General features: G+C 46.4%; 1 protein-coding gene across 5 annotated transcripts; it reads right to left on the reverse strand.

Moving 5' to 3' along the window:
- Positions 1-6,572: 6,572 nt before the first annotated feature.
- RBM23 (RNA binding motif protein 23) lies at positions 6,573-53,863 on the reverse strand. 5 transcript variants are annotated; one of them, XM_075340921.1, is made up of 14 exons: positions 53,791-53,863; positions 45,479-45,572; positions 38,205-38,284; positions 36,004-36,045; positions 32,432-32,596; positions 30,345-30,404; positions 28,371-28,488; positions 28,123-28,275; positions 24,406-24,543; positions 24,250-24,315; positions 10,828-11,032; positions 8,791-8,880; positions 8,624-8,708; positions 6,573-7,568 (listed from the first exon to the last, which is right to left on the reverse strand). In XM_075340921.1, exons 2-14 carry the CDS (start codon positions 45,548-45,550, stop codon positions 7,565-7,567), a joined length of 1,278 nt encoding a protein of 425 aa, XP_075197036.1. In that variant the 5' UTR covers positions 45,551-45,572; positions 53,791-53,863; the 3' UTR covers positions 6,573-7,564. The 5 variants fall into 5 exon arrangements, with proteins under 5 accessions (XP_075197036.1, XP_075197018.1, XP_075197027.1 ...); XM_075340903.1 differs by having other exon boundaries at positions 53,738-53,805; XM_075340912.1 differs by lacking the exon at positions 53,791-53,863 and adding an exon at positions 53,549-53,650.
- Positions 53,864-72,089: the final 18,226 nt, after the last annotated feature.

A 72,089-nucleotide genomic window follows, 5' to 3' on the forward strand; every position in this document is an offset into this window, starting at 1 on the left:
CCTTAGGATTTCACTGCGCATGCTCTCTCTGGTTCCCTGCACCCGTAACCAGGGTACACATTGGGTAACCAAGCAAAGTGCATTGCCTAATTACCCGATATTTACCCTGGCTACGTGTGCAAGGAGCCAGTGCTAAGCGGTGTATGCTGGCAACCAAGGTAAATATCGGGTAACCAAGCAAAGTACTTTGCTTAGTTACCCGATATTTACCCTGGCTACGTGTGCAGGGAGCCCGACACTTCCCCGCTCGGCTACGCCCCCTCCCGCACTCCACATGTACACACGCAGGCGTACACACACACGCGCGTGCACACACTCACCTGTCCTCAGCGCCATGGCCCCACTCGGCTCCACCCACCCCACACTCCGCCCCCTGCCCCCATTCTCGGCGGCCGAACGATCAGCTGATCACCCGGCGACCGGCTGCTGTGAGCGATCAGCTGATCACCCGGCTGCTGTGAGCTATCAGCTGATCACCCAGCGACTGGCTGCTGTGAGCGATCAGCTGATCACCCAGTGACCAGCTACTGTGAGCAATCAGCTGATCACCCGGCGACCGGCTGCTGTGAGCAATCAGCTGATCACCCGGCGACCGGCTGCTGTGAGCGGTCAGCTGATCACCCGGCGACCGGCTGCTGTGAGCGGTCAGCTGATCACCCGGCGACCGGCTGCTGTGAGCGGTCAGCTGATCACCCGGCGACCGGCTGCTGTGAGCGATCAGCTGATCACCCAGCGACCAGCTACTGTGAGCGATCAGCTGATCACTGGGCGACCGGCTGCGGTGAGCGGTCAGCTGATCACCCAGCGACCAGCTACTGTGAGCAATCAGCTGATCACCCAGCGACCAGCTACTGTGAGCAATCAGCTGATCACCCGGCGACCGGCTGCTGTGAGTGGTCAGCTGATCACCCGGCGACCGGCTGCTGTGAGCGGTCAGCTGATCACCCGGCGACCGGCTGCTGTGAGCGGTCAGCTGATCACCCGGCGACCGGCTGCTGTGAGCGGTCAGCTGATCACCCGGCGACCGGCTGCTGTGAGCGATCAGCTGATCACCCAGCGACCAGCTACTGTGAGCGATCAGCTGATCACTGGGCGACCGGCTGCGGTGAGCGGTCAGCTGAGCGCCTGGCAGCCGGGTGATCAGCTGATCGTTCACAATAGTCTGCCTCCGGTAACTGTACAAAAAAAAAATGCTGATTCCATTATTTTGTACGATCCTTTGCATCCGTTGTGTCACTATATGCAACACATCCATTGCATCCGTCACACAACGCAATGCAACGGATGCCGTTCAACACAAGTGAAACTAGCCTGAGAGGTGACTGAAGAAAGAAAGACTTGTCAATCACAGAAGACAGGTGCCAGGTTTCTGAGGTTAAGGTATAAAATCTTCCTGATAGGTTCCCTCTAACTTTACTATTTGGGCCAGAATGATTAAATTGATACAAAATGTGGGGCCCATTATTCTGTATAGAGGGTTATGTGGGGCCAATTATTCTCTATAGAGGACTATGTGTGACCATTATTCTTTGAGGACTATTTGGAACCTCTTAATCTGTATGGAAGGCTATGTGGGGAACATTATTCTGTTTGGAGTACTATGTGGGCCCATAATTCTGTATGGAGAACTACGTGGGTCCCATTATTCTGTATGGAGAACTATTTTGGGCCCATTAATCTGTATGGGAAACTATGTGGGCACATTTTTCTGTATGGAGGACTATGTGGGGCCCATTATCCTGTATGGAGGACTATGTGGGGCCAATTATTCTGTATGGAGGACTATGTGGTACTCATTATTCTGTATGGAGGACTATGTGGGGCCCATTATCCTGTATGGAGGACTATGTGGGGCCAATTATTCTGTATGGAGGACTATGTGGTACTCATTATTCTGTATGGAGGACTATGTGGGGCCCATTATTCTATATAGAGGGCAATGTGGGATACATTATTCTGTATGGAGGGCTATGTGAGGCCCATTATCCTGTATGTAGGACTATGTGGGGCCAATTATTCTGTATGGAGGATTAGGTGGGGCCAATTATTCTGTATGGAGGGTGATGTGGGGCCCATTATTCTGTATGGAGGACTATGTGGGGCACATTTTTCTGTATGGAGGACTATGTGTGGACCATTATTCTTTAAGGAGGACTATTTGGAACCTCTTAATCTGTATGGAAGGCTATATGGGCCCACTATTCTGTAGGATGATTATGTGGGGCATTGTATTCTGTATGGAGAACTATTTGGGGACCATTAATCTGTATGGAAAACTTCTGTATGTGGACACATTCTGTATGGAGGACGATGTGAGGAACATTATTATGTTTGCAGGGCTATGTGGGGAACATTATTCTGTTTGGAGTACTATGTGGGCCCATTATTCTGTATGGATGGCTATGTGGGGCCCATTAATCTGTATGGGAAACTACGTGGGCACATTATTCTGTATGGAGGACTATGTGGGGCCCATTAATCTGTATGGAGGACTATGTGGGGCCTATTATTCTGTATGGAGGACTATGTGGGGCCCATTATTCTGTATGGAGGTCTATGTGGGGCCCATTATTGTGTATGGAGGACTAGGTGGGGCCCATTATTGTGTATGGAGGACTAGGTGGGGCCCATTATTGTGTATGGAGGACTATGTGGGGCCCATTATTCTGTTTGGAGGACTATGTGGGGCCCATTATTCTGTATGGGGCCTGCGACAAGCTTGGTCAGCAACTTTGTCCAAGTTTTTAATTTTGGCTCTCTGTGTATTTGAGCTTGACATCGTTCTACTAGACTCAAGGACCCATGTGAAACTGCACCCACTGTAGACATTTCCCAGTATCAAAATCATGAGCTTAGTAGTGGGTGGTTTTCTCACCATTTTAGCAACTATATTTGGAAGAAGAAACATTTCCTACATATTTTCAGACACATTTCATGTATGTGCAAGAGAAAACCTACTACGACTACTTCTCATATAATAGACACTATGAAATATGTATTATTCTTCGAAGCGGAGAAATATTCAAGCATGTCTGAGCCCAGCATCTAGCTGTGGACCCCTTTAATCTGAACTCAAGTAGAGACTGCAATCAGCTACTATGACAACTGGCTCTTGTGTAGCTGTCTAACCTGACAGGGTAAAAAGGAGGGGCACAGTGGAAGGGGGGGAAGTGAAGATGATATTTGTGTGTGGACTGCCACGTAGGAATGAATCATCAGTTACCATCACTCTACAGTATAAGAATGCTGCTTCCCCTCGGTGCCAACAAAGTGCACAGCATGAATGTGCCTAAAAGAGTGACTCCACATAGTGCCATCATCTGTAATTTGTTTATGCTGTGAACCTGCAAATTTATTGGGGGCTTAAATTAAACTTAATGATTGTAAAAAGAAAATTCCCACAATGTACTAACATGCTTTATGTTTTATATCCTCAGAATCTGTTTACATACAGTGTATTAAATCATTAAAGGGAATGTATCACCATGTTTTTGCTACCTAATCTGAGAGCAGCCTGATGTGGGAAAAGAAACCATGATTCCAGGGATATCTAACTTATTGGGCTGCTTAATGTAGTTTTAATAAAAACTTATCAACAGGTGATTCACAAGAAGACTACGGGGTATGTTGCCAGTTAGTGCAGCCACACCACCATCACTGATTGACAACTTTGTTTCCACTGTACATAGGCAGAACACTGCTAATCAGTGGTGTGGGCAGGGATATACAGAGTTCAGCCTTCAGAAAACTTGTAGATCTGCAGCATATAAAATAGTTTTTAATCCAAACTACAGCACCTAGTAAAAGGGATACATTGCTTGAATCAAGGTTTCTGCTGCTATCATATGTGGTAGCAAAACCTGGTGACAGACTCCCTTTAAGCGGGCTTTACACGCTAAAGATATTGCTAGCAATTGCTAGCGATATCGTACGCAAAAGCACTCGCCCCCGTCGTGCATGCGATTTCGTGTGATCGCTGCCGCAGCGAACATTATCGCTACGGCAGCGTCACACGCACTTACCTGGTCGGCGGAGTCGCTGTGACTGCCGAACAATCCCTCCCTCAAGGGGGAGGGACGTTCGGCATCACAGCGACGTCACTAAGCGGCCGGCCAATCAAAGCGGAGGGGCGGAGATGACCGCCCACCTCCTTCCTTCCACATTGCGGCCGGCGGCAGGTAAGGAGACGTTCCTCGCTCCTTCGGTGTCACACACAGCGATGTGTGCTGCCGCAGGAGCGACGAACCATTACCGATTTTTGGTTTTGGGACGACCTCTCCATGATGAACGATTTTCACCATTTTTGAGGTCACTTAAGGTCGCTGGTACGTGTCACACGCTGCGATATCGTTAGTGACGCACATCCGGCGTCATTAACAACGTGACCCCGACGATAAAACATTAACGATATCGTAGCGTGTAAAGCCCCCTTTACAGTCAGAAGCTAAAAACCCAGGCCAACTGTGTTGAGTGGTGTCACAAACAACAAAAAAGACAGACTAATTGATCCTACTAGTTATGGAAAACCAGTTTCCTTCATCAGGGGTTACCTGATCTGTGATTGGTCTGTGTTTTTTTCAGTTTGTGACGTCATTCAGCACGGTATTCAGGAGGAAAGTTTGAACCAGAAGTAGTTCTTGTGATACGTGCGCCTCTGGCCAAGACACACTATACCGCTCATCCTCCTGCAGTTCAACATGCTGAATGGGAGTAGCCCTCCCTTGATTTACTCCACATACTACCATCTGCTATATCAGGATCATCCTATCTCATCAAAACCGAGTAAAATATACAGAGTGGATTATACAGCTCAAAACAAGGAATAAGTACACCAAAAGGTGGGTACTGAAAAGAAACCTATTTTATATATTACATATGCACCAATATTTTACAAATATTTATATTAATAGTTTGTTTTATCTCTTAAAGTGAAAGAACAAGAGGTATCCATCAAATCAATATTTGGTGTGACCACATTTTGCCTTAAAAACAGCTTCAATTGTTCACATGACCGCATATGTAACCTTATCTTGCCGCGATTCCATTTAACTATTGACTGTACCTAATTTGTGACGGATCCGGCATTGTAGCAGAATACCACCGATGTGAAACCAGCCTTAGTAGGGGGCTTGTTACAAACATCTTGCAGAAGTAACAACGGATCTTCTGTGGATGTAGGTTTGCACAAATCCTTTTGGTCTTTTCATGTAATCCCAGATAGACTTAACGATGTTCTGATCAGCCTTATGTTGGGCCATAGCATAGTTTCCAGGACTCTGTTCTTCTTTACATTGAAGATGATCAGTTGCCTTCCTGATGGTATTACAAAATGGAGAAGTATCTGGTTTTATTTCTCAGTATTGAGGACACTATTAATCATAATCTTGACCAAATCCCCCAACCTCATTTGCTAAAATGCAGCCTCAAACTTGCAAGGAACCATCATCATGCCTCACTGTTTCCTATAGAAACTCATTATTGTGCAGCTCTCCAGCAATCTGGCAAACAACCTTTTTTTTTTACAGTTAAAGCACACCAATCACCAGGATTTTCCTATATAACATATACTGGCACTATCATGCTGATTCTATACATACCTTTAGTTGTCAGCTAGGATGTATAGGTTTTGAAATACAAGCAAGTAAAGTTTGTAAAATCAGCAGCTTTTTGAATGACAGCGGCTGATAGCTGGGGTGGGTATTCATAGTTATCCCCTCACCCTTTATTTATGCTAATTCTATTATAGAATCAATTTACTTTGTGACTAAAAGGACCTGTGCCAATGTCATATCCATGTGACCAGAAGGGGCAGGGCCTCAGCCATCAGAGAAATGTTGCTTCCTGGTATCAGCTATGTTGGCTAATATGCAAAGCATGGCAGAGGGTAGAGACACTCCTCTGGGCTCTTTGGATCTTCTAGTGGGTCATCAGGAGTCCTTGTATAGTTTGCACCCGACCACTGACCCATTATTAGTATTTTGAAATAAAGTGTGGTTTTAAATAAGGCAAGTGCCACACTTTTTTCTTCTTTTCTGGATGAAATTTGTAGGGACTGCTTTTCAGAGTGAGTACCACCACACCGCTGCAAAGGGTTTCCACCCAGGCCACTTTGACTGCCGTAGGGAAAGCAGAGGATCGTACTGCGGAACAGTTCTCCATTGGTCTTTCTATTTGCCAATGTTTTTGCTCTCATTAAAATAAGCCGCTGTCAGAGAACATGGGAACCCTCGGACAACCCAAATGTTTTTATGGTTAGATTATTATTGGCTAATGTATGCATAATAAATCAAGTTTTATCATTGGAATAACCGTGGGATATTACTATACTACTTTCTGTGCATGAGGATCAACAAGTATCTCTGATGTAGGCCAACCAGAGAGTGTGGTTCATAGAAAGGGAGTGTCCTCTATGTTTATTTGGGGGATGTGATCACATCGAGTCCAGTTAGCTGACATTTCTTAGTATTCTTACTCTAATTATTTTCTAACAAGTATTAGTTAATATAACAATATGAAAAATCTGTGAGGTAATTTGTACCACTCACAAGAAACAAATACAGAGACACATGCCATAGAAGTAAAGTAATTTTATTTATTTTTTTTAAACCAAAATTCTATATACATATATAGGGAAAAAAAAAGGGGGAAAAAAAAGCAACATTACAAAATAATCTGGTCAACCAGACCTCATATTCGGTACATTTTTAGGGAAGACTATTTGTATAATATATTATTACACCAGAAGGCCGAAACATTTGAAGAATATAGCGTTCTCACATACAGTGCATGAGGGGTCCCCAGAGATGAAAGGTGAACATTAACGAGTGCCTTGCAGATTGTTAATTACGTCACTGCATTCTTATGAACCTCATAGAATGATTATTTTAAACATTAGGAGAAGGTGGGACACAAAGATAACAGGAATGTGAACAAAAATTAGATACAACTAAACACTAAGCAAGACCACCTTACTCCTTCCCAAAACATTACAGCAATAACATGAGAAGTAAATATTAACGTTTCCATTATTGAAGTGTTTTCTACAGTCATTTATAGCGATAATTGCTACTCAGGCAAATACGAGGTTGTGCCCAATAAATAGCACTGATGAGCCACTGTACACACAATATGTATGGAATATAGTCAACTGCTAGGTGATACTTAGGATCAGATGACATTCTTGTATTTTGTATTCTATTCCAACCTTCCAAAAAAAAAAAAAAAAAATTTTAATATATATATAAAAAGTTATCTGAGGCTACATGTGCGACTGCAGAGCACACTAGGTAGAGAAAAACGCACAATACCACTTCAACGGAGCAAGAATTCCAGCTGTAGTTATATTGGGTGTAAATGTAGGAACATATACATTTGTAAGAAAAGACTGCTTTTCCCAAACCAACTTAAGACTTTTTACAAAATAAATAAAAAAAAAAAAAAAAAAGGAGGTAACCAATTCTGGGTTGTCTCACCCATCTATTTGACAAAGTATAAATAAGAAGGATCAATACAAGAATTCACTGGGATTTGTTTGACGTCCGTCAGCAAAGCTGGAGGTCTTCATTTACCTGTGAAGGAGAAACAAAAGGTTTGAGGAAATGCATTTCTGATATAGAACAGTAGTGAAAACTTAAAAGAGAATCTGTCAGCAGGTATTTGCTACCTCATCTGAGAGCAACATAATGTAGACAAGGAGATTCTGAGTCCAACGGTGTATCACAGATTATTGGGTACAGCCATTCAGTTACAATCACAGAATTGAGTTTTAAGCATGTAGCTGAGCCCAAGGAGCTGTCCTGCCCACAACAGGCTCTCTATAGAGATTGTGCACTGTGAGGTGTCCGTCACAGCAGGGAGAGTGTCGAACTGCCATGCACATGAGTTTCTAGTCTTGTAATGGAAATCACAGGGAACTATATCCTTTAGTTTACATAAACAATTGCAGGCACACTGATAAGAGAAGCACAGTCGCTTTTTGTTTTTTAACTGCTACAGTATGCTGTTTTCAGCTTACATAGCAAAAACCAGCTGACAGATTCCCTTTAAAGGGCGTCTTCTCCCCCCTCCTCCAAGCTCAGAATAAGGCAGTAACCAGCAAGGAGAAGAGTTCCAGCTCCACGGACATAAAAAGCTGGACTAACAGTGCTTGACACACCAGACACGTTTTTTATTACTTTAAGTGGATATGGATGTTATTTGTAATTTTTCATGTATCAATAACAGAAGATTTTTTATCTCTGAAGCTGGATCCGTTCTCCTTGCTTTCATTTACAAGTGTTTTGTCAGAAACACTATCCTTGCTCCGGGAAGGACTGGAATCAGGCATTACTGGTGAGCTGAACATTAAAGTTACAGGCACACTGATTGCACTTGGAGGAAGGCGTCCCTGTTATTCAGGAGCTCTCGGCTCTTCTCCAGATTGACAGCTTTCAGCATTATTATTGTAAATCAGTGGCAGAACAGTGGTAGGTGGGATTAGCCCACAGATAATGAATACAATAGTGTTAATTTAATAGACTGCACGCCACAGGCACACACAACGATGAGAAAATGTATGCTTTAACACAGACTTCTTTGTATTCCAAATCTGACCAAAAGTCAAACTAAGGTCAGCCATACTCACATAGCTTGTGTGTTGAAGAGGTGTGAAAGTGGAAAGCACTGTGCGGACATGGACTGCGGCGCTAAGTTCAGAGCTGGGTTGAAAGCTACAAAAATATTCAACATCAATTATATTGATATGAAGACTTTAGCAGGAAGCTCTCAATACATGCATACTCATTAGTTTACCAGAAAGAGCAGGGTTCAGGGCAGTGAAAGGAAGGAGGCCATTCAGAGTAAGAGCAGCCCGTGCAGCAAGAGGCAGCTGCAGACCTGTACCTGAAAAAATTATAGGAATTACTATATTTTAGCAGTGCTTTAAAACAGAAAACAAGTGCTACAATGTAATGTTCTTAAAGGGAATCTGTCACCAGGTTTTTGCTACCTCATCTGAGAGCAGCATAATGTAGAGGCAGAGATCCTGATTCCAGCAATGTGTCACTTACTGAGCTGTTTGCTGTCATTTGCATAAAATCATTTTTTTTCTCTGCTGCAGATCTAGCAGTTATACAGAGCTCAGGAATATGCTGGACTACCTGGCAGAGGCCAAGTAGTCCTCTAATGATAATCTACTGCTGATTAAACAGTGATTTCATCAAAACTAAACTAAGCAGCCCAGTAAGTGACACATCGCTGAAATCAAGATCTCTGCCCCTACATTATGCTTGTCTCAGATTATATGGCAAAAATGTGGTGACAAATTTCCTTTAGAAGAAGCTCCCCCACAAAATGTATTGCCTAAACCTGTGTATATATACACTGTATCACAAAAGTGAGTACACCCCTTACATTTTTGTAAAGCTTTTATTTTAGCTTTTCATAGGATAACACTGAAGATATGACACTTTGATACAATGTACAGTAGTCAGTGTACAGCTTGAATAGATGGGTAAATTTGTTGTGCCCTCTAAATAAGTCAACACAGCCAGTATTGTCAAAACCACTGGCAACAAAACTATGTACAGTGGAACCTCTGTTTACGAGTAACTTGGTATGCGAGTTTTTCGCTATATACTGTACGAGCAAATACTCATCGCACACACTTCCGGTTCTGTACTTCTGGTTCCGCGCTGTGACCCGCTCTTGCAGTCCGCACAAACACACACAAACACGCACACACACATTATGCTCACCTTACCTTCCATCGCCGGCCTCCCGGTTCTTGTAGTTCGCCGGTACAGGATGTGTATCGGGTAACCATCGCGACGATGGTGGAACTTCCGCTGTCAGCCGCTACTCAAAAGGTAGCGCGCTGACAAATCAGAGGCAAGTGGCTCCTGCCTTTGACGTCAGCGCTCTGGCAGCGGAAGCTCTAACATCGGTGGCGATGGTTACCCGATACACATCCTGTACCGGCGAACTACAAGACCAGGGAGGCCAGCGAGGGAACGGAAGGTAAGGTGAACATAATATGTGTGAGTGACAGTGAGTGAGTGAGTGAGTGAGTGAAAGAGAGAGTGAGAGAGAGTGAGAGAGAGTGAGAGAGAGTGAGAGAGAGTGAGAGAGAGTGAGAGAGAGTGAGAGAGAGTGAGAGACTCTCACTCTCTCTGATTCATACTCATTCACCACTTTATTAACCCTCAACTACCCCTCCAGGTCCCACAACGGAAATGCATGTGTTTTTTTTATTTTTTTTTTACCTGCAGCTTTTCCACATCTAATGTAACTCTAGTAGAAAAGTCTTCACAAAACACTAACATCCGCAAGAGAAATTGACATGCTGGTGATTTGAGAAAACGCACGGCAGGTCAATTTATGCAGCGGAATAAGGAGGCACAGTAGACATCAGATTTCTATAAATCCCGTCCACTCTGCTGGAACTGCTAGACACTGCATTTCTGACACACAAAAACACACAGCAGCAAAAGCTCATCATGGGAACATGGCCTTAAAGCCTTGTGCACACGCTGCGGTTTTTGACGCATTCTTTTCAAAATCTGCATCAAAAGCTGCAGGTCTCTCCTGAAGCTAGCAAATTCTATGAGGTTTCTCAAGGGCTGTGTCAAAGTTGAGGGGGTTTTTTGGTGTTTTTTTTAGCTCTTCCAGCCATAAATCTCACTATAAGACCAGAGCTGTGCGGATTACTGGGAAAACACAGCGATTGATTAGTAGATTACCACATTTTCACTACATATTTACACCGTTTTAGGTAATGAATAGATTTGAAAGAACGGTTGCTATATTTCACTGTTACTAAAGCAATTGTGCTAATCACTGCCCACTTACCTTCTGCCAATTTAGCCATAAGCTGCAGTCGTCCAGTGGCCCCCAAATCAATGCCCCTTCGCTCAAGGTCATCGTTATCAAGGAATGAGACGTCATTACTGGCATCACCTCTGTCTGTCACATGCCCAACCTTCATGGATCGACCAGCCAGTTCAAAGCCATTCAACTGATCTAGAGCCCGATGGGCGCACTCTGAATTTACAAACTGGAAGACAAAAAATGAAAAAATATAATTAATATATAATCTATTTTTCTTTCTTTCTTTTGGGGAAAAAAAAAATAAAGTAATCCATATGACTTTTTTGGGGACTTTATAACAGAATACATTCCAAACCAACACAAACCCCCCCCCCCACACACACACACACACACACACACACACACACACGTCCTAGACTAGTACAGCCCCACCTTACATCTACCCAAGTACATCAGATCGTCACTTATACTGCTCAATCATAAATGAAGACCCCCTCTTTCTAACCTGGTGTGGTTCAGCATTACTGTCAAGCTTATAATACAAAAAAAATTGTAGAAAAGGAAAAAGATGTGGCAGTCACTGATCGAGTAGAACTTCTTGATTCAGCCATTAAAATGTACAGCCGGGAATAACAGCAGAGCATTAACAATTGAGCTAGAAAAGTGCAGCCGTATACAATCTATGTGTTGCCTGTAATGCTCTCTGCTCAGCTCCCCAACCTAACATTTTAACCCCTTCACAACATATGTATATTTATGTCCCACCACTTGCTTCTTTGATGGGGGCTTGGCTTTCCCCGCACATAACGGTTGATTTGATCAGCCGTCATGTACCTTTAACAGCTGGGGGTGAATCGGAGAACCAGTTAAAACCTGCTGGTAATTTGTGACAGTGGGATTTAACATGCGCCAGCAGGGTGGGCACATCAACCTCTGATCCAATTGGCACACCCATGACATCACGGGGCGCCGATGGGTTGTCACAACCCCAGTATCTGTCATTAGAATCCTTCTGTGAACGCCGACTGTGAGCCAGCATTCATAGGAGATCGGGATTTCAGCTATACAGTGCCGCGCCGATTGCAGCTTCAATCCCATAAGGGGACTAATAAATACAATAAAAATTTTACAAATTTGATTTTTTTTCACCACTTTATAAATAAAGATGATTATTATTTAAGCACCATCATATTCTGCAGCACTTTTCTTCAATTCAGAGGGTTCAGGTACAGACAATATAAAAGGCATTACTTAGTAATACAATTCAACAGATACAAAGAGGAGTGAGGACCCTGCTCACAAGCTTACAATCCATGAGGAAATAAGGGAAGGCACAAAAAGGTGAATGGTAAAAAGTGCTTGTTTTTATGGTCCAGCCATCAATATAATAAATAGGGGAGTCAAATAACGCTGCATGAACCGGTCACTAGCCAGTATGTGTACAAGTACAGGTACAGGGGCTACTAAGTGCATGGAGGGTATAAATAAAAAAGCAAGGGACCAGATTTGGAAGAAGATTTTGTAATGGCAAAAACGGGAATAGTTAGATAAGTGAGTTGAGGCCAACCTAAAGAAATGCATTTTTAGGGAATGCTTAAAATTGGGGGTGTTGAGAATTAATCAAATTATTCAGGGTAGTGCGTTCCAGGGAATTGGAGCAGCTTGTGAAAAGTCTTGAAGACAGCTGTGAGAGGTTTGTATTATAGAAAATTTCAATCTTAGGTCATTAGCGGAATGGAGGGCACGGGTGGGGTGATAGACCGAGATGAGGGAGGAGATGTAGGGCGGTGCAGAACTGTGGAGATTCTTTGTGGGTGAGAGTGATAAGTTTATGTTGGATTCTGTAGCGGATAGGCAACTAGTGCAATGACTGGCACAGGACAGAAGCATCGGTGTAGGTGTTGGAAAGGAATATGATCCTGGCTGCGGCATTCAGAATGGATTGGAAAGGGGAGAGTTTTGTAAGGAAGGAGTCTGATTAGCAGAGCGTTGCATTAGTCCTGCGAGAATGAACAAAAACAACAGTAAACGTTTTTGCAGAGTTAATGGTTAAACAAGGTCATATTCTAAAGATGTTTTTGAGGTGTAGGCGATATGAGCGAGTGATCGGATGTAGAGAATGAAAGAGCGTTTAGAGTCAAATATAACCCAAATACAGCAGGTGCTGTTTGGGAGTAATGGTAGAACCACACACGGAAATGGCAATATTGGGTTTTTGAAGGCTAGTAGAGGGAAGCAACATGAGAAGTTCAGTTTTTGATAGTTTTCTATAGAGAGAGGAAATCATGGTACAGATGGCAGCTAGACAATAACTGGTATTTTGTAGTAATGCAGGGGTGATGTCAGGAGCAGAGCAGAAGTGTATAATTGGGTGTCAGCAACATACAGATGGTACTGAAAGCCGAATCTACTTGTAGTTTGTCCAATAGGGGCAGTATAAGAGAAGAGGGCCTGGGACTGAACCCTGAGAAACCCAGACAGTAAAAAGGGAAAAGGAGAGGAAGGGAAGCCAGCAAAAGATACAGTAAAGGTGCGGTCAGAGAAGTAGAAGGAGACACAGGAGAGCAGTGTCCTTGAACCCGATAGAGTGGAGCATAGTGAGGAAGGGCTGATGATTCATAATGTCAAATGTAGCAGAGGGGATACAGAAGAATCAGCAGGGAGTAGTGACCATTAGATTTAGATGTCAGTAGATCTCTAAGGCTGCGTACACACATCAGTTTTTGGCCATTAGGCGCAATCCGGCAGAAACATGAAAAAACGCATCCGGCGTCTGTTGACGCCGGATGCGGTTTTCCACCATAGACTTCTATTAGCGCCGGATGGCCTTGTGCTCCATCCGGCTTTAGCCGGATGCGGCAAAATTTGCTTGTCCAGCGGCCGGATGGAACACAGAGGTGGACGTTTTTCTGTCCGGCAAAAAAAAATTATCACGCCGGATCACGGATTACGACCGCCAGATCAGTTTTTTGTTTCTGGGCATGCCCAGACGGTGTGTAAAATATTCTCTCTCTCGGTCGGTCTGTCCGTCGGTCTCTCTCTCTGTCGGTCAGTGTCTCCCTTCCTCCTTTATACTCACCGACCACGGGCGTGGCGCTGCACAGCTGTCACACTGCTCTGGCGGCTTCTCCTCTTTTGAAAATGCCAGCAGCTCATTATTCCATCACGTATTCCCTGCTTCTCCCGCCCACCGGCGCCTATGATTGGTTGCAGTCAGACACGCTCCCACGCTGAGTGACAGCTGTCTCCCTGCAACCAATCACAGCCGCTGGTGGGCGGGTCTATATAGTGCAGTATAAATAAATAATTACAAAAAAACAAACAAAAAAAAAATGGCGTGCGGTCCCCCCCAATTTTGATATAGCCAAGATAAAGCCACACAGCTGATTGTATTCTCAGGATGGGGAGCTCCACGTTATGGGGAGCCCCCCAGCCTAAAAATATCAGCCAGCAGCTGCCCGGAATTGTCGCATCCATTAGATGCGACAGTCCCGGGAATCTACCCTGTTCATCCCGAAGTGCTCTGGTGCGGTGGCAATCGAGGTAATAAGGAGTTAGTGGCAGCTATGGGCTTCTGCCATTAAGTCCTAGGTTAATCATGGCAGGCGTCTATGAGACACCCACCATGATTAATCTATAGTGAAAGTAAATAAACACGAACACCGAAAAATCCTTTATTTGAAATAAAAGATAAAAAAACATATTCATTCACCACTTTATTAACCCCCAACTACCCCTCCAGGTCCCACAACGCTTTCAGCTCTGCTACATCGGAAGCTGGCAGGAGAAGCAGTTATACACCGCCGCTCCTGTGAGCTCCACGCAGCAACTGAAGTGAGTCGCGCTATCAGCGGGGACGTCACTCAGGTAATACCGGTGTGTGTGCGGTGATGATAGGGGTTGTAGTGCTTGCGTGTGTGCGGTGATGATTGGAGCGGTAGTGCCGGTGTATGTGCGGTGATGATGGGTGCAGTAGTGCCGGTGTATGTGCGGTGATGATGGGTGCAGTAGTGCCGGTGTATGTGCGGTGATGATGGGTGCAGTAGTGCCGGTGTATGTGCGGTGATGATGGGAGAGAAAGTGACGGTTTATGTGCGGTGTATTTGCAGCGATTATGGATCACCAGCCAAGGTAAAGTGGACAGCTGTGGTCTGGTATTCTCAGAATAGGGAGGTCCACGGTTATTGGATACTCCCCAGCCTAAAAATAGCAGGCCACAGCCGCCCCAGATGTGGCACATCCATTAGATACGCCAATCCTGGTGCTTCGCCCCGGCTGATCCTGTTGCGCTGGTGCAGTGGCAAACGGGGTAATAAATGGGGTTGATACCAGCTGTGCAATGTCAATTGGCATCAAGCCCTGGCATTAGTGATGTCACAACATCTATCAGATACCTGACATCCCTAATCCAGTCAGTAATTTAAAAAAAAAAAATAAAAACATTTATTTGGAAAAAAAAAAACAAAAACACTCCCCAAAACATTCCTGCTTTCACCAATTTATTGGAAATAATCAAATCCAGGTCCTGTGTAATCCAATAAGGGGGTCCCACGACGATTCATAACATACTCAGTGTCCCAGTCAATGAAGAACAGAATGTTCCCCATTCGCTGGGTGAGCAGTGCAGTGACCTAAGCTAACATCAATAGGTCAGCCCAGGTGACTGCAGGGGATGACGAGTGCTGCCGTCAAGAGGTTAGCTCAGATCATTACCTGCGGTGATTAAGTCTGCTGCACGCTTGACGCCAACGCTCGCCACTGACTGCCATTGTCCGCCGCGTTTACAGTGAAGTACCACGAGCTGCACGTGATATCACTGCTAGTCATAGTCTCGGGCTGCTCGTGAGACTTATATGAGAATGTGGCAGGCATGGAAGTCAGTGACGAGCGCTGACGTCAGGAGTGCAGCGAAGAGCGTCACACCAGGTAATGATCTGATCTAAAATCCTGATGTCGGCGCTTGTCATCCCCTCAGCGGCTCACACTGCTGTGTGAGCAGCAGCAAGGCTGGCACAGGATAGGACACAGATTGCAGGGGCACCCGACGGAAGTCACATGGAAGTGGTTCTGTGTGGCTTCCGGGAATTTTGTGGACCCATTGACTTGAATTGTGCGACAGTGCACAATTACGGAACAGAATAGGACATGTTTCATAATAATGAAATGGACATACGACATCCGATCTGTTTTTTTGCAGGAACTGATGCATGCAGAAGTGTGACGCCCTGGCAAAACCAGGTAGTCAGACAGTCTTTGGCCCCCGCATAACACCGCTCCCACACAGGGTTAAAAGCAGCCGACCTAAAACCCTAGTCACCTCCTCAGAGGACAGGCACACCAGTGGGCGGGACCAGGCGGAAAGGAAACGCCCACCTAGGGGTCTGGAGAGCCTGGGCGGGAAAACAGCAGATGAGTAGAGTGGAGTTTTGGCGTTGAGAGGAGTAAGGGGGAGAAGCTGACAGGTGTCCGGGTCGGAGCCCTAACACATTGGCTAAGTGGCAGACGGTGGTCACCGCCAGCAGGAGACGGGAAGATGGCTCGGCAGATCCGAGGTGGACCGGGGCAGGGTTGTAGCCCGCCGGTACCAACACCGGAGAACCGTCCCGGAAACTGTGCACACAAGGGGGTACTCTGACCCTGAAGCCAGGACCGGCACCAACGGCCTAGCTAATTAACCGATTGAGGGCAGCATTCCAGGTCCTGTCCCAACCTAAGTCCCGAAACGTAGACAACCACCCACAGAGAGGGATAGGGCATTTGCCAGGGCCCGGTAGATCCCACGGGTCAGTGTGTGACGGGCATGGCTCCCAACCATAGGACTGGGAGCAGGCTCCTGCGTTACACACCGGGAAGTCTAACTAAGAAAACACAAAGTGCAGAGGAAAGGTGTAGTGACCAGCCAGGATGCGGGACCAGATTTCAGGATTCAAACATGAAGGTAAAAAATTTTAATATTATGGTGAAGAATCAACAACAAGTGTGACACAATTGTGAGGTTGAACCAAAATTATTGCTTATTTTAAACTTTTTTTAAAAAAACCAAAAAACAACAAATAAAAAAACAACAAAAACTGAAAAGTAGGGCGTGCAATATTATTCGGCACCATTACTTTCAGTGCTGCAAACTCACTCCAGAAGTTCATTGAGGATCTCTGAATGATCCAATGTTGTCCTAAATGACTGATGATGATAAATATTATCCACCTCTGTGTAAACTAGGCTCCGTATAAATGCACCTGCTCTGTGATAGTCTCAGTGTCCTGTTTAAAGCACAAAGAGCATCATGAAGACAAAAGGCAGGTCCATGATACTGTTGTGGAGAAGTTTAAAGCTGGATTTGGTTACAAAAAGATTTCCAAAACTTTAACAATCCCAAGGAGCACTGTGCAAGCGATCATATTGAAATGGAAGGAGTATCATACCACTGCAAATCTACCAAGACCCGGACGTCCATCCAAACTTTCATCTCAAACAAGGAGCAGACTGATCAGAGATGCAGCCAAGAGGCCCATGATCACTCCGGATGAACTGCAGAGATCTACAGCTGAGGTGGGAGAGTCTGTCCATAGGACAACAATCAGTCGTACACTGCACAAATCTGTCCTTTATGGAAGAGTGGCAAGAAGAAAGCCATTTCTCAAAGATATCCATAAAAAGTGTTGTTTAAAGTTTCCCACAAGCCACCTGGGAGACACACCAAACATGTGGAAGAAGGTAGTCTGGTCAGATTAAACCAAAATCAAACTATTTGGGCATAATGCCAAACAATATATGTTTGGCGTAAAAGCAACACAGCTCATCACCCTGGACACACCATCCCCACTGTCAAACATGGTGGTGGCAGCATCATGGTTTGTGCCCTCTTTTCCTCAGCAGGGACAGGGAAGATGGTTAAAATTGATGGGAAAATGGATGGAGCCAAATACAGGACCATTCTTGAAGAAAACCTGTTGGAGTCTGCAAAAGACCTGAGACTGGTCTGGAGATTTGATGATCCCAAAACAAAGCAAAATCTACAATGGAATGGTTCACAAATAAACATATTCAGGTGTTAGAATGGCCAAGTCACAGTCCAGACCTGAATCTAATCGAGAATCTGTGGAAAGAGCTGAAAACTGCTGTTCACAAACGCTCTCCATCCAACCTCACTCAGCTCCTGCTATTTGCAAAGGAAAAATGGGTAAGAATTTCAGTCTCTTGATGTGCAAAACTGATACAGACATACCCCAAATGACTTGCAGCTGTAATCGCAGCAATAGGTGGCGCTACAAAGTATTGACTTAAAAGGGGACTAATAATATTGTACGCCCCACTTTTCTGTTATTTTTTAAAAAAATGTAAAAATAAGCAATAAATTTCGTTTAACTTCACAATTATGTCCCACTTGTTGTTGATTCTTCACCATAACATTAAAAAAAATGTTTTTACGTTGGAAGCGTGAAATATGGGAAAAGGATGAAATTTTTTTTTTTTTTTTTTTTAAATAGTTCATATAGGACATTTATAGGACATAACAGATATAGGAGGGCTTCTTTTATCTGGGTGAAGTTGTAGCTTTGACTGACACCATTCACTTTACCATCTATTCTACTAAGAAACAAGAAAAAAAACAAAAAAAAACAAAAAAAGGAAGGTGTAGCGGTGAAAAAAAAAAAATGCAATTCTGTAATTTATGGTTTTTTTTTACATTTTGATACACCAGACTTACGGAAACAGCAATACAAATGTATGCTTTGTACATTGCTTTCAACTAGAGCAGGGGTGGGGAACGTCCGGCCTGTGGGCCGCATGCGGCCCGCCATGACCTTTTGTGCGGCCCCCGGGCAGAGTCCCGGGAGCGGCAGCGCATGCGGCCCGCCATGACCTTTTGTGCGGCCCCCGGGCAGAGTCCCGGGGGCGGCAGTACTCTGCCGGCCCTTTAAATCTCCACATGTGCTGCTTTGAAAACACCAATGAGCTCTTTCGCTGGCAGGTTTCAGCGTACTCAGGACTTACTTTGTGGGTGGGTTTAGCGCTCTGCGCTTCCATTCCACAGCAGCTTCACTGTTTCCAGCATTGTGCCGCCCGCTCTCCGGTGCAGCGTGCCCCATCAGTGCTGTGTGCAGCTCCCACTGTGTGTGCCGCCCGCTCTCCGGTGCAGCGTGCCCCATCAGTGAAGTGTGCAGCTCCCAGTGTGTGTGTTCCCCGCTCTCCGCCCCTTGTCCTGTGCAGCATGCCCCTTGCAGTGCCGTGTGCAGCTCCCAGTGCTATGTTCTCTCCAATGCGGTGTACTCCCTAGTGCTGTCCGTACCCCCCAGTCTCCTAGTGATGTCTGTGTGCTCCCCACCTTAATGATGTCTGTGACCCCCCCCTCAGTGAGGTCTGTGTGGCCCCCCCACTTAGTGATGTCTGTGTGCCCTCTTAATGATGCCTGTGCCCACCTAGTGATGTCCGTACCCCCCCTAGTGCTCTCTGTGCTTCCCTTGTGATGTGTGCGCCCTCCCTAGTACTCTCTGTGCTGCCCTAGTGATGTGTGTGCCCCCCCATTGCCGTTTGTGCCCCACAGCAATGCTTATGCCTCCCTGTAACATAGTAATGTCTGTTCCCCAGCTCCACCCGTCATGTACAATATATGTCCCCAGCATCTCCTGTCATGTATATGCTCCCAGCCCCACCTGTCATGGATATGCCCCAGCATCTCCTGTTATGTGTATGCCCCAACCCATCCTATGATATAAACATCACATTGGAGATGCTAAGGGGCATATACATCACACCCTGGAGTACATACATCACATTGGAGATGCCCCATCAGTGCTGTGTGCAGCTCCCAGTGTGTGTGCCGTCTGCTCTCTGGTGCAGCGTGCCCCATCAGTGAAGTGTGCAGCTCCCAGTGTGTGTGCCAGCCGCTCTCCGCCCCTTGTACTGTGCAGCATGCCCCCTGCAGTGCTGTGTGCAGCTCCCAGTGCTGTGTTCTCTCCAATGCTGTGTACTCCCTAGTGCTGTCCGTGCCCCCCAGTCTCCTAGTGATGTCTGTGTGCCCCCCCACTTAGTGATGTCTGTGTGCCCCCCCACTTAGTGATGTCTGTGTGCCCCCCCACTTAGTGATGTCTGTGTGCCCCCCCCCCCACTTAGTGATGTCTGTGTGCCCCCCCCCCTAGTACTCTCTGTGCTGCCCCAGTGATGTATATGCCCCCAGCCCCACCTGTCATGGATATGCCCCCAGTGTCTCCTGTTATGTGTATGCCCCAACCCCTCCTGTGATATATACCTCACAGGAGGGGCTGGGCGCATATACCTCACAGGAGGGGCTGGGCGCATATACCTCACAGGAGGGGCTGGGCGCATATACCTCACAGGAGGGGCTGGGCGCATATACCTCACAGGAGGGGCTGGGCGCATATACCTCACAGGAGGGGCTGGGCGCATATACCTCACAAGAGGGGCTGGGCGCATATACCTCACAGGAGGGGCTGGGCGCATATACCTCACAGGAGAGGCTGGGCGCATATACCTCACAGGAGAGGCTGGGCGCATATACCTCACAGGAAAGGCTGGGCGCATATACTTCACAGGAGAGGCTGGGCGCATATACCTCACAGGAGAGGCTGGGCGCATATACCTCACAGGAGAGGCTGGGCGCATATACCTCACAGGAGAGGCTGGGCGCATATACCTCACAGGAGAGGCTGGGCGCATATACATGAAAGGAGAGGCTGAAAGCATATACATCACAGAAGGGGGCATATACATGTCCCCCGCCCCTCGTGTGATGTATGTGCCCCCAGTGTCTCCTGTGATGTAGGTATCTCCTGTGATGTATATACAGCAGTCCCAGCGTCTCCTATGTGATGTATATGCCAACAGCCCCTTCAGTGATGTATGTGTCTCCTGTGATTTATATACACCAGTCCCTGTGTCTGTTGTGTGATGTATATGGTCTAGTAATCTTATTATCACTAAGAGTTGCCTGCGCTCCAGACCCTGACGAACCTGGAAAAGAGAGAAGCAACATAAGTAGCACCGAACATCAGAGCCGCACAGAAGAGAAGCAGCTGCGGCCATCACAGTAGGGGTGAGATAATTAACTGTTTGACCAAATATAGCCGGTTCACTTTCACATTGATAATTTTGTGTGGCCCCCAAAGGTTGGCAGAAGTTTCAAAATGGCCCCCGGCAGTAAAAAGGTCATACACACACATATATATATATATATATATATATATATATATATATATATATATATATATATATATATATATATATATATATATATATATATATATATATATATATATATATATATATATATATATATATATATATATATATATATATATATATATATATATATATATATATACTAGAAGGTGGCCCGATTCTACGCATCGGGTATTCTAGAATTTACGTATTGTGTAGTTCATGTATGATTTTTGTTTATATATATATATATATATATATATATATATATATATATATATATATATATAGAGATGTTGTTGTGTGTAGTTACCAAGTGTTTGTGTAGGCGCTGTACATGTTCTGGGTGTTGTCTGGGTGTGGCGGGGGGTGAGAGCGGTGTTGTATGTGTGTTGCGTGTGTTGCGTTGTTTGTGGAGCGCTGTGTGTCTGTAGCGTTGTGTGTGTGTGTTGCGCGGTTTGTGTGTGTGTGGTGTGTTTTGGGGGGAGGTATGTTTTGTGCAATGTGTGTGTTGTGCGGTATGTGCGTATATTTGTGTGTGCAGCGTTGTCTGTGTGTGTGGGTGTCTGTGTAGGGCAGTTGTTTGTGGTTCCCAGTGTGTGTGTGTGTGTGTGTGTGTGTGGTGTGTTGTGCAGTGCGCGCGTGTGTGTGTGTGTGTGTGCATCAGCCTCTCTTCTCTCAGCCTACCTCTCCCAGCCTCCCTCCTCCCAGCCTCCCTCAGCATCAGCCTCCCTCTCCCAGCCTCCCCAAGCATCAGCCTCCACCAGCATCAGCCTCTCTCCTTCCAGCCTCCCCCAGCATCAGCCTCCGCCAGCATCAGCCTCTCTCCTTCCAGCCTCCTCCAGCATCAGCCTCCCTCTCCCAGCCTCTCTCCTCCCAGCCTCCGTCCTCCCAGCCTTCCCCAGCATCAGCTTTCCCCTCCCAGCCTCCCTCAGCATCAGCCTTCCCCAGCATCAGCCTCTCTCCTCCCAGCCTCAGCCTCTCTCCTTCCAGCCTCCCCCAGCATCAGCCTCTCTCCTTCCAGCTTCCCTCAGCATCAGCCTCCCCTTCCCAGCCTTCCCCAGGATCAGCCTCTCTCCTCCCAGCCTCCTTCCTCCCAGCCTCCCTCAGCATCAGCCTTCCGCTCCCAGTCTCCCCCAGCATCAGCCTCCACCAGCATCAGCCTCTCTCCTTCCAGCCTCCCCCAGCATCAGCCTCCCCTTCCCAGCTTTCCCCAGGATCAGCCTCTCTCCTCCCAGCCTCCTTCCTCCCAGCCTCCCCCTCCCAGCCTCCCTCAGCATCAGCCTTCCGCTCCCAGTCTCCCCCAGCATCAGCCTCCCCAAGCATCAGCCTCCCCCAGCATCAGCCTCTCTCCTTCCAGCCTCCCTCAGCATCAGCCTCCCGTTCCCAGCCTTCCCCAGGATCAGCCTCCTTCCTCCCAGCCTCCCTCAGCATTAGCCTTCCCCTCCCAGCCTCCCCCAGCATCAGCCTCCCCAAGCATCAGCCTCCACCAGCATCAGCCTCCACCAGCATTAGCCTCCACCAGCATTAGCCTCTCTCCTTCCAGCCTCCCCCAGCATCAGCCTCCCCAAGCATCAGCCTCCACCAGCATCAGCCTCCCTCGTCCCAGCCTCCCCCTCCCAGCCTCCCCCAGCATCAGCCTCTCTGCTCCCAGCCTCCTCCAGCACGCCGTGCTCCTCTGCCGACACTCACACACCCGATCGCATCCACTCACACACACCCGATCGCATCCACTCACACACACCCGATCGCATCCACTCACACACACAGACACTGACGATATCGCACATACGCGCTTATACTCACAACATCCGGAGGTATCACATGCTTCTGGCCATGTGATCCTCCCGCAGGTCCTGGAAGCTAACAGCACAGTATCGCCGCCGAGAAGCAAGCGATATCCCAGGATGTTGTGAGTATGTGGATGCGATGTGATGTGTGTGTGAGAGTGAGTGTGATCTGATTTGTGTGTGTGTGTGTGTGTGTGCTGTTATGTGTGTGTGCTGTTATGTGTCTGTATTTTCCGCCGCTGCAGGACCTTGATGTGTGGATGCGATGTGATGTGTGTGTGAGGTGTGTGTGAGAGTGAGTGTGAGCCGGTGTACACTGGTAACTATGATACACATCGGGTAACTAAGGGACCTTAGTTACCCGATGTGTATAATGGTTACCAGCTTTCACGGCCTCCGTCAAGATCCCAGCATCGCAAGGTTATGTGTGGCGCTGCTGGGATCCTGACGGAGCCGGTGTAGAAGCAAGAGATATCCCAGCATGTTGTGATGTGTGAGGTGTGTGTGAGAGTGAGTGTGATCTGATGTGTGTGTGTACTCACCTGGGAGTCGCGGCTCCGTGTCAGTTGGGCCAGAGCGAGCGTGCATTGCGTGAGGGGGGCGGGGCCTGCAGAGAGCCGGGGCGAGAGGCCAATCCGTGTGGGGGGGCGGGGCCATGGCGAGCCCAGCGGCCAATCAGCTTTGTGTCACCGTAAGGACACAATTTCGGAGCATGACAGACAGACAGACAGAATAAGGCAATTATATATATAGATACACATATAATATATATATATATATATATATATATATATATATATATATATATATATATATATCTAGATAGATATTATAATATAGATAGATAGATACACACATACATACATACATACATAAACTCACATACATTACACAATGAAAAAAAGTACGTTTTCAGTTTCCCCCACTGAACTTCAATCTCAACCTTCTTTATTGAAATGTATATTGTAATCATGCTCTCTTATAAGTCCCAGAATCCCAGCACCAGGTCTTCACTGAAATACTGTTGACTGTCATCGCAGACCCCAGAATACTGTGGCAGCCCATTAGCACCCTATGATTAGCTCGCAGAGAAATAAAGTCATCTGGATCGGAATTGGGTCGGATTATGTAGTTTACAGCTTAACAATACGGATCAGAGATCACTGCAATCCATGTTGTGTTACATAGCCAGCATCTTGCTTATATGGAGTAGGAAGCAGTTAAAAGATAGAAAGGGTTAACTCCCCTTGTTACAGTTGTTTAAGTTTTATTGTGGCCTTGATGATTGTCACTAAAAGAAGAGATATACACACGCTGATCGACCCACGCTTATTGTGATCAAATATATCAATGTACTACTTTCCCATGTAACCTGAATGGTTTTGTTTGACTACCTTATTGGAAAATTAATAAAAATGATAAATATTAAAAAGGGTTAACATACTGTATGTCATTATAACCATTTGACACTTACAGTTATAAATCCATAGCCCTTTGACCGTCCAGTGTCAAGTTCTCTCAAGAGTTGAATATTCTCAATCTGTGTGAAGATTGCAAGAAACACATTACCTCCTGAAATAGTTTGTCAAGTGTCTCATATTAAGTAAGCAAAGCAAATGGTTAAGTTTACCTTTCCAAAGGGTTCAAAGATCCCCCTTAGCATGTCCTCTGTGATGTTTAAGTGTAAAGATCCAACATACAGACGCGTGGGTCCAGAATTACTTCTTTGCATATTACTTGCCATTGCAGCCAGGCGGTTCTTCTCAGCCTAAAAGAAAAAACTGACTGACTGAACTTTGATAGCTTGGTGCTAAACTAAAAATTCGAATCCATTGCTTAGGTGTGTCTTCAAGCGAAGATAGGTGTAGACACACTAAGACCCTTTTCTCTGTCGCTACATTGGGGGGGGGGGGGGGGGGGACACAGGAAACCATGGGGTGTATGCTCCTGACACTAGGAGGCTGATACCAGGGAAGGAAAACGATAGCTCCTTCTCAATAGGATACACCCCCCAACCAAAGCCAAGCTGATCAGTCTTCGCATAGGGTCAATAAGAGGCAGACACTGTTCCCCATGGACCCGTTTTACCTCACGTTTGTTGTTTTTGTTTAACTTCGCTTTTTTTTTGTCTTTCAGGTTCAGCTTGTGATTGGTTGAACAGTATGAGAGCAGCTCTGTCATCCCCTAAGAGACTGAGAGAACAGTGTGGTCTGGTCCAAGTCATACTCTCTCCGGTCTGTGTGGCAGGACCTTTACCCCTAACACTTCCGTGGTTGCTGACATGCAGGCGGTCGGTCCTTGCCATCCATCTCCAGTCCCGCTCTCCCACCAGACTGAGACAGTGCAGGAAGGGAAGACAGGCTAGGAACATTAAAAACTACTGCGACTCCCATCCTCAGGGTTCCTGAAGACAGTCTTCAAAGTATGTGAACAAGGAGCTGGATTTCATCTTCAGGAAAAAAGGAATTAATATCTAAAATTTAGGCCCCTGCTTCATTGAGGCCTAGTCATCCTGTTAGGCTTCGCCCCTCAGCAAAGCCCTCCGGTGACATGTGGGCGGTCCTAGCACGCTTTTTCTGTCCTCGCCCAGCCCTCAGTCTATGGCATTCCAACTTTGACTTCAGCTATGAAGCGTTTACCTATGCCACCAAATGCCTGGCAACTTGTCCACTACCCACAGTGAGTCAGTCACATCACCTACCACATCGCTGACAACAGCAGTGGTCCAAGTGCTTTGCCAATTCCAAGTGAGTCAAATCTACCACATACCTCATCGCAGCCTTGGTTCTAGTACTCAGTCCACTATTTAGTCAGACCCACCAGCAACCACATACAACATTAATCATTAAACATCGAGTCAAGACCTCTGTCCACTATCCACTATAAACCACATGGCTGATCGCAGCAACAGTCAGAGTGCTCTAATCACTATCCAGAGAGTCCAACCCGTCATCTACCATGAACCACATGGCTGATCGCAGTGCGGTCCCAGTGGCTTTAGGCAGTGTCATTGCCTCAGCCTTCATTTCTGTTAGTCAGGACCTACTTTCTTACACAATTTGTATCACAACAGGTCCTTCGCCAGCTACAGACAATATAAGAGAGCCTCTTCAGCGCAGTAATTCTAGTCGTATTTTGGTCTTTCCCTCCCAGGGACTAGATCAGAACCCTCAGGCTTATCACGTATTTCACCCCAACAGCTCATACCACCATACAGAATCCCTGGCTAAGACCACATCTGTGGTTCCTAAAGCCAGACTTTTGACCAGTGTTCACTGCTAGTTGTGTTGGCAACACTGTCCTTACCGTTCCTGTTTTCCTGCACCATGAATCTTTAAAAGGATTCCTTCAACGCGTTGTCAGACCTCACAGAGCAGTTTGCCAATATTAGTAAGTAGATCCGTGTCTGTTCGTCCTTCCTTCCTTAATTTTGCTTAAACAAGGTAGTCCTGCATCGGGGTTCCTTTCCTTCTTGTCCCCCTGACCAGCCTCTAAGATACATTGTACCTGGACAGAGTGTGTCTCAGCGCCCATATCTGTCTACGACAGCTTTCTTAAACACCCAGATTCTTTCTTTGTGATCCAGAGAGTCACCTTAATGGTCTTCCTGTCTGGTTCCACTCTGCCATCATGGACGCATATTGGGCAAGGGATAGAGCGTCCTCTCCAGGGTTCCGGCTCTCATCACTTGTAACTGGGGTCTTCAGGGACCATTCGTTGTCAGGTCTCGATTTGTCAGCCATCGATGCGGTTTTTTAGTTATCATCACTTACCCTTTCCAAGTTCTACAGATGCCACACCTTCATGCCCTTTTGTCTTGGCAGGTTCGGCAGTAAGGCCTTGCAAATTACAGTGGCCAGTTTCCGATATGAGAATCTCATCTGTGCGCTTCTATTTTTCTTTTCCTTTTTCTTTTCCGCTTGGAGATTGCTTTGGGACATCCCATGGTTTCCAATGTCTCCCAATGAAGTGACAGAGAAAAGACGATGGGTACTCACCGTAAAATCTCAGAGCCTTCATTGGGGGATACAGCGACTGCCGTTTTTAAATGTTCTGTTGGGGCAGCCTGCATTTTATTTCAGGTTACTTCTCCTACTGCTTTCACACTAACTCAGAGGTCCCCAACTCCAGTCCTCAAGGCCCACCAACAGTGCAGGTTTTTGAGATTTCCTTAGTATTGCACAGGTGTTAATGTAGTTACCTGCCCAGGTGCTGGTTCCAATGCTAAGGAAATCCTGAAAACATGCACTGTTGGTGGGCCTTGAGGACTGGAGTTGGGGAACCCTGCACTAACTGATCAGCTTGGCTATGGTTGGTGGGTGTATACTACTTAGGAGAAGCTAACTTTTTTCTTGGCTAGTTTTAGCCTAGTGGCATCAGAATACACCCATGAAGGTTCTGACAAAGATTTTACAGTGAGTACCCAAAATCTTCTTTTACACAGGCCAATAAATGATCTTCCATATGTGCAGACAATTAAGCGTCATTTGTTGACCGCACATAAAGTATAAACAGGGACGACATTGCTTCTGTTCGTAGATTGTTATGGTTATAATAATATCAAATGTGTATGAAGGGATTTAGGCATACTTCACAATAATTAAACATCAAAAAGGGTAATATAAAGATGGCATAATGCCAACTTCACTTAAAAGTAAATCTGTCATATCCCCAAACAATATTCACCTGCAAATATAGGGTTAATCTGGAGGTTAATAGGGTCACAATTGTTTGGCCACTGCACTGAAAGCATGGCTATCAGGGCAAAAACTTTATTCCTCCTAGGAGCTGCTGGCTTTCAATCATACAGGCGTGGCTTCAGTCTCTGTTCAATACACAGTGCTCAGCAGCGGTAGACACACCCTGGCATCTTGATTGACCGCTAGCCCTTTAATAATTAGTCAAGGTCCAATCTCTGGCACTTCAGCCCATTCAGCCTCAGGAATGGTAGGCTCCCAGAATTGGATTGCACCAATAAAAAAGATCTGCGATATGCCATTAGTTTACAACTAGGGATGATCAAATATCACAAATATTCAGCAACATTCTGCTTCGCGAATATCCGACGAATAGGTCGCCGCTATGAGAATATTTGATGCGCAATGTAAGTCTATGGGAAGCCCGAATAGTTGCTATTCGGTAACTATTCGGATTTCCCATAGACTTACATTGCGCATCGAATATTCGCAAATAGTCGAATAGCGGCGACCTATTCAGCGAATATGGGCGTTGCCGAATATTTGCGGTATTCGATCATCCCTATTTACAACAATTATTCTGCTTTTCTCTTCATTGCAACGTCTAGTAACATGTTTAGGACAATCACTTTTACAGTTCGCGCTCTTACCTGTGAAGCCTGCACAATGATCGGAACACCCAACAACCTTTGCCCAGTTAGCCCAATGGCTAAAGGCACAGATTGGATGTCAGTAAACTCAACATACGCTATGCCCTTTGACCTTCTTGAGTTTCTGTCAGATATCATCCTTACATCACGTACCTAAAACATAAAATTAAAAGTTAGGGGGAAGAAAAAAAAAAAAAAGATAAAGAAGATGCATAGTTTAATGCAGTAATTGTGAAGAAGTGACTAACTTTGCCAATTGCTGAAAAGAAGTCTTCCAAGTCTCTTGGGCGAATGCGAGCAGCCAGCTGCATACAGAACACTGTCCGTGCATCCCTTTCTTGTGGGCTTATGTTAGATTGAGGTTGCCTAATAACAGAAAGTGAAGATTATAATTATTAATTTCAATATCTGCTATAATGTACTGTAGAAAAGCTAAGTAACCCCTAGTAAAATAAATTACACCAATATACCCCGAGGCTATGAGCACTCATGGAATTGACAGCAAGAGTACAGTAATCATGCGGACTGGAGACACGACGTGTACTCCCACTGAAGATGGTCTCCCAGCAGAAAACGAGACTTACATTGGCTACACACGCTCGGTTATTGAGATGAAGAACATAATATTTGATCCTGCAACAATTACAAGTAAAAATTCCAGCAATATTGCATATATCATGATTTTACAGTAAATGTGTATTTCTATGCAGAACCAGTCATATGGTTAGTGTCGTCTATAAATCTCCTGTACTCAAATAACAAGACCTGGAAATCTATACCTGCAAGAATAGAAAGCACACCTTAAAACGGGCCGTCCAGTCTTGTGATAAAAGTTCACAGTCACAAAGACTTTTGATTGAATCCTTAAAGTGCACACACCACACACTGTCAGGATTCTCCAGTATTGCTATTGAGACTAGGCAGTGATGTGATCGGAAGTATAGGATTTGCATATTTCCTCCCACATACCGACTAGATGTGCTCGGACTCATTCGAGTTAAGGCGGCGTTACACGCACCAATTTATCGTGCGATCGCACCCGCCCCTGTCGTTTGTGCGTCACGGGCAATTCATTGCCCGTGTCGAACAAAGTGGTTAAACCCCCGTCACACGTACTTCCTTCCCTAACGACGTCGCTGTGGGCGGTGAACATCCTCTTCCTGAAGGGGGAAGAGATGTTCGACGTCACACAGCGGCCGCCCAATAGAAGCGGAGGACGTAACATCCCGCCCACCTCCTTCTTTCCGCATTGCCGGCGGGACGCAGGTAAGCTGTATTCGTCGTTCCCGGGGTGTCACACGGAGCGATGTGTGCTGCCTCGGGAACGATGAACAACCAGCATGCAGAAGGAGGAACGACTTTATGAAAATGAACGATGTGTCAACGATAAGGTGAGTATTTTTGCTCGTGCACAGTCGTTCGTAGCTGTCACACGCTACGATATCTCTAACGATGCCGGATGTGCGTCACGGAATCCGTGACCCCGACGACATATCGTTAGATATATCGTAGCGTGTGACTCCGCCCTTACTCATATTGATCTAGGCCGTGCATGTCTAGTCAAACTTTGGAAGTATGTAAATCATGTGGCCGCCCAGTGCATGTGCTGTAAGGATGTAGACGTCTGCAGACATAAAACAGTCATAGACAGCTGACTTTTACCCGTAGACCAGACACCCCTTTTAGGCTGAGTTTTCAGTAAGTTTTTGACTGCGTATTTTCACTACATCAAAAACCCCCCAAAAAACAGCATCTTATGGTTCCAACAAACTGGATGGGATTTATAGAAATCTCTTGCTCACTGTGCTTTTTTTTTTTTAACTCAGTGTAAATTGACCTTGTGCTTCAAATCCACAAAACATGTTAAAATTCTCATAGACTTGCATTACATGCAGAAAACGGCAGGTGAAAAATGAGTTTCTGCTGCGGAAACGCAAAAAAACTGCAATAAAGTTTATTCAAAGCCAAATACCAGGAAGTATGAAAAACAAAGCAGCTTAAACATGATGGAAAAAGAGACAAAACAAGTGGCAAAGATGAGATAAAAGCAAACACAAAAATGCAATGAAACAAAAAAACACCCACAAACTAAAATTATTTAATAGGTGAAGAAACGCTGCAAAAAAAAAATTCTACATCAAAAACTCCCCGAAAGACAATTGTGGGAATGTAGCCTTAATGTTCAACCTGTGAGGGAACTGAGTATAGCTTCCAATACACACCTTAGGGGACTCCTTTCTTTGTGTCGAGGACTGTGACTCCTGCTGCGTGTGCGATGTCGTCTGGTGAGGAAAAACACAGTTAAAAGTATATCTACATTAGTATTTATTGCTCAACACAAGGGTAGGCAAAAACAAAGCTATATTATAATATACAGTATTTTATAATACTTATAATACTTCCAAATTTTTAGTTTTTCTGTTTTTTTTCTTTATAGGTACAGTATATTTTTGACTAAATTGTTCTTTTATTCTATAAACTACTGACAACGTCTCCAAATTTCCAAGCAATAAATGTTGTATTTATTTTCTGAAAATGAGAAATGGTCAACATAAGAAAAAACAATGCATTGCTTTCATACACCTCAGATAATGCAAAGAAAACAAGTTCATAATCATTTAGAAACAACAATACTGATAATGTTTTAACTCAGGAAGAGTTCAGAAATCAATATTTTGTGGAATAAGCATGATTTTTAATCACAGCTTTCATGCGTCTTGGCATGCTTTCCACCAGTCTTTCACACTGCTTTTGAGTGACCTTATGCTGCTCCTGGCGCAAAAATGTAAGCAGTTCTTCTCTATTTGATGGCTTGTGACTCTCCATCTTCTTCTTGATTACATTCCATAGGTTTTCAATAGGGTTCAGGTCTGGAGACTAGGATAGCCATGACAGGGTTTTGATGTGGTGGGCCTTCATCCACACATTGATTGACCTAGCTGTGTGGCATGGCGCATTGTTCTGCCGGAAAAAACAGTCCTCAGAGTTCAGGAACATTGCCTGAGCAGAAGCAAGCAACTGTGTTTCCAGGATAACCTTGTATGCGGCTTGAATCATACATCCTTCGCAAAAATTAACCTGACCAATTCAGCCTTGCTGAAGTATACCAAAATCATCACTTATCCTCCACCAAATTTCACAGTGGGTGTAAAACATTGTGACTTGTACGCTTTTCCAGGTCTTCGTCTAACCATTAAACGACCAGGTGTTGGGCAAAGCTGAAAATTAGGTAAAGAAAATGCAACAAACATCTTTGCGAAGGACGTATGAATCAAGCCGCATACAAGGTTATCCTGGTAAAACAGTTGTCTCTATTCTACTTGAAAGGGAACTTGTCACCAGATTTTTCCCTTATAGGCTGCGGCCAGTGAGACCTTATATACAGTATTCTAGAATGCTGTAGATAAGAACCCAGGCCGCTCTGTATAACGTAAAAAAGATCTTTATTATACTCGCCTTGGGGCGGTCAGGTCCAGGGGGCGTCGCTACTCTCGGGTCCGGCGCCTCCTCCATTTTGTGCAGTCGCCGTCTTTTTTCCCAGCCCCATGTAGATGACACATCCTACATCTTCCATAGAGAGGTTGCTATTGCACTCCTGCGCACTTCTCTCTGCCCTTTTGAGGGCAGATCAAAGTATTGTAGTGCGCATGCGGTGTTTGACCTTTCCTAGCACCTGCACATTACAGTACCTTGCGTGCATGCGCAGGAGCGAAATGGAGGACTCTGTGGTTGATGTAGGACGCGTCATCCACACAGGGCTGGGAAGGAGGATGGCGACTGTACAAGAGAGGAGGGGCCAGACTGAGACCAGCGACGCCAATCGGTCCAGACCACCCCCGAGGCAAGTATTATAAAGGTGTTTTATACAGTCTACATAGTGGCCTGCGCTTTTACATACAGCATTCTGGAATGCTGTATATAAAGGCTCACTGGTGGTGGCCGCAGCTCATGAGGAAAAAACCTGATGACAACTTCCCTTTAAAGGAGGTTTGTTGAATTACTTCCTCAATGTGACATCCCGCACCCTAGTTACGCCTCTCCACCACTGCTCCTTTATCTGTTGAAAGGTTACAGAAATAGTCATAAATAAAGCACACATTTACTGCAGCCAATCACAGGGCTCAGACTCGTGCTTGCTACATCAGCATTATTTGCGAGCTCAGTAATTGGCTGCAGCAATCACATACGCTGAAGTTGTGACTTTAGCCTTTCAGTGTGTTCAACAGCGCCATTTATTATTTTCACCTACAGGAATTATATACGGAGATGCCATTTAATAAATAATCATAAATCCAATACTTTAGCTCACCCAGGACTGCGATCCCTTGAACGTTCTTCATGGCGGTGGTGACCCCTATCACGACTCCTAGAGCTGTTCTTTCTGCCTCTGCTACGGCTTCGGTAGTGGCGTTCATGACTTCTGTGCCTATCTCTACTGCTCCTCCTCCTGTGGCTGTCCCTGCTCCGACAATGGCTAAGGAAAATTTGATTATTTTAATCGCTTATATAATGCTATTAATTACATAGCGCTGTATAGACATAATCACGCTCCTTACTGGAGTTCACAATTGAAGATTCCCCATCAGCACGTCATGGGAGTGTGCGAGGAAATCCACGCAAAATGGGGAGAACATACAAACTATTTGCAGATGTTGTCCTTGGCGGGACTAGAGCTGAGCGGATCTGAACTGTAAAAGTCCGGATCTGCGCGGTTTCAAAGATTTCCGGATCTGGATCCGGCACTGGGGAAAATAATTGAAAAATAGCGCAAAACAGAAATAAAGCAGCGACTCATACTTACCGAGACTTGGTGTCATGGCGGCACACTGCTTCCGGGTTGCGCATTCACTTCCTGTACTGTGTAGCGTATGCACACAGCTTTCCATGTTTTCCCAGCCCACCGGCCATTCTCTTGTCTGTGATTGGTTGTAAGATGACACGCCCCCAGCCTGTGACAGTTATCTGCCTGCCGTGAAGTCATCGCGGCTCAGTCATTGTCTGCACAGCCAGCAGTCGTGCTCTATGGCCACTGGCTATGTAGCAAAGCTGAAGCAGCGTGGGACCTCGTGTGGATTACGTCGGAGCTGCAGGGTGTTTGGGGTTAATAAAGAGGTGAAGGATGGTACATGTTTTGTACTTTATTCCAAATAAAGGATTTTTCTCGGTGTCTGTGTTTATTTACATTTATTTACAGGTTAGTGTGATGCAGGTATCTCAGACGCCTGTGCTATCACACTAACCTAGGGCTTAGTAGCAGCTGTGTGCTGCTATTAACCCCTTATTACCCCGATTGCCACAGCTCCAGGGCAATCGAGAAGAGCCGGTATTGCACCGGGATTGTCACATCAAATAGATGCAGCAATACCGGGCTGCTGCGGGTTGCAAATACCAGCCCCCAGCAGGCATTATCATGGCTGGGAATTAAAATTAGGGTGGACCGCACATCAGTTTTTTTTTATTATTTATTAAAAAAAAAAAAAAAAAAGCCACATTACTGATACAGCCACGCACATTTCTGACAGGAGCGTGCATGTGTTTCTAGGTACATGCACGCTCATGCAGAGCGCGGCAGGCCATGCGGGCTGATGCCGTGTCAGACTTGTACGAGTCTGACAGCTCATCACCGACACAGCCGCATACTGACAGGAGCGTGCATGCACGTTCACCATACTGACCCGCAGACACTTGCGCTGCTTTCCCCGCCCACTGGCCATAGTGCCGCCTGAATTGTCGGCTCCGGAAGGGAAAAGCGTGACCCGGAAGGAGTTTGCTGCCATGACACAGCCTCGATGAGTACACAGTGTGCGCTCCTACCCACCTGTCCTCTCCACAAACATTTTTAATCTCTGGATTCGGGTCCCCATAGACTTATATGGGCACCGGAATCCGAAGCGGATCCGGATTTTTTGTTTAATCCGGCAGGGATCCGCCAGTTCCGGATTTGATCAGCCCTACTCAGGACACCAGTGCCGTAAAACAGTGCTAACCACTGACCCATCATGCTTTAACATTTAATCCTTTCACGACCTCTGACAAACTGACAAGCAAAAGGGTTACAAATGTTTTGAACATTTGACTTTCAGGCTCCATAGCTCACCATTCACTATAGGTTTCAGTGTGAGTACTTTCATCTTGGCTATTTCATACATACATTTGACTTGCAACTATTCAGCATATGAAGTTTAAACTTATAATTTGTTAGTATTTTGTAAATCCACTTTTGGCTTTCAACACTACCTAAATCCTTTTGGGCATGCTCTCGATCAGAATCAAGCATATCTCAACAGAAATCTGGTCTTGTCTACATGTTCCCAATGTTGGTGCATATTGGTTGACTCACTTGGGAATATATACAGCTTTTTCTTCAACTCCTCCCACAAATGTTTGATTGTGTTGAGCTTTGGAGGACTGTGGGGGCCAATCCAGCACCTCTACTTCATTGTCATTGAACCATTTCTTTGTCAATCTCGACGTATACTTTGGGTCGTTGTCATGCTGGAACACTAAGTCGTCCTTTTCATACCCATAATACTCAGGTGTACAAAGTAACTCATCTGGTAGGATACTCACATATAGCTCAGCATTGATAGCACCAACAAGCCAGGTCAAGTATCCATAGCCTTTGGCTCTGAAACAACCCCATATCATCAGGCTCCCTTCACTGAAATTGACAGTTCCTTCAAATTTGTCCATTACCCCTCCCCCCTCCCCTTCTTTCTTCAGACCCATTTGCATCTATCAGAGCCTAGTCTATCGACTTTCAGCTCATCGCTTCTAATTATTCGTTTCTAGTCTTCTACTGTTCACTTTTCATACTTTTTTTGCAAACTTGAGTTGACGCTTATGACGTTATTGAAGTCGAGGTTTCTTCACCTTTTTTCGGCCACCATTCCAGACTTGTGTAATGTGCATCGCACGGTGGTTGCATGAATATCTGTGATCTTACTATTATAAAGCATACGAGCCATCTCCACTGCTGTTTGTCGCGCCAGAACGGATAGCCCTTCTGATGAGCCGACTTGTTGACTCCGATATTTTGCCTGGATGGAGTCCACCTCTTGGCTTCTGAATGGATGGACTTCATTTCACATTCTTTCAATTGTCATTACACTCACATGATGCAGTTTGGCATTTTTTTTCTTGGCGGAGAGACTGCTATTGATGAGCTGGAAGATGCGGTTTCTCTTTTCTTGGGAAATCTTCTTCATGGCTGCTCCTCAACTCGAACCAGTGACCTTTCACTTGGGAATCAACCAAATAACACACTGAGCCATGAGGAAATGTGAGGAGAGGTTGTAATTTGTAGTATAAAAGATTTCTCCACCACCAGGAGCAAAACCGTAACTATGCAGTGACATGAGAATTTGCATAACTAATTATATGCTAAATAGTTCCAAGTCAAATTTATGTGTGAAATGGTCAAGATGATTGTCTATAAAATGACAGTAGTTTCACGTTCTAAGCTGTAGTAGTCAGATATGGAGCCTGAAAGTTAAAAACATTGTTACCCTTTTGCTCATCAGTGTATATTTACGTGAAAGGTCATGTCACCTGCTTTGATGTGGGCTCATTGAATATTTCTTCATCACTTAAAAGAAACCTATACATGTTTGGAACTGACTGGTTTTTTTTTTTTTTTACAATTTCACCGCACTTGAAATTTTTTTTCTCTTTTTTAACATGCACTATATGTTAAAAAGAATGCTTTCATTAAAAAGTACAACTTGTCCGCAAAAAATAAGCCCTCATACGGCTATATTGACGTAAAAAAAATTAAAGAAAAGTTATGGCTCTTGGAAGAGGGGGGAGGAAAAAAAAAAAATGAAAAATAAAAAAAATAGCACAGTCATAAAGGGGTTAATAAAGAAAGTTGACAGTTACCTTCTACGTCGCTCTCGACTCCGGGAGCGACTTCTCTTGTTGCTAGTAAGAAAAGACAGAGACAAATAAATATATGGCAACTCTATATCCAATACATCACACCCCAAGTGCAATTTACTTCCACAGAGGAGGCAGGTCATTCACAGACTGGAGGCAGGCAGAGGGGTTGGGGAATCACAGACAGCCCCCTTTTTACAATATTTTGCTGACAGGTTCTCCTTAACATTGCAAATAATAGGATATTCGTCATTTATTCATTCATACGTGAACACCACTGACCAAACACTGAAGACCTTTTCTTCTCCATACATAAAAACCACAGTCTGAATGAGGCAGAGTGGAGTAAAGTGAAATCCACAACCAAATCCACAGGTAGTATACGGTATATGGATTTCATACAAATGTGTGACCAAAATCTGGAGGGAAAATTTTCCACAACATGTGACCATACCAGTCAGAAAACCCTTTATTCCCTTATCACATCATATATTGGATCTGTCTTTGATATGATTTCAAGAGTTGAGCCTGTATCTTTCCCAAGAGATGACAGCTGTATCACAGCAATCACCTACCTCTAACAGCAGCGCCAAGCTTCACATGCTGCAGTTAAGCACATAAGGGGTGGAATATCTAATATGGCCTTTTTAAATGTCCATTTTTACATCCTAATCACTCTTGTAATTATCTTTTGCTGCACTTCCTGTAACATTTCTTTTTGAGGAGTCTAAGCAGGAAGCTGGGGCTGCACTCACTTCCCTGCAGCGTCTGTCACCCTTCTTGTAAAAAACGGGGATGAAAGAAGACGGGTTTTTCAGCCGCGCTATGAACCACACCGTTGAAGATTCCTTAAGATATTTTTATTGAGCCATTCCAACGCGTTTCAAAGGCATGACCGCCTTCTTCCTCAGGGAAATATCTAGAGATATTTCTATTCCCTGAGGAAGAAGGCGGTCATGCCTTTGAAACGCGTTGGAATGGCTCAATAAAAATATCTTAAGGAATCTTCAACGGTGTGGTTCATAGCGCGGCTGAAAAACCCGTCTTCTTTCATCCCCGTTTTTTACAGTAACCACTTCTGACGGGGCCGCTGCTGAACCAGCTCAGCACTCCCATACGCTGTTATAGGGGTTGTGACTATCACAACCAGACCAGGTGAGTGCATCTCTTCACTTTCTTATACCCTAATATCGGGTAAGACCCTATTGCGCCCTTGTTTTCCCTACCACAGATTCTGTCACCCTTCTTGGAACAGGAGGTCATAAGGGAGCAGCGCTGCAGTCACTTCCTATAGGTTCTTTCAGAGCCGCCCGCAGCAGATGCTCCGCATCCATGGCGCTGTAAGAAGAAGTGACTAAGGCACCAACATTGTGCTTCTGTTCAAAAGGTTCTTACTGTGAAAGGAGAGGTCATCAGGTAGAGGACATAGAAGGAAGAGGAATTATACCAGCATCACTATGCACATCCTATTATGGCCCTCAAATGAAAAAAGTCATCGCGCTGGTGTCATTCACCCCACTATCACTGCCCCCTGGTGACGATTCCTTTGAGGGCTTTGACAGAATCTGTAGTGGGGTGCACCGTTACAACCCCCAATGTGTTCTGGGGACTGCCCTAACTTGAGATGGATAGCAGTCCCTCCTAGAGAGAACACTGCGCAGCCAGCGTGTGCATATGCAGTGACTTTGGCTGTGCTGGTCACACAGTGGCTGAAGCCTTCTTCTACTTTGCTCAATGTGGACGCTGCTCGTTATACTTCTTAGTGTATAAGTGACATTACCAAAAGGAACTAATAAAAGAGAACGCACCTAACCACATGCGAGCCAGCACCGGCTCTAGGAGTCATACCTATCCGTCACGAGCTGGGACAGTCCCCAAGAGGCAAATTGAGATATTGCATATGGATTAAATGTTATTTTCACAAACACTGTGCCAATAACAAGTACAGTGCTTGTATGATTTTTACAGGGGTACCATACATCACAGTATGGGGGTCAAAATTCCGTTAAATAGGACCTTTCACGCTTTTGCCCTTCTAAACTGTACGTTCCTGCACACAGTACCAGGAATGTAAATAAAACGCATTTTACTGTATGATACTGTAAAATGAATGACATTGAAAAGTTCATATTGTCTCGCAAAAAACAATTCCTAAAACACAAACTTATATCAAATGTTGGCAAGCAATAGGAATTACTGTTTACCTGCTGCTATTATGGCTGTCATTGTTTTCAGGATGGCTACTCCTTTCGTGCTCCTTTATCCCTTTACTTGGACTTTCCTCCTGTTCAGCCCAATTAAAAAAAAATTGCCACACCGACAGATAACGATCATGAAAGTCCAAAGACAGAAAAGCAAAAGACAAAAACAAAAAAAAAAAAAAAAAACCACACAAACAAAACTTATTAGCCAGGTATCAAAATAATGGTTTGGGAAAAGGATTTGGGAACTCAACAAAGTCAGTGAAACAGTGGGTAACGTACATAAAGTCTTTGAATTAATGCAACCTTTATTGAAAGGTGAATATGTATCTCATATATATTATATATATACACATATACATACACATACATATATATACACATATACATACACATACATATATACATATATATACACACACACCTTACTGGTGCAAAGTTACTATGGGTTATTTCCCCTGTGTATTCCCTGTAACTCCCTAACTCCTGAGTGTGGAGCAAACAGAGGGTAATAAGCAAAAGCAATAAGGCAAAGATGGTAGCTGCAAAGATATAGGACTTGTCAAAGGCTCATAAGAAAAAGACAACAGCTAAAATTTCAACTTCACCTATAGGGGAGCTGTCACCAGCTTTCTGCTACCTAATCTGAGCAGTATAATGTAGAGACAGGGACTTTAATCCAATGATGTGTCACTTACCAAGCTGCTTGCTGTAGTTTTGATAAAGTCACTGTTTTATTAACAGGAGGAGGAGTAATAAAACTGCTGCCAGGTAGTCCAAACACCCCTGAATGACAGCCTTCTGGCTATGCACAGTGTACACAAAATCGGCTAATCAGTGGTGTGGGTGGGGTTATCCAGAGCATTGGTAGATCTACAACCAGTAGCGTAACTAGTCTGATGGGCCCCGATGCAGAGTTTGATCCTGGGCCACTTCCTGGTAAATATGTCCCGCATCCTGGTAAATATGTCTACATCATGGCCCCATCCTGGTGTATGACCCCCATCATGGTATATGTCCCCATCCTGGTTTAGGACCTCTATCATGGATATAGCTTGATATATATGGCCCCACCCTGGTATATATGTCCCCATCATTGTCCATCCTGGTATATATGGCCCCATCATGGCCCATTTTGCTATATAGCCCCCATATTGGTATATAGCACTCCATCCTGGTATACAGTCATATGAAAAAGTTTGGGCACCCCTATTAATGTTAACCTTTTTTCTTTATAACAATTTGGGTTTTTGCAACAGCTATTTCAGTTTCATATATCTAATAACTGATGGACTGAGTAATATTTCAAGATTGAAATGAGGTTTATTGTACTAACAGAAAATGTGCAATCCGCATTTAAACAAAATTTGACCGGTGCAAAACTATGGGCACCCTTATCAATTTCTTGATTTGAACACTCCTAACTACTTTTTACTGACTTACTAAAGCACTAAATTGGTTTTGTAACCTCAATGAGCTTTGAACTTCATAGGCAGGTGTATCCAATCATGATTCTCCTATTTGAATCTCCTATGACGAGTGGCATGATGGGCTCCTCAAAACAACTCTCAAATGATTTGAAAACAAAGATTATTCAACATAGTTGTTCAGGGGAAGGATACAAAAAGGTGTCTCAGAGATTTAAACTGTGAGTTTCCACTGTGAGGAACATAGTAAAGAAATGGAAGAACACAGGTACAGTTCCTGTTAAGGCCAGAAGTGGCAGGCTAAGAAAAATATCAGAAAGGCAGAGAAGAAGAATAGTGAGAACAGTCAAGGACAATCCACAGACCACCTCCAAAGACCTGCAGCATCATCTTGCTGCAGATGGTGTCAATGTGCATCGGTCAACAATACAGCGCACGTTGCACAAGGAGAAGCTGTATGGGAGAGTGATGCGAAAGATGCAGTTTCTGCAAGCACGCCACAAACAGAGTTGCCTGAGGTATGCAAAAGCACATTTGGACAAGCCAGTTACATTTTGGAAGAAGGTCCTGTGGACTGATGAAACAAAGATTGAGTTGTTTGGTCATAGAAAAAGGCGTTCTGCATGGAGGCAAAAAAACACGGCATTCCAAGAAAAGCACTTGCTACCCACAGTACAATTTGGTGGAGGTTCCATCATGCTTTGGGGCTGTGTGGCCAATGCCGGCACCAGAAATCTTATTAAAGTTGAGGGTCTCATGGATTCAACTCAGTATCAGCAGATTCTTGACAATAATGTGCAAGAATCAGTGACGAAGTTGAAGTTACGCAGGGGATGGATATTTCAGCAAGACAATGATCCAAAACACCGCTCCAAATCTACTCAGGCATTCATGCAGAGGAACAATTACAATGTTCTGGAATGGCCATCCCAGTCCCCAGACCTGAATATCATTGAAAATCTGTGGGATGATTTGAAGCATGCTGTCCATGCTCGGCGACCATTAAACTTAACTATAACGAATAACGTTTGGAACACCATTCTAAGTCTGAACTGGGTGCAAAAAAACTAAAAAACATCACTATGGGGAGATAAGGTATGCACACCAGTGACTATGTAAGGGGAATACATGGAATAGCAGAAACTGCTGTGTGAATACTGACTTGAAAAATCCAATAGCTATATGAAGAGTGAAAATGTGAAAAATGGAATCTGCATTACTGCCATGAACATATGAATCAAGAGAAATTCATGCTATTCCATGTATTCCCCTTACATAGTCACTGGTGTGCATACCTTATCTCCCCACATTAAACTTAACTGACCTGGAATTGTTTTGTAAACAGGAATGGTCAAATATACCTTCATCCAGGATCTCATTAAAAGCTACAGGAAGCGACTAGAGGCTATTATTTTTGCTAAAGGAGGATCTACAAAATATTAATGTCACTTTTATGTTGAGGTGCCCATACTTTTGCACCGGTCAAATTTTGTTTAAATGCGGATTGCACATTTTCTATTAGTACAATAAACCTCATTTCAATCCAGAAATATTACTCAGTCCATTAGTTATTAGATATATGAAACTGAAATAGCTGTTGCAAAAAGCCAAATTGTTATAAACAAAAAAGGTTAACATTAATAGGGGTGTCCAAACTTTTTCATATGACTGTATAGCCCCCCCATCATGCTAGATAGCCCTCATCATCCTGGTATATAGCTCCCCACTGCGACACACACAGTAAAAAAAACAAACAAACAAAAAAATAAAAACAAACGATTGTACTATGTGTTCACTTTCATAATGAGGTATATGGAATTTTGTATAGATAGGATGTACAGACAGACAATATACACAGACAGTATACACACACACACACACACACACACACACACACACAGACAGTGTAGACAGAGACAGTGTAGACAGACAATATACACAGACAGGCAGATAGTATACACAGACAGCTACATATTGCACACTATACAGGACACATATTTTATCCATAACACATGCAGACAGCACATAACACATGATTCACATTATACTCACCTCCTTCTTGGCCTCCTGGAGTTCAGAGGGTCTTTATAAGCAGCTTCTTCTGCTATAGCAGTGCAGGCGCCCCGCCCCCCTCTCTGTGTGGTGAAGACGGGAGCAGACAGGACACAGAGGAGGGGAGGGTGCCCTGTGCCAGAGCCTGTGCACCGCAGGAGCAGCAAGTGACAGTCAACGCCCCATCTGATGACTGCCAGAAGGGGCCCTGTGCGACTGGTGGCCATGGTACTCAACTACCCTGCACTCCCCTGGTGTCCTTCTGCGATGCTGGGCACTGAACAGCGTGTAAGTGGTGCAGCGCATGACGTCAGTGTCATGCGCAGCCACTTACGGCAGCGTCAGCTATCAGCATATTTTCTGTTCCTCATGCCTAGGATCGTGTGCGTGGGGAGCAATATTCATGGCCTTAATCGGCAGCCGACACATCGCAGTACAGGAACCCGACGGAGCTCTGTGCTGCGATGTATTTCGGCTTGATGCGCAGCCTCCGACACACATCCATCTGAATCAGGGGCTAGGGCCAGCGGCCCCTTGCACCTCCGGGCCTGGTCGCAATAGCAACCTCGGTAGGTACGTGCTGTCTACAACGGATTTTTATCAAACCTACAGCAAGAAGCCAAGTAATGGATATATTGCTAGAATCAGGGTCTCTGTCTCTACCTTATGCTGCTCTTAGATGGGGATAGGAAAAACCTGGTGACAGATTCCCTTGAAGGAGTTTTACATTTTATGCTAATGTATCTACTATATGCCAAAAAGGTAGAAATAACTGCCCAACATGCCAATGCAAGTGATTTTTATGGTAACTTCGAAAACATGAAGTAATCATTGCATCATCTTTTCTTTGATCACACACTAAATACACAGTGAAAAACACATTCATAAAATAAAACCCAAAAAACTGCAAAGAGCAGATTTAATATGGCACTGGGCTAGGCAACAGTGTGCTAAGCATTACCATCATAGATCTCAGTGTGACAACATTATTTACATCAAGAAAATAGGATCCAGAGCATATCTAAGCCTACACACAATGAAAGGGTATTCCATTACCTGAGGTGATGGCATAATGTAGTAATATGCCATCACCTGGGCATCTGCACCTCCCAGCAGTCCAGACAATACAGGGCAAGGCGTTGATGTAGCACTGGGCACCTTTCTAAGTTCTCCATATGGGCAGGACTCAGGGAGCAATCAGACGGCCATATAACACGGACGACGATAGCATCTCACCGCTCACACTGGCTGGCGGCTCTCCTGACTAGAGCGTCACAGTAGGTATTTCTATGCAGATGTCACTCTCGGGTCAGGAGAACCAACAATGCGATGTGATAGTCGTCCGTGTTATATGGCTGTCTGACTGCACACTTTATGGTCATAACGGTGGGACACATTCATGCTAAGGATAAGTGGGGGCCCAGAAGTTAGACCTCTCCGTTCATAAAGTCATGTGCTATTTAGAGATGTAGCAAGATATTAAAAGATGAGAATAAAATGTAACTACAATTACAGATAAACCCACACAGATCATAACATTTTTGAAAAATAAAATGAATTTTCTCTCATCAGACTGATGAGGACACAGCCCGGGCAGTAACATGAGTCTCGCCCAGTGTGTCAGATGCAGTGGGTGAGAAGATTGATACAAACCTTCCTGGTATAGTTCTCATGTGTTTGGAATACCACATAATGACAGTCTGTAGACCTTTCTACTTTCATGAATGAGAGGCTTTTACAGTGATGGTAAAAGGCTCCAGATACATAAGGCACTTTACTGACAGCTCTTAAAGGGAACCAGTCAAGTGAAAAACCGCCATTAACCTGTAGATATGGGGTTAATCTCCATGGTTAATACTGTTTTGAACTTGCCCAGCGCTGGCACTTGGAGGCCCGCTGCTCCAGGCAGCATTCAGTCTCTAGTCATGCTGGTTGTAATCACACACCACGCACCGATAGTCCAAACAGCATTAGACGAGGCTGTCAGTCAGTGCCGTTGGTGCATTTACAGCCGCCACTCACTATACACCGAGCATTTACTGAAACCAAACGCTGCCGAAAAGAATAAAGTTTAGTTCCTCCCGGTAAATGCCACCACTGGGCAAATTCAAAATGCTATTTACCTACAGGAAACAAAACCCCATATCAGCAGGTTAATACAGCTTTTTCATGCAACAGGTTCCCTATAAATGGACCTTCACATGCTAAAAGGGATTTCCACTACTATCTGACCCCCCCTTTCAAATGTCCTAACTCCTCATGACAGTACTTAATTACCCATGCATCGTTCCCGGAGAGTATCTGCGTGTGGTTCATGAGATCCTCTCTTGACATGCAGGCACTTCTTACAGCTCCGTTATTCCCAATCTGCCCCACTTTTGGGTACAGGATTTAGAGCAAATGAGGGAGCTCCTGATGGAGCGTTGGCCCCCTCAACTGACAAGCGCTATTATTTTTTTCTAATGACAAGCATATAGCAGCATTTGTCAATTAGAGTCCGTCAAAGAAAAGCGTTACAGGGTAAGTGCTGAGGACAGTGAAGACTGTGACCTGAGTGTCGCAGACTGTAGTGCGCATGCGCCGACTGTGTCAATCACTTCAAAAGCAGCTCAGTCCTTCCCCCATTCCTCCAAATCCTGTGCCCAGAAGAGACGTGGATTGGACAAAACAGAGCAGGACATGGCTACATCTCAATAAGGAATCACACGTCCCACACCCAGATGTGCTCAGGAAAGAAGCCCAGGTAATAACAGTACATCAGAAGAGCAAAGGAAGCAAGACATGAAAGTGGGGAGAAAGTAGTAGAAAACCACTTAAGGCTGGGGACACAGAGCCCAGCAGCATGATGTGATTGTTTTCTCGGTTCGATTAGGGATAAGAGAGAGAGAAGAAAAAAAAAAAAAGAAGAATCAGAGTAACATGGGTCCGGGTGGAATGCGATTTTTTTATCGCTTTCCACTCTGTGTGTACTACTCAAAAAGTTGGATTCATTTTGGTCAAACCCAACAACTCAGACATGCTGTATGTCAGGGGAGTCATCAGCCAACAATTGTTTCACTAACAGCCATCTTTGTCTATGGCTACAAGAGAATCGTGCACCAACATTACATACTTAGGAGTACTTCAGAGCACTACACAAGAATTAAAAGATACAATTAAACTTATTAAAGAATGTAAGAACATTCAAAAAAAAAAAAAAAAAAAAACACAACCCAGCTGTGAATATTAGAAAACAAAAAAAAAAAACAAAAAAAACAAAACCCCCACAATACTCCCTTTCTGTTTCCTGCAGATCCATCGTTGGTGCTCTACAGGTCCTCAATCTTTGTTCACCAGGCGGTGCATGGGCTATGTCCTGTACTAATGGGACTACCGCTCAGCTAGAGGTGCGGCACATAACCAGTGCTCCCACTGCTTTTATACTGGGAGGAATGCCACTGTTTATATAAATTATGTTTGAGCAGGACAGAGAGAAGTGTGCACGAACAGAAGAACAACAAAAGGCACTGTGTGGCTGACGTAAACAGGGCAGGAGGATGGCGATCGCAAGAAGAGAGGAGGCTCTAGATCGAGACCAGCGATGCCCATTGGATAGATGACAAACCATACTGCTACACTGATTCAAACATGGATGCAAAACTGCATGAGAGTGTACGTGAGAGTGTATTTTCAGAAACTTCCAACACCAACAGTGAAAGGGTTAATCTAGATAACTATTCTATTATCATGACCTTACAGATAATGAATAAAGTCCACTACATATGAGCAACTTAGTACAAAGAACCGATTTGGACTCGCCTCCTTCCCTTGGCCTTGATAGGGAGCCTCCAGCATTGCTTCAATCACAATATCAAAGTCATCGGAAGCCATGTTCAGTCAGTGGATGTTTGTTCTGCAGAAAACAAGAAAATTAATCACTCGCCAATACAAAGCACTATATCTAGAAGATACCAAGTGCACATGAATTCCAATTCATATCCAGCCAGTGGATGTCATAGGATCCAGTGACTATGCTACTCACAAGGGTAGAAAAGGATGTGCTAAATATTTAATGCTCAAAGTCATTGCAAGTATAGGCGAACATAAGAAACTTCGTAATATATCTTTTTAGAGAATTATGCCTCTTTCTCCTCTTATGAGCCATTTTTTTCCCCCTTTCCATAAGTCACTACCAAAATCTATTAACAAAAAATCCATCCGAGAAAACAAGCATCAACTCATTAGAAACTGGGTATAAGGAAAGGGAAGGAAGGGGAGGTGGAAAGAGTGCTACAGAACTGGATTCACCATGTCCTCCATGCTGCCGCCGCCATTTTCCCAACAGAGGTTACACAGAGGCAGCAGAGCAGAAATCCATCATATCTCCGTGTACTATGCATAGTTGACATGATTGTAGCTAGTCTGCAATCTGCTCTAAGACCGGCGTCACACTTCCGACTGTAAAATCGGTCCGATTCTCATGCTAGAAAATAGCACGAGCTCTGTCCGAGTGTTGATCCGTGTGCAATGCGACTGCACTGCGATTCTTCTCTAGATTGTAGTCCGTGTGTGATCCGTGTGTGATCCGTTTTTATTCTCAGCAGCTATGTGATTTGCCATTCAGCTCTGCTACATGCCTGCTGACCGCAGACAAACAGAGCCGCGCGATCAGAATGAACTCGGATGAACTTCACCCGACTTCATTGTCATCCCGCGGCTCTGTATGTCGCGGCCTGATTATCGGTCACCGGTGAAGGTCTCACCGGTGACCGCAAATCCCGAGTGACTGAAGTGATCTGCGCGATCAGTGGTGCAGTCACTGAGGCTACCCGCAGCCACAGCTGAAGTCCTCCACATGAAATCTGTGGCCGCGGGTAACCTGAGTGACGGCACCGCTGATAGCGTGACTCACTTCAGTTGCTGCGGGGAGCTCACAGAGAGCGGTCTTGGTCTGTGGCCGCTCGCTGTCAGAGTCATATAGCAGAGCTGAAAGCGTCGTGGGACCTCTGGATTAGGTTGGACCTGGATGGGTATTTGGTGATTTTAATAAAGTGGTGAAAGAGGGTGGGTTTTCTTTTTTTTTCATTTATTCCAAATAAAGGATTTTTGGGTGTATGTGTGTTTATTTTCTTTAACTTACAGGTTATACAGTTAGGTCCAGAAATATTTGGACAGTGACACAAGTTTTGTTATTTTAGCTGTTTACAAAAACATGTTCAGAAATACAATTATATATATATATAATATGGGCTGAAAGTGCACAATCCCAGCTGCAATATGAGAGTTTTCACATCCAAATCGGAGAAAGGGTTTAGGAATCATAGCTCTGTAATGCATAGCCTCCTCTTTTTCAAGGGACCAAAAGTAATTGGACAAGGGACTCAAAGGGCTGCAATTAACTCTGAAGGCGTCTCCCTCGTTAACCTGTAATCAATGAAGTAGTTAAAAGGTCTGGGGTTGATTACAGGTGTGTGGTTTTGCATTTGGAAGCTGTTGCTGTGACCAGACAACATGCGGTCTAAGGAACTCTCAATTGAGGTGAAGTAGAACATCCTGAGGCTGAAAAAAAAGAAAAAATCCATCAGAGAGATAGCAGACATGCTTGGAGTAGCAAAATCAACAGTCGGGTACATTCTGAGAAAAAAGGAATTAACTGGTGAGCTTGGGAACTCAAAAAGGCCTGGGCGTCCACGGATGACAACAGTGGTGGATGATCGCCGCATACTTTCTTTGGTGAAGAAGAACCCGTTCACAACATCAACTGAAGTCCAGAACACTCTCAGTGAAGTAGGTGTATCTGTCTCTAAGTCAACAGTAAAGAGAAGACTCCATGAAAGTAAATACAAAGGGTTCACATCTAGATGCAAACCATTCATCAATTCCAAAAATAGACAGGCCAAAGTTAAATTTGCTGAAAAACACCTCATGAAGCCAGCTCAGTTCTGGAAAAGTATTCTATGGACAGAAGAGAAAAGATCAACCTGTACCAGAATGATGGGAAGAAAAAAGTTTGGAGAAGAAAGGGAACGGCACATCATTCAAGGCACACCACATCCTCTGTAAAACATGGTGGAGGCAACGTGATGGCATGGGCATGCATGGCTTTCAATGGCACTGGGTCACTTGTGTTTATTGATGACATAACAGCAGACAAGAGTAGCCGGATGAATTCTGAAGTGTACCGGGATATACTTTCAGCCCAGATTCAGCCAAATGCCGCAAAGTTGATCGGACGGCGCTTCATAGTACAGATGGACAATGACCCCAAGCATACAGCCAAAGCTACCCAGGAGTTCATGAGTGCAAAAAAGTGGAACATTCTGCAATGTCCAAGTCAATCACCAGATCTTAACCCAATTGAGCATGCATTTCACTTGCTCAAATCCAGACTTAAGACGGAAAGACCCACAAACAAGCAAGACCTGAAGGCTGCGGCTGTAAAGGCCTGGCAAAGCATTAAGAAGGAGGAAACCCAGCGTTTCGTGATGTCCATGGGTTCCAGACTTAAGGCAGTGATTGCCTCCAAAGGATTCGCAACAAAATATTGAAAATAAAAATATTTTGTTTGGGTTTGGTTTATTTGTCCAATTACTTTTGACCTCCTAAAATGTGGAGTGTTTGTAAAGAAATGTGTACAATTCCTACAATTTCTATCAGATATTTTTGTTCAAACCTTCAAATTAAACGTTACAATCTGCACTTGAATTCTGTTGTAGAGGTTTCATTTCAAATCCAATGTGGTGGCATGCAGAGCCCAACTCGCGAAAATTGTGTCACTGTCCAAATATTTCTGGACCTAACTGTATGTGTCTAGACAGAACCAGGAAGACCAGTGGTAACTGGGTGGCAGGAGTGGGATCTACAAAGGATCGGGATGAGGAGAACTTTTATTCTTGACAGTCTTTGTCCTTTTAAAAACTGATCAGCTGAAAAACTTTTTTTTAAAAGGTGGGTTATATCCTATCCCGAGTACCGGCGTTCTGAGCAGTCCTGGATGACTGGGGCAGGGGTCGATCATCCCTAGTTATCCCCTATCCCGAGTACCGGGGCTCTGAGCAGTCCTGGATGACTGGAGCAGGAGTCGATCATCCTTAGTTATATCCTATCCCGAGTACCGGGGCTCTGAGCAGTCCTGGATGACTGGGGCAGGGGGGGTCGATCATCCCTAGTTGGCCACTATCCCGAGTAGCAGGGCTCTGATCAGTCCTGTATGACTGGAGCAGGGGTCGATCATCCCTAAGCTCTGCCCCATTCAGTAGAGTGCTGATGGCACCATCCAGGGTCGGTCTGGCCCGCCGGGGTAGCGGGGAATGCCCCGGTAGGCCCCGGGCCCTCAGTGGGCTCCTGTGCCTTATATAGTGTGGGGCAGTGTGTAGCGCCATGGGGCCGCCGGTTTCTCGGGGTTGGCATTGTGTGGCAGACTGGGCAGGGCCCCCACGCTCTGATGGGCCTCCCCTCCCATGCTCTGAGGGCCCCCAGGCTTTCAATCGCAAACTGCAGCAATAGCACAAGTTCCGTACTATTGCTGCAGTTTCCGCGGCTGCAGAAGGACCTGTGGTGACATCACAGGCATGTGATATCACTGTAGATCCTGCACTGCGGAAGTCCCAGACCTGTCCTGGAGACCGCAACGCTATTCAAATGTACGCGCATCTTTCAGACGCGCGTACATTTGAACAGTGTGGTCGGTGTCAGGACTGAGGAGGAGGAGATGCTCAGCCCCGCACCGACAAAGCGGCCGTCATCAAACTGCCGCCGGAGCAGCAGAGAAGAGGACGCGCAGGGCTGCAGGTAAGCGCTCAGGAGGAGCCAAAAAAATATATTATATATATATATATATATATATATATATATATATATATATATATATATATATATATATATATATATATATATATATATATATATATAATATGTCACCTCTCCTCCTCCGTTCCCGCGGTGCCTCCAGCTGCTTCTTCCAGACCGCAGGTCACAGACCCCCTCGGTGATCCCGTCCTCTGCACGGAGCCGTCGCTGCAGGTGACTTCATGGTTTTACTGCAGTTAAATGCTTTACGGCTCTTGCGGCGGCAGCTCCGTGCACCGGACGAGATCATGGAGGGGTCTATGAGCCTGCGGACTGATAAGGTAAGGACAGCGCAGGAACGGAGGGCAGGTGAGAAGAACATGTGTGTAAACAACGGCATAATAGGGGAGGACAGGAAGGGGACTGGAATGAGGACATTACTAAAGGATGGGGGGCCCATTCACACAGTGCACAAGGATGGGGGGCCCATTCATACAGTGCACAAGGATGGGGGGCCCATTCATACAGTGCACAAGGATGGGGGGACCCGTTGTTACACGGCACAGGGACGGAGGGGGCACTGGGCGCCCGTTGTTACACGGCACAGGGACGGAGGGGGCGCCCGTTGTTACACGGCACAGGGACGGAGGGGGCGCCCGTTGTTACACGGCACAGGGACGGAGGGGGGCGCCCGTTGTTACACGGCACAGGGACGGAGGGGGCGCCCGTTGTTACACGGCACAGGGACGGAGGGGGCGCCCGTTGTTACACGGCACAGGGACGGAGGGGGCGCCCGTTGTTACACGGCACAGGGACGGAGGGGGCGCCCGTTGTTACACGGCACAGGGACGGAGGGGGCGCCCGTTGTTACACGGCACAGGGACGGAGGGGGCGCCCGTTGCTACACGGCACAGGGACGGAGGGGACGCCCGTTGCTACACGGCACAGGGACGGAGGGGACGCCCGTTGCTACACGGCACAGGGATGGAGGGGCCCGTTGCTACACGGCACAGGGATGGAGGGGCCCGTTGCTACACGGCACAGGGATGGAGGGGCCCGTTGCTACACGGCACAGGGATGGAGGGGCCCGTTGCTACACGGCACAGGGATGGAGGGGCCCGTTGCTACACGGCACAGGGATGGAGGGGCCTGTTGCTACACGGCACAGGGATGGAGGGGCCCGTTGCTACACGGCACAGGGATGGAGGGGCCCGTTGCTACACGGCACAGGGATGGAGGGGCCCCGTTACCTATATACAGTGACACTATATACAGAGCCCCTGTGTATAATGGTACTGATGGTAATATTAGTGTTATTAGTATTGTGGTTCTTATTCATGATCATTTATTGTAGTATTCATCATTGTTTATTAGTAATATGTGGTTTTGTCATGGTTTGGTCATATTTGTCTCTTGTATGTAGTATTATTCGGTAGTCTGGTCATAGTGTTGCGGTATTTCTCCCTTGTATGTGGTAATATTTGGTTACTATGTGGTCTAATTATGGTGTGGCGGTAATACTCTTTGGTATGTGGTTGGGTTTGATCACTATGTATTGGTAATATGTTATCTGGTCATGGTGTGGCGGTATTTCTCTCTTGTATGTGATTGTATTCGGTCACTATGTGGTGGTTCTATGTTATCTGGTAATGGTGTGGCGGTATTTCTCTCTTGTATGTGATTGTATTTGGTCACTATGTGGTGGTAATATGTTTTCTGGTCACGGTGTGGCGGTATTTCCCCCTTGTATGTGGTATTATTGGTTTTGGTATAGTGGATTGTGTTGTGTATGGAGGTCACTTTTTCTATCAATATAAGGAAGATTCTTTATTTCCAATAGTTTAAATATTTGAATGTTTAACCCCTCGCTGTCCTGTGACTATTGCACTGCAGCAAATATGCACTTACAGAGGTTCTCCAGTGAAAACGAGTAATCGCCTTTACTAAGGCCACATGCACACAGTATTTGGTGAGTTTTTTACCTCAGTATTTGAAGCCAAAACCAGGAATTGTAAAATCAGTAAAATGAGAGGAAAAGTATAATAGAAAGACTGGCACCGCTTCTGCATTTTTCACCCACTCCTGGTTTTGGCTACAAATACTGATGTAACATACTGACCAAATGCCGACAGTGTGAACGTGGCCTAAGGATAAGTGATAACTTGTTCATCAGTGGGGGGTCTGATTGCTGGGACCCCGAACTGATCGGCAAAATGTGCAACTTCTATCCCCCATTACACTGGAGCTCGTGTGCGACTCGACCCCTGATCCATTCATTCCTCAGTGGCTGCGAGCGCTGCGCTTGTTTTTATCTGACTACCCCACAGAGGATGAATGGCGCTGCGGTCACACACCCCCACCCCACAGAGGATGAATGGCGCTGCGGTCACACACCCCACAGAGGATGAATGGCGCTGCGGTCACACACCCCACAGAGGATGAATGGCGCTGCGGTCACACACCCCACAGAGGATGAATGGCGCTGCGGTCACACACCCCACAGAGGATGAATGGCGCTGCGGTCACACACCCCACAGAGGATGAATGGAGCTGCGGTCACACACCCCACAGAGGATGAATGGCGCTGCGGTCACACACCCCACCCCACAGAGGATGAATGGCGCTGCGGTCACACACCCCACCCCCACAGAGGATGAATGGCGCTGCGGTCACACACCCCACCCCACAGAGGATGAATGGCGCTGCGGTCACACACCCCACCCCACAGAGGATGAATGGCGCTGCGGTCACACACCCCACTGAGGATGAATGGAGCTGCGGTCACACACCCCACAGAGGATGAATGGAGCTGCGGTCACACACCCCACAGAGGATGAATGGAGCTGCGGTCACACACCCCACAGAGGATGAATGGAGCTGCGGTCACACACCCCACAGAGGATGAATGGACCTGCGGTCACACACCCCACAGAGGATGAATGGAGCTGCGGTCACACACCCCACAGAGGATGAATGGCGCTGCGGTCACACACCCCACAGAGGATGAATGGCGCTGCGGTCACACACCCCACAGAGGATGAATGGCGCTGCGGTCACACACCCCACAGAGGATGAATGGCCCTGCGGTCACACACCCCACAGAGGATGAATGGCGCTGCGGTCACACACCCCACAGAGGATGAATGGCGCTGCGGTCACACACCCCACAGAGGATGAATGGCGCTGCGGTCACACACCCCACAGAGGATGAATGGCCCTGCGGTCACACACCCCACAGAGGATGAATGGCGCTGCGGTCACACACCCCACAGAGGATGAATGGCGCTGCGGTCACACACCCCACCCCACCCCACAGAGGATGAATGGCGCTGCGGTCACACACCCCACTGAGGATGAATGGCGCTGCGGTCACACACCCCACTGAGGATGAATGGAGCTGCGGTCACACACCCCACAGAGGATGAATGGAGCTGCGGTCACACACCCCACAGAGGATGAATGGCGCTGCGGTCACACACCCCACCCCCACCCCACAGAGGATGAATGGCGCTGCGGTCACACACCCCACTGAGGATGAATGGCGCTGCGGTCACACACCCCACTGAGGATGAATGGAGCTGCGGTCACACACCCCACAGAGGATGAATGGAGCTGCGGTCACACACCCCACAGAGGATGAATGGAGCTGCGGTCACACACCCCACAGAGGATGAATGGCGCTGTGGTCACACACCCCACCTGCCGCTGCATTGTATAATGGGGATATAAGTGCCCTGTCAGGAATAAAAGTTCCTGATTCTTGTGATCGGTGCAGTTTCCACTGGTCTGGTTCCACTGATCAATGTTATCACGTATCTAACCTGTGAATCGGTGATAACTTGTCACCAAAGATCCCATTACTGCAAACTACTGTAATTGTACACCAGTTATTGTGTGTGTGCAGGAGCCCGCCTGTGCTTTACAGTCAGCGCTCCACAATAATGGGGATAGCAGCTAATAGACATTTGCATGTAGCTGTAGGGTGGGCTCCAGACACCCCAGTCCGACCCTAGCACCATCCCTTGCCCACTATATTGGTGCCCAGGTATCTGAGGTCTGCAGCAGTGGTAACAGTAGGACACACCAACTCCCAGCACTCACATCCAGGGGAGCGGGGCTGTAATTCCTTGTTGTGATTGGAGGGCGGAGGCCCCTCCCACACTCACTGGACGCTTGTGATGCACACGCATGCAGCCTACATAACGGCACCGCACCACTGCCACCAGCGCTGCACGTCACATGGTCCCGAGGGAAGGCGCAGAACACTACATGCAGACACCGGTCACTCACCCGCGGCAGCCGCACTCCTGAGCACTACTACACAGTATAGCGCAACCTGTTACCTTCCAGAAGTTTCGCACAACAGTCATTCAGCCAATGACAGCCCCAACAGCAGAGAAGTAGGCGGGCTTAAACGAAACCACCAATTAACATTCACAGAAAACCGGTTCTGGACAAATCACGAAGAGGAATCAAAGTGAGGCGTGACCCGCAAAGCAGGAAGGAATAGTGTAAATAAGGGACTGGAAACGAGTCACTATGGACGCTCAGCAGTATTCATCTCTGACGGAGCTCCGGGACTACATAGTCCAGTACTGAGCAGGCAGCAGTCCCCGGAAAGCAAACCGTAGTAAGTGCATGATGGGAGTTGTAGTTCCACAGCAGCTGCCATATCACAAGCTGAATATACCGCTGTGGTACCCAGCTATAATGGGGCAGCCCGTGTATGGTGTCTCGGCCGCAAATGGCTTTAGATTTTTCAACCAATCTGAAAGGAAACCAATAATCAAGGCAGGTTAAATTTACTTTAGAGAAGACAATGTCCTTACAGAAGCAGAGGCCGCATGGCTCGGGGCAGTATGGCCTCCGCCCTGTGCTATACCTACAGGCAGGGGGTAATATAGAAGAACAGCAAGCGCGGAGGACATATGGCAGTGTGACTGTGGCCCTATACTAGAGGCTAGATAACAGTGGGGGTCTACAGCCCTCCTGGACGCCACACTGACTGGGCAGAGGCCGCATGGCTCGGGGCACTATGGCCTCCCCCTGTGCTATACCTACAGGCAGGGGGTAATATAGAAGAACAGCAAGCGCGCAGGACATATGGCAGTGTGACTGCGGCCCTATACTAGAGGCTAGATAACAGTGGGGGTCTACAGCCCTCCTGCACAGCACACTGACTGGCCAGAGGCCGCATGGCTCGGGGCACTATGGCCTCCCCCTGTGCTATACCTACAGGCAGGGGGTAATATAGAAGAACAGCAAGCGCGGAGGACATATGGCAGTGTGACTGTGGCCCTATACTAGAGGCTAGATAACAGTGGGGGTCTACAGCCCTCCTGGACGCCACACTGACTGGGCAGAGGCCGCATGGCTCGGGGCACTATGGCCTCCCCCTGTGCTATACCTACAGGCAGGGGGTAATATAGAAGAACAGCAAGCGCGCAGGACATATGGCAGTGTGACTGCGGCCCTATACTAGAGGCTAGATAACAGTGGGGGTCTACAGCCCTCCTGGACGCCACACTGACTGGCCAGAGGCCGCATGGCTCGGGGCACTATGGCCTCCCCCTGTGCTATACCTACAGGCAGGGGGTAATATAGAAGAACAGCAAGCGCGCAGGACATATGGCAGTGTGACTGCGGCCCTATACTAGAGGCTAGATAACAGTGGGGGTCTACAGCCCTCCTGCACAGCACACTGACTGGCCAGAGGCCGCATGGCTCGGGGCACTATGGCCTCCCCCTGTGCTATACCTACAGGCAGGGGGTAATATAGAAGAACAGCAAGCGCGGAGGACATATGGCAGTGTGACTGTGGCCCTATACTAGAGGCTAGATAACAGTGGGGGTCTACAGCCCTCCTGCACAGCACACTGACTGGCCAGAGGCCGCATGGCTCGGGGCACTATGGCCTCTGCCCTGTGCTATACCTACAGGCAGGGGGTAATATAGAAGAACAGCAAGCGCGGAGGACATATGGCAGTGTGACTGTGGCCCTATACTAGAGGCTAGATAACAGTGGGGGTCTACAGCCCTCCTGGACGCCACACTGACTGGCCAGAGGCCGCATGGCTCGGGGCACTATGGCCTCCCCCTGTGCTATACCTACAGGCAGGGGGTAATATAGAAGAACAGCAAGCGCGGAGGACATATGGCAGTGTGACTGTGGCCCTATACTAGAGGCTAGATAACAGTGGGGGTCTACAGCCCTCCTGGACACCACACTGACTGGCCAGAGGCCGCAAGGCTCGGGGCACTATGGCCTGCCCCTCTGCTATACCTACAGGCAGTGAGTAATATAGAAGAACACAGCAAGCGCGGAGGACATATAGCAGTGTGACTGCGGCACTATACTAGAGGCTAGATAACAGTGGGGGTCTACAGCCCTCCTGGACACCACACTGACTGGGTAGAGGCCGCATGGCTCGGGGCAGTATGGCCTCTGCCCTGTGCTATACCTACAGGCAGTGTGTAATATAGGAAGACAGCAAGCGCGGAGGACATATGGCAGTGTGACTGCGGCACTATACTAGAGGCTAGATAACAGTGATGGTCTACAGCCCTCCTGGACACCACACTGACTGGGTAGAGGCCGCATGGCTCGGGGCAGTATGGCCTCTGCCCTGTGCTATACCTACAGGCAGTGTGTAATATAGGAAGACAGCAAGCGCGGAGGACATATGGCAGTGTGACTGCGGCCCTATACTAGAGGCTAGATAACAGTGGGGGTCTACAGCCCTCCTGCACAGCACACTGACTGGCCAGAGGCCGCATGGCTCGGGGCACTATGGCCTCCCCCTGTGCTATACCTACAGGCAGGGGGTAATATAGAAGAACAGCAAGCGCGGAGGACATATGGCAGTGTGACTGTGGCCCTATACTAGAGGCTAGATAACAGTGGGGGTCTACAGCCCTCCTGGACGCCACACTGACTGGGCAGAGGCCGCATGGCTCGGGGCACTATGGCCTCCCCCTGTGCTATACCTACAGGCAGGGGGTAATATAGAAGAACAGCAAGCGCGCAGGACATATGGCAGTGTGACTGCGGCCCTATACTAGAGGCTAGATAACAGTGGGGGTCTACAGCCCTCCTGGACGCCACACTGACTGGCCAGAGGCCGCATGGCTCGGGGCACTATGGCCTCCCCCTGTGCTATACCTACAGGCAGGGGGTAATATAGAAGAACAGCAAGCGCGCAGGACATATGGCAGTGTGACTGCGGCCCTATACTAGAGGCTAGATAACAGTGGGGGTCTACAGCCCTCCTGCACAGCACACTGACTGGCCAGAGGCCGCATGGCTCGGGGCACTATGGCCTCCCCCTGTGCTATACCTACAGGCAGGGGGTAATATAGAAGAACAGCAAGCGCGGAGGACATATGGCAGTGTGACTGTGGCCCTATACTAGAGGCTAGATAACAGTGGGGGTCTACAGCCCTCCTGCACAGCACACTGACTGGCCAGAGGCCGCATGGCTCGGGGCACTATGGCCTCTGCCCTGTGCTATACCTACAGGCAGGGGGTAATATAGAAGAACAGCAAGCGCGGAGGACATATGGCAGTGTGACTGTGGCCCTATACTAGAGGCTAGATAACAGTGGGGGTCTACAGCCCTCCTGGACGCCACACTGACTGGCCAGAGGCCGCATGGCTCGGGGCACTATGGCCTCCCCCTGTGCTATACCTACAGGCAGGGGGTAATATAGAAGAACAGCAAGCGCGGAGGACATATGGCAGTGTGACTGTGGCCCTATACTAGAGGCTAGATAACAGTGGGGGTCTACAGCCCTCCTGGACACCACACTGACTGGCCAGAGGCCGCAAGGCTCGGGGCACTATGGCCTGCCCCTCTGCTATACCTACAGGCAGTGAGTAATATAGAAGAACACAGCAAGCGCGGAGGACATATAGCAGTGTGACTGCGGCACTATACTAGAGGCTAGATAACAGTGGGGGTCTACAGCCCTCCTGGACACCACACTGACTGGGTAGAGGCCGCATGGCTCGGGGCAGTATGGCCTCTGCCCTGTGCTATACCTACAGGCAGTGTGTAATATAGGAAGACAGCAAGCGCGGAGGACATATGGCAGTGTGACTGCGGCACTATACTAGAGGCTAGATAACAGTGATGGTCTACAGCCCTCCTGGACACCACACTGACTGGGTAGAGGCCGCATGGCTCGGGGCAGTATGGCCTCTGCCCTGTGCTATACCTACAGGCAGTGTGTAATATAGGAAGACAGCAAGCGCGGAGGACATATGGCAGTGTGACTGCGGCACTATACTAGAGGCTAGATAACAGTGATGGTCTACAGCCCTCCTGGACACCACACTGACTGGGTAGAGGCCGCATGGCTCGGGGCAGTATGGCCTCTGCCCTGTGCTATACCTACAGGCAGTGTGTAATATAGGAAGACAGCAAGCGCGGAGGACATATGGCAGTGTGACTGCGGCCCTATACTAGCGGCTAGATAACTGATATGTATATATATGTCACTTTGGGTATAAATAACATTGTAAAACTGAACACTGACATCTCTATACTATTTAAATGCTCTTCTTTATGTACATATTTATACTTATTATATTATCCATGTATTATACCTATTGATGGCTGTATAATGTGCATTTTATGTCTATTACATCAACCCTCTCTTGCTATGTCGCCATTGTTTATTGCTTTGTTCTTTGTCAATTTGTTGTGATTTTTTTTCTTTATAAAGTTTCTTGCTACTAAAAACATTGAGGCTTTTTAGCATTTTTTTTTATTCAATATGTACAATATAAAACAAGGATAAATCATGGAAACAGTAAGGCCACGTGCACACGTGGAGTATTTGGTGAGGTTTTTTACTGCAGTACTTGTGAGCCAAAACCAGGAGTGGGTAACAATCAGAGGAAATTACACTGAACAAAATAACAAACACCACACTTGATTTTGCTCCCATTTTTCATGAGCTGAACTATAAGATCTCAAACTTTTTTGTGTCAACAAAAGGCCTTTCTTTCTCTCAAATATTCACAAATTTGTCTCCTTCACATATTCGTGCAAAACACAATGTTTTGCATGGTCCATGGTGAAGGTGCGTATGTGTGTGTCTCCGGTTACAGGGGTTCGTGACAAGGGGCACGGAACTGTCGAGGAGGACAGCCGGCGGCCTTGTACCATCACCGGGCTGGGACCAGGGCACGACAGGGTACGTGGACCCTAGGTCAGGGAGTAGCTTCAGGCAACCTGACAATTTACCCGACGAGAATGGAGCCTTCAAGATCCGCTCTCCACCCACTCCAAAATCGGGGTACTAGCACAACAAGGGGGATAGGACTTTCCACTAAAACGGTCCAGGAAAGCCCAAGCGTGAACCCTGAGAGCAAGCTCCCACAGTTAGCCACACTGGGGAGCGGGACCCGACTAGTTCTATACTACTGGGACCAACAAGCAAGTGAACTTAGTGCCAGGAGGAAGGTCACGGATCACCAGGCAGCACCATTGGTGACGGGACCCGAACTAGCTCCCCTCAGCGGCAGTGGTGTCCAGAACTTTGGTTTACCCAGTTGTCGGTGTCAGCTTTATGGACTGAGGGAGTATGCAAGTGACCCCTTCATTCCCCGACAGCACTCCCCAACTCCCATCAGAGTCCCGGGCCATTTTCCCTACCCGTGGTGGGTCCTAACACCCGGCTGCCCCACTCCATCGCCCCCGGGTACTCCCAACAGCAGCGGTGGTACTCCACCTATCCACACACCACGGGTGGCGTCACGAACTCTAAACACAATCCCCTGTAAATACCCCCTTCATTTGAGTGGCCGTATGACCCCCGGGTCCAGAAGCTCCTCGAGCCACCGCGGATCCGGATCAGAGTAGCCTGGCTTCTGACAGGAGGGCGGCACATACCACAGATACAGACATGTGAATGAGGTCTACATCTGTGTTAGGCTACTTTCACACATCAGTTTTTTTCCATCAGGTACAATCCGGAAAAAAACGGGTTAAACGGATCCGGTACCGCATCCGTTTTATCCCCATAGATTTGCATTGTTACCGGATTGTACCTGATGGCTTTGCGTTGCATCCGTTTTTTTCCGGATGCGGCAAAATTAATCAAAGCGGCGGCCGGAGGCAACGTGTCTTGCAACGTTTCTTTGTCCGGCAAAAAAAACCGCATTGCGCCGGATCCGGCGCGATACAGCGTGTTTTACAGTGAAAGCCTATGGACGCCGGATCCGGCGCAATGCGGTAAAAAATGGATGCGGCTAACGGATCCGTTTTTGTAAACTGCGCATGCATCAAATTAATTAAAAAAAGCTGATCCTTCAAAAACGGACAAACCGGATGCAAACCGTATCCACCGGATCCGGTTTTGTATGCATCCGGCATAACGGATCCGTTAAAAACCGGATCCGGTGGATACGGTTTTACATTTTTTTTTTTGCCAGATCCTTTGGATCAGGAAAAAAAAGGATTGTGCCTGAATGCAGAAAACTGATGTGTGAAAGTAGCCTTAGGACGCTTTAAGACGTCCGTGTTTAATTAGGTACAAGCCACAAGCATGGTTATGGTCATACGTGTGACATCTGTGTTTGCACGTATCGGAGAAAACACGGGTCTTTGAAATAAAAAGTGTGTGTACAGTGACATCCAAGAGTTCATTGGAGTTCCCAATGAACTCTGAGGACACCCCCGCGACATCCGCGCTACAGCAGGTGTCAGGACGGTGACTTCACGGGTTCATCAGAGTTCATTGGGAACTCTGATGACCTCCTGGACGTCACTGCGCACACACTGCTTGCTTAATACTCACCTGTCACCGGTGATGCTGTCCCCACGATGATCCGGCTATCAAAACCTCACTGCACGCACTTAGCATACACACACAGCGCACATGCATGTATACACTGAACACCGACACATATGTCTACACACACACACACACACACACACACACTCACCGCTGGATAATCATTTGTCCCCAGCTCTTCAGTGCGGTGAATATTCTATGACTATAATGAGTGGTGGTCAGAAGCGAGAGGCAGCAGAGCCAAAAACAGCACCGCTGGATACAGGTGAATATAAAAAATCTTTTTATTTAAAAGACCTGTGTTTTTTCTAGTACGTGTCACACTGATATCATCAGTGTGTGATCTTTGTGACACCCATGCTGCCGGAGGAAAAACGGACATGAAAACACCACCGTGTGAGTACAGCATAGAGTAACATGGGTACATGTGGCCTCCCTGTTAAAAACGGATGTCACACGTACATGAAACACAGACGTCTGAAACAGACCTTAGTGAGCACTTCTTTGCCAAGATAATCCGTCCAGCTTACAGGTGTGCCATATCAAGATACTGATTACACAGCATGATCATTGCACAGGTGTGCCTTTGGCTGGCCAATAAAAGACCGCTCTAAAATGTGTAGTTTTATCACACAGCACGACAAGTGTGGCAAGACTTCAGGGAGCATGCTATTGCCATGCTGACCTCTGGAATGTCTACCAGAGCGGTTGTCCATGAATTGAATGTTCATTTCGCTACCATAAGCCGTTTCAAAGAATTTGGCAGTATATCCAGCCAGCCTCATAGACCACGTGTAATCACACCAGCCCAGGACCTCCACATCCAGCATCCTCACCTCCAATATCATCAGGCCAGACAGCTGCTGCAAGTCGATTTGCATAATCAAAGAACTTTTGCACAAACTGCTGATATTGTATCAGGGAAGCTCATTGTGCTCATCAGGGGGTCTCCACCTGACTGAGGTTCATCATAACAGACTTGTGTGGGCAAATACTCAGATTCGATGGCGTCTGGCACATTGGGGAGGTGTTCTCTGCATGGCTGAATCCCGGTTTTCACTCTACAGATAGCAGACCCTGCGTATGGTGTCGTGTGGGTGAGTGGTTTGCTGATGGCACCCGCCCCTGTGATTGAAATCGGAACGCTGCTGGGAGGATTAAGGCTGGTTTCAGACGTCCGTGTTTTAGGTACGTGTGACATCCGTATTTTACACGGATGTCACACGTACCCATGTTAACCTATTGTGCACTCTCACACGGTTGTGTTTTCACACGGATCCTGTGGCCCCGCTATTTCACACGGAGACGTGCCCGTTTTTTCTCCAGCAGCACGGATGTCACACGGACCACACACTGATGTGATCCGTGTGACATCAGTGACACGGACCGGAGAAAACACGGGTTTTTAAATACAAAGATTTTCTATATTTACCTGTATCCAGCGATTCTGGCTCTGCTGCCTCCCGCTCCTGACGCCCGCTCATTATTTTCATTGATTATTCACCGCAGTGAGCAGCTGGGAGCAGGGGCATCGCGGTGACAGCAAGAGACAGCACCACCGAGGACAGCATCGCTGGGGACATCGCTAGTGACAGGTGAGTATCCTGCCAGCAGTGTGTGTGCAGGGACGTCCAGGAGGTAATCGGATTTCCCAATGAACTCTGATGACCTCCTGATGACGTTACAGCGAGTGTCACGATGGTGACTTCCAGGGGTTCATGAGAGTTCATTGCGAACCCTGATGAGTCCCTGGATGTCACTGCACAAACTGCTGTATACTCACCTGTCACCGGTGATGTCCCCGGCGGTGCGGTCCTCGGCTGTGCTGTACCCAGCCTGTCACCGCGATGCTTCGGCTTCCAGATCCTCAGGCAGTGAATAATCAATGAAAATAATGAGCGGGGATCAGGAGCGGGACGCAGCAGAGCCAGAGACAGCATCGCTGGATACAGGTAAATATAGAACATCTTTTAATTACAGAGACATGTGTTTTACCCGGTATGTGTCACACGTATGCAAACACGGATGTCACACGTGTAACACACGTATGACTATAACCATGCGTGTGACTGGTATCTGATTAAACACGGACGTCTGAAACCGGCCTAAAGTTAATTTCCTCCCGGCAGCAGGGCTCACTATGCTGGAGCCGAGCAGGATTCCACGCTATTAACCTGCAGATTGACCCCATACCTACAAGTGAATAGCGTCTTTACACGTGACAGGTTCTCTGTAACATCTATGAATGATGACAGCGGCATAAGTTTGTGTTCTTCATCCAGCAGCTGACAATCTGTCCTGACAGTCTCACCTATTATTTCATTATAATTAGATCCGCAGTTCTGTGCTAATTAGTAATTATACACACGTTTTTATAGAAAAACACCTCTGCAGATTTTCACTTTTTTTCCAACCAATAGTCTATTAAAAAGGAATAGAAAATATAAGGAAAAGACTCCTCCTGGATCCACGTCTGTATCAAGAACGTGACTAAAAACAGGCGGTAGGGTCTATAAAAAAAAACACAATGTCCTATTAGGTCTTGTAGAATTCTTTTCCTGAACCTCTATAGGTGTGTGCTCCCCCCCCCCTCTTTCAGATTCTCACACACTGACAGCAGTGTATCCTGTTCTATTGGACTACTAAGGAGAGATGATAACTTCTGTATTTTACTCGATTCCCTCCCCCTCTTATCAGAAGCATAAAGTTTCTGCTTGTGGAAAGCACCAAGGCAGTGTAAGGAGGCCTATAAGCCATGCAATTTAAATATGCAGTTAGTCTTTAAAGAGGAAGAAGACAACAACTCTAGTGTCATCTCTAGGAACTAGCAATCGTAAAAGTGAATATCGACCCCTTAATAGTTCCCTGCCACACATGACTTTAGAAAAGAACCCAAACCAGAAACTCCATTTGAAACTCGTGTTTCAAGGTGCTTAACACTCATCAGTGCAAAGCAGAACTGTTTTTGGCTTGGTGAGAGCCTTGGTTTTAGGCTTTCTAACCTAAGTCTTTCTATCCTAATATTGACTCTTTAACCCTAGAACGCGCAACCATAGAAATCTACAATAGATAACAAGTAACCTAGCAGGCCTGCGAGGCCCCAGGTATGTGTTCTAGGGTTGAGTCAATATTAACTTTTCAGAATGCTAGTTCCAATAGGTGACAGTAAAGTTCCAGTCCCCTTTCTCTCTGAAGAAGAAATTTGGATTATTTTTTTGCTCCCCCCAATGTATACCTCCTAGGGAAGGTGTAAGAATGCAGTGGGAAGAGACGCAGATAGTTGATGGGGTTCTTATGCGCTATACATTTATAGCATTGACCGGAATAGTCTTACTTTACTGAAGGTAAAGGTATACTTGTGAATACCAGCAAACTCTTTTGGCCTCCACCAGAATAAATGGATACATTTGACACGTGTCAAAACTGGGCTCCAAATGTGGTGTGAACTGAGTCAGATGTACTGTGTATTACAGTCAATCATCGCTGGCCATTACACATTACATAAGCACCAGGTTAATGTCAGACAACGGCTCCCTCTGCTGCCTCTTCCTAGTACTGCATACCGGAGAGTTTCTAGCACAATTTTTCCTTCTCTACAGAAAATTGCTTGCATTAAATATACTGGAAAACGTAACCATCAATGGATATATAAAATATAAGCTCTCACCAATGATACCAGACCCCCTTCATGAGTATCAGAAAGTGGGGAGCGCAAACTTAAAACTAAAAGATACACTTCTTTCTCTCCAAGGTGACAAAAACCATGAAATCCTGAATATCCCCATTAATGCTATCAGACTAATTCGTTGAAAAGGTAAAATTGGAAAATCTTAAAGTAACCACTTACTACAATGTAAAGGAATAGCAAGTGGTGGGCAACTCTTTGCACCAGTCACTGCCGATAAAACAAAAAAAAAATGTAGTCTAAAAGTATTAGTAGAACACCAAACTGCACTACTAGAATGTACATTTTGTATAGATAAATATGGAAAATAAAAAAAATTACAAAGGCATCCATTTAATAACTAATAAGCAAATAGCTTATAAAACAGTGATCGCACAGGCGGAGAGGCGCTAGATCAAACAGGACAACCGCACAACACAAGTGCAAAATATGTATAGAAATATTCTATTAACCCAATAAAATGCTACAATAGTATGACCAAGTAAAGAAAACGATCAGCCCGTAGAAAATAGACTAAAATATTCATCTGAAAAGGTACATTGCCATGAATGATATACATCACATACTGTATATTCAGTATATTTTCTTCACTATGCCATGGTATAACATTTTGTGAAACATATAGTGTCCATATGCTTACTGCACCACTAAATTTTGAGGGGCTGCTGCCAAGTCTTTGGCTTTAAGATAATAGCAGGGACTAAAACTTAACTTTTAATACTCCAGATAAAAATATATCAATATTACAAAAGTGCAGTAAAATTGCCAAATGGCTATAAACTGAAGTGGTCTCACCCAGATGTTCTCCAGGGATAACAGGACACACCGATCCAGGGTTGATCAGAAGCGGAATAAACCAGGGTAAAGCATTGGGAGATGGTAAAATATAAACCCTGTCGTGCCCCGTGCCAATGCTTCCGCCCTGACAAGGGCAGCGCCCAAGTGAGCTGTCTGCCCCACAACCAAACAAAAAAGCGTTCTCCCAGGGAGAACGCTTTTTTGTTTGGTTGTGGGGCAGACAGCTCACTTGGGCGCTGCCCTTGTCAGGGCGGAAGCATTGGCACGGGGCACGACAGGGTTTATATTTTACCATCTCCCAATGCTTTACCCTGGTTTATTCCGCTTCTGATCAACCCTGGATCGGTGTGTCCTGTTATCCCTGGAGAACATCTGGGTGAGACCACTTCAGTTTATAGCCATTTGGCAATTTTACTGCACTTTTGTAATATTGATATATTTTTATCTGGAGTATTAAAAGTTAAGTTTTAGTCCCTGCTATTATCTTGTATATATTGGACTATTGGGCAATATTTACCTGCTTGCAGGTTTCTGCTGTTGTCAAGTCTTTGGCTTTACCCAGAAAGAAAGATAGGATGATGAAACTTTACATTTATTCCACATACTCTCCACTGATGTCAACACACTTCTTACATCGGTATTCCAAGTTCTGTAAGCCTAGTAAAAAGGATTTCGATTGAGCCTCAAACCAGGCATCCGTAGCAGCCATGGCATCAGGAATTTTGTGAAATTAGGTACCTTTGAGGTGTTTCTTCAGGTTTGGAAACAGATATTTGTCAGAGGGAGCTATATCTGGTGAATAAGGTGGATGGTCAACCAGATGGAAGCCCAGCACTGCCAGTTTTGCCATGGTCGCTTGTGCAGTGTGAGTGGAGGCATTGTCTTGTAGGAACAAGATTCCTTTGGACAGCTTGCTGCGCCTTTTGGCCTTCAGACCTGCCTTCAATTGGTCCAAAAGTTCAATGTAATACCTTGCATTGATGGTGGAACCCTTTTGAAGGTAGTCCACTAGCAGCACGCTCTCGTTATCCCAGAACACAGACGCCATCACCTTGGTGGCTGATTTTTGCATCCTGAACTTTTTTTTGGACGAGGAGAACCACTGTGCCTCCACTCTTGACTGCTCCTTGTTTTCAAGGTCATACAAATAAATCCAGTGACTAGTCGATCCAGAAAGTTCTTATCAGTCTGGAAATGCTAACAAACGGACTGGGAGGTTTTCACTCGCATGCTTCTCTGATCTGTTGTCAAACATTTGGGGACCCACATTGCAGATAGCTTCCTCTTGTCCAAATATTCATGATGTCTGCTATTGATTTAGCTGAAATTCATTGATTCTCCAGTATGCGGTTGCGCACAGCATCGACTACCTCCGGAACATCCACCCTCGGTTGTGCAGGACGTTCCTCATCATTGGTGCTGAAATGGCCCATTTTAAATTTGGCAACCCAGTTCTTAACTGTGTAATATGAAGGGCATTGATCCCCCAATGTCTGCGACATATCACCATGAATATCCATTGCGGACTTTCCTTGCAGAAACAAGAATTTTACCACTCTTCTGCTCTCAGTTTCTGTGAATATCAAAAATAGCAACAAGAAGATGAGATAAAAACTCCCCCAAAAAAGTATTATAAAATGTACTCACAGCAAAAAAGGGCAACCAGTCCAGTTAGCCCAGGCCAACATATCTAATGCACAAACAGGATGCAGACAAGCCTCTCAACATGATGGACACTTCACAGGTGCAAGGTAAATTGCACACTAGTGGCGCGCATAGGGCACTGTTCACACTTGTATGCGCATGGTGTCCAGCCAGCAACCTATTACCACGCTCTTACTATTAGATTAGGCGGGTTACTCGGACACTACTCACTGCAGCACGCAAGGGACAGAAATTCCACTATGCACGGCCATATCACATTAGACTCCATTTTGTTTCCCCGCGTGCGTAGAACATTGTTGTCATAAGCAACAAACACAAAATTTTGAAAACATATATTAGACACATAAGGCATTCATGTGCTGTAACATTCGTTACCATAGAAACAAAAAAAGATCACAAAGCCAAAGACTTATTAGCAGCCCCTCGTATTTCATTAAGAGATGTAATTTGTAAATTGGGGTTACTTTTGGGGGTTCTGCTGTTCTGACATCTCAGGGACTCTGCCAATGTAACATTGCACCCGAAAACCATTAACAGTCAAATCTGCACTCAGATATGGCGCACCTTTATTTCGGAGCTTTGCCCTGTGCCTGAAAAGTATTTCGTGGCCACATATTGCCGCACATCAGGGGCTCTGCAAACGCAATATGGCGTCCGCTATCTAGTCCAACCAATTTTGTGCTCCAAAAGTCAAATGGCGCTCCTTCAATTCCAAGCCCTGTCGTGCGCCCAAACAGTAGTGTTGCACCAAATATCGGGTATCAAGGTACTCAGGAGAAATTGCACAACAAATTGTATGGTACATTTTCTCCTGTCACCCTTGAGGAAATGCAAAATTTGGGGCTAAAACAACATTTTTGTGGGAAAAAGTAAAAACGTTCAACATGGTTTTAATTCCCAAGAAGCACCTAAAGGGTTAATAAACTTCTTGAATGTGGTTTTGAGCTCTTTGAATGCGGTTTTTAAAATTGTGTCACTTTTGGGTATTTTCTGTCACAGGCCACTTGAAATGTGATGTGGTCTCTAAAATAAAAAAAAAAATATTTTGGTAAGTTTTGTTGGAAAGGGTTAGTTTACCAGCAACTTCAGTTTATTTCATAACAAAGATATAATAGATTATATCTCAAAACGGCTACTGATGTAAAGTAGACATGTGAAAATGTTATTTATTAACTACTAGCTGTACTACCCGGCTTCGCCCGGGTTAATAACTGCTGTTAACAAAATAGAATGTATTAACAAAAATGTATTCCGCCCGCACACAAAAACCACAAAACAAATAGATAGAAATGTAGCTTTTCTTTTCGCATCAGCTGACATTCGTGCCAAGGAATTACTTTTCTTATGAGGCATTATTGTGTTAAAAATAGTCTGTAACTGACAGTTTCTATATCCTCTCACATAGAGGTAATGTGACTGACATCAGCCTTTCCACCAACACACCCTAACTGACATCCTATTACCTCACACAAGCTTTGTTATACTGAGAAGTCCTTTGTTGCCTATATTAATATAGTATCAGAGCTCAGATTAATTAATTGTAGCAAAATAGAAGCTGAGCTGTGATTGGTTGCTATTGGCAGCCTGATAAATCTCCAGGCAACAGAAAGCCCTCCCCCAACAGTATATATTAGCTCACACATACACAAAATAGACAGGTCATGTGACTGACAGCTGCCATATTTCCTATATGGTACATTTGTTCTTGTAGTTTGGCTGTTTATTAATCAGATTTTTATTTTTGAAGGATAATACAAGACTTGTGTGTGTTTTAGAGCAATTATGTGGCGAGGTTGGTGTATGTGTGGTGAAATGTGTGCTGACGGTGGTATATGTACCAGACGTGTGTGTTTTAGAGCGATTATGTGGCGAGGTTGGTGTATGTGTGCTGAGGGTGGTATATGTGCTCAAGCACATGGGAGTGTGTGGCGCATTTTGTGTGTGTGTTCATATCCCCAAGTGTGGGGAGTATCCCATGTCAGGGCCCCACCTTAACAACTGTACGGTATATACTCTTTGGCACCATCGCTCTCATTCTTTAAGTCCCCCTTGTTCACATCTGGCAGCTGTCAATTTGCCTCAAACACTTTTCGTTTCACTTTTTCCCCATTATGTAGATAAGGGCAAAATTGATTGGTAAATTGGAAAGCGGTTAAAATTTTGCCTCACAACATAGCCTATGACGCTCTTGGGGTCCAGAAGTGTGAGTATGCAAAATTTTGTGGCTGTAGCTGCGATGGTGCAGATGCCAATCCCAGACACACACACACACACACCTTTTATATATAGATTGTATTGTATAACCATCTTGTTTAAGGGCATGAAAATTCAAAGTTCCTTTACCTTCTCTACTTCACCTCACCCCCCCTCCACTCCCCTGTCCAACCTGGTTAACTCTCCCCCTTTATACTTTATTTATATAACATGAATGTTGCTATAAATGATGATTTGATGTTATTTGTTGAACATGCTAAAATAAAACATTTACAAAAAAAGGGAATTTTGTTTACTTACCGTAAATTCCTTTTCTTCTAGCTCCTATTGGGAGACCCAGACAATTGGGGTGTATAGCTTCTGCCTCTGGAGGCCACACAAAGTATTACACTTTAAAAAAGTGTAACCCCTCCCCTCTGCCTATACACCCTCCCGTGGACCACGGGCTCCTCAGTTTTGGTGCAAAAGCAGGAAGGAGAAAACTTATAAATTGGTCTAGGGTAAATTCAATCCGAAGGATGTTCGGAGAACTGAAGACCATGAACCAAAAGACCAATTCAACATCAACAACATGTGTACACAAAAGAACAACCAGCCCAAAGGGCACAGGGGTGGGTGCTGGGTCTCCCAATAGGAGCTAGAAGAAAAGGAATTTACGGTAAGTAAACAAAATTCCCTTTTTCTTTGTCGCTCCATTGGGAGACCCAGACAATTGGGACGTCCAAGAGCAGTCCCTGGGTGGGTAAAAGAATACCTCAATAAAAAGAGCCGAAAACGGCCCCCTCTTACAGGTGGGCAACCGCCGCCTGGAGGACTCGCCTACCTAGACTGGCGTCTGCCGAAGCATAGGTATGCACTTGATAGTGCTTCGTGAAAGTGTGCAGACTAGACCACGTAGCTGCCTGACACACCTGCTGAGCCGTCGCCCAGTGCCGCAATGCCCAGGACGCACCTACGGCTCTGGTAGAATGGGCTTTCAGCCCTGAAGGGAGCGGAAGCCCAGAAGTACGGTAGGCCTCGAGAATCGGTTCCTTGATCCACCGAGCCAAGGTTGACTTGGAGGCCTGAGAGCCCTTACGCTGGCCAGTGACAAGGACAAAGAGCGCGTCTGAACGGCGCAGGGGTGCCGTGCGAGACACGTAGAACCGGAGTGCTCTCACTAGATCCAAAGAGTGCAAATCCTTTTCACACTGGTGAATTGGATTAGGGCAAAAGGAAGGCAAGGAGATATTCTGATTTAGATGAAAAGGGGATACCACCTTAGGGAGAAATTCCGGGACAGGACGCAGAACCACCTTATCCTGGTGGAAAACCAGGAAGGGGGCTTTGCATGACAGCGCTGCAAGCTCAGATACTCTCCGAAGTGATGTGACTGTAACCAGGAAGGCCACCTTCTGCGAAAGACGGGAGAGAGAGACATCCCGCAGCGGCTCAAAAGGCGGCTTTTGAAGAGCCGTCAGGACCCTGTTAAGATCCCAAGGTTCCAACGGACGTTTGTACGGTGGGACCATGTGGCAGACCCCCTGCAGGAACGTGCGGACCTGCGGAAGCCTGGCTAGACGCTTTTGAAAAAACACGGAGAGCGCCGATACCTGGCCCTTGAGAGAGCCGAGGGACAAACCCTTGTCCATTCCAGATTGTAGGAATGAAAGGAATGTGGGTAAGGCAAACGGCCATGGAGGAAAACCGTTATCAGTGCACCAGGATAAGATTAGCCAAGACCTGTAATAGATCTTGGCGGACGTTGGCTTCCCTTTTTGTCTCATGGTGGCAATGACATCCTGAGATAACCCTGAAGACGCTAGGAGCCAGGACTCAAAGGCCACACAGTCAGGTTGAGGGCCACAGAATTCAGATGGAAAAACGGGCCTTGTGACAGCAAGTCTGGGCGGTCTGGAAGTGCCCACGGTTGACCCACCGTGAGATGCCACAGATACGGATACCACGACCGCCTCGGCCAGTCTGGAGCGACGAGAATGGCGCGACGGCAGTCGGACCTGATCTTGCGTAGTACCCTGGGCAGCATCGCCAGAGGGGGAAACACATAAGGGAGTCGAAACTGCGACCAATCCTGGACTAAAGCGTCCGCTGCCAGAGCTCTGTGATCCTGAGACTGTGCCATGAAGGCCGGGACCTTGTTGTTGTGTCGTGACGCCATGAGATCGACGTCCGGCGTTCCCCAGCGGCGACAGATCTCTCGAAACACGTCTGGGTGAAGAGACCATTCCCCCGCGTCCATGCCATGACTGAGAAAATCTGCTTCCCAGTTTTCTACGCCCGGGATGTGAACTGCGGAGATGGTAGAGCCTGTGACTTCCACCCACTGCAGAATCCGCCGGACTTCCTGGAAGGCTTGACGACTGCGAGTGTTGCCTTGGTGGTTGATGTAGGCGACGGCAGTGGCGTTGTCAGACTGGATTCGGATCTGCCTGCCCTCCAGCCACCGATGGAAAGCCAATAGGGCTAGATATACTGCCCTTATCTCCAGGATATTGATCTGAAGGGACGATTCTATCGGAGTCCAGGTTCCTTGAGCCCTGTGGTGGAGAAAAACCGCTCCCCAACCTGACAGGCTCGCGTCTGTGGTGACCACGGCCCAGGTTGGGGGTAGGAAGGATTTTCCCCGAGACAGAGATGTGGGTAGGAGCCACCACTGAAGTGATGTTTTGGTTGCAAGGGAAAGAGAGATGTTCTTGTCGAGGGAAGCCGCACTCTTGCCCCATTTGCGAAGAATGTCCCATTGAAGTGGCCGTAGATGGAATTGCGCGAACGGCACTGCCTCCATAGCTGCAACCATATTCCCCAGGAAGTGCATGAGGCGCCTTAAGGGGTGTGACTGACTCCGAAGAAGTGATTGCACCCGCGCCTGCAGAGAAAGCTGTTTGTCCCGCGGTAGCTTGACTAATGCTGGCTGGGTATGAAACTCCATCCCAAGGCAAGTCAGTGATTGGGTCGGCGTCAACTTGGATTTCGGGAAATTGACGATCCACCCGAACTGCTGGAGAGTCGCCAGAGTGACGGTAAGACTTTGTTGACACGCCACCCGAGAAGGGGCCCTGACTAGGAGATCGTCCAAGTAGGGGATCACCGAGTGGCCCTGAGAGTGCAGGACCGCCACGACGGATGCCATGACTTTGGTGAAAACCCGTGGGGCTGTCGCCAGGCCGAAAGGCAATGCCACGAACTGGAGGTGTTCGTCCCCGATGGCGAAACGCAGGAAACGTTGATGTTCGGGTGCGATCGGCACATGGAGAAAAGCATCCTTTATGTCGATCTATGCTAGGAAGTCTTGTGACATCGAGGCGATGACCGAGCGGAGAGATTCCATCCGAAACAGTCTGGTTCTCACATGTCTGTTGAGCAGCTTGAGGTCCAGAACGGGACGGAATGACCCGTCCTTTTTTGGCACCACGAACAAGTTGGAGTAAAATCCGCGACCACGTTCCTGAAGGGGAACGGGAATCACAACTCCTTCGA

Source organism: Anomaloglossus baeobatrachus, chromosome 1 (genome assembly GCF_048569485.1).
Source record: "Anomaloglossus baeobatrachus isolate aAnoBae1 chromosome 1, aAnoBae1.hap1, whole genome shotgun sequence".
Taxonomy (NCBI): Eukaryota; Metazoa; Chordata; class Amphibia; order Anura; family Aromobatidae; genus Anomaloglossus; species Anomaloglossus baeobatrachus.

Excerpts from the sequence above, each read along its gene's own strand:
- RBM23 (XM_075340921.1), bottom strand. The coding sequence starts at position 45,550 with ATGGCTTCCGATGACTTTGATATTGTGATTGAAGCAATGCTGGAGGCT. Across the intron at positions 38,285-45,478 it reads ATCAAGGCCAAGGGAAGGAG|GAGGAAAGTCCAAGTAAAGG; the intron begins GCGAGTCCAAAT and ends TGGGCTGAACAG. Across the intron at positions 32,597-36,003 it reads AGTCGAGAGCGACGTAGAAG|CCATTGTCGGAGCAGGGACA; the intron begins GTAACTGTCAAC and ends AATTTTCCTTAG.